Below are 70,069 nucleotides of genomic sequence, written 5' to 3' on the forward strand. Positions count from 1 at the left end.
TAAAAAATACACTTTACAATAGTTGTTATTGTAATATTATTCAGTGAAAACAATTTTTTTTTAAACAGTAGAGTGTTTTGAGTATTGGTATTAAGGTATGCAGCATCATATTATAATCCAGAAAATAGATAAAAAATAATTGAAGGCATTAAATTGTACACTCATGTTGCTAATGCAATGTGCACAAGTACATGATCTGCATCAAGAAGTTAATTTAAGGGGGTAATTGTTTTGAAACTATGTATGAAGCACACATCTGTGTTTGGTTTCGTGGTTTTTGTAGAGTATCGCTCTACAACTACCGACAAGTCCAACACAACAGAATGCACTAAAGCCATAGAACGGTAGCACTGGTTTAACATAATCTAATGCCATTAGTTTTAGAATGATCACCTTATATGAGGGTACATTAAATGTATTGCACAAGGAACTCAATGTTGTTAGTTTATTGATGACTTCGAAGGAGAGGTAATACTGTCAGAGGAGCTTCCAGTAGTTGAATTGCTCATTAAGAATGGCATCTGATGGGTTCATGACTTCGGATCTTCGTGTTATGAAGGTGTGTGTGTGAATAGTCGAAGTCTCTCATGTGTTGCTCAATCCTAGCAAGCAGGCGGTTACATGAGTGTGGTGTAGATGATACGAAGCTCGTGTTCGAGAATTGAAGAGATGGAAGCCCAAGTACCTTCTTCTGTAGTAATGACTTGGAAACATGCACTGCACCACTCAGTGTCTTTTGGTGAGTGCCGGCGGCATCTGTACCCGAGGAGCCATTGCGAGATCCACGCAATATCCTGGCATTTGTTGCATTTTCAGTCAGACGCTACAGAACTACACATCACATTCTTCAATAGTACATACAGATTGTGTGAGCAGTTAGTCGTGTCACATACTAGGGAAAGAGATTGTCCCGCAATGGCCGTTACGAAACAGACGTTAAACACACAGTGATGTTTCTCTCGCATATAAACTTTTTGAGTTCACACAGATGAGGGTGTTGGATGTCAGGTTGGGCTGCAGCGGGACCATGCAAGTAACTCGAACACGTGTTTCCTCCCTGGTAGATTGTTCAATCCCACACAATCGATCAACAGGTTATCAGTCCACAGAGTTGCCATTACTCTTGACTTAGATCAAACTGTGGAGTCAGATAATCTCGTGTGTTTGTGGACCAGCTTCGACCCACAAGCAGCTACTGTTGAGTAAACGCTGCCCCAGATTCCATGGACTTGAAGCAGCATTACGTATCTAGTTGTAAAGTCTTTGACTCTGACGGTAACTTCTCTTCTTCAGAGATTCAGGAAGCGTCAACAATGGCACATTGTGATGGCTCATCAAAAAGTTCGGTGCTTCGAAAGTGAGGAAACAATCGCCCCAGCACATCGTGCTTTTGGAATACTCGCAAGGAAGTGAGTGTCGACTTCGATATCTTACTCGGAAAATTCGAGATGAGTGATTGGCTATGCTTGCTCCAACTTGAACCCAATAGCAGTTCGACACAAAATCTCAGCTGTGCTTACCTGCAGACACCAAATTTCATGACAACATGCAGGCACTCGTCGTCTTACCAATTCTCAAGCATATTCACGATGCACACGATGTAGTATTCTCCGTAAGGTGGACTTCTCTTGCTTCGAAACCAGCACCTGCTACAGTATTTCAACATGGTCTGGAGCAATGCAGCTGATGACTTATGAAATACAGCTGAGAAAGAGAAGTAGATTCTACATGTGGCCGACTGAAGGTAACTTCCAGGATAAGAATAAGAAGCGGTGCACAACAACTTCCTTTGTTCGTTGCTAGTTGACGATCCTTGTAGTTGCAACACCTGTTTCACTTGAGCCATTGTGGCTTCAAAGATTTTTTTTTTTTTTTTTTTTTTTTTTCTGACAAGGTTTTGCTCAGTCGTAATGCGACATGCCAAATACACTCAGCTAAAGTTTCTAGTCCCCAACATTGAACTCAATTAACGTCATGAACAAAAATATCAGGAATCAGCACAAAAAACATCTAGAATCTTTCTCTGTTCAATCAAGAATACCTCAGGACAAGTGAATGGACAGTAATCGAAACTGGGGTGCTAGGGGGAGTCGTAGTCCTGGTATTGTATGACAAGAGAAGGCATTGAAAGCTGGAAAACTGACACATGAGCTCTGAAGTACAAGTCAGAAGTGTGGATTTTGTTTACTTCGGCGATGCCAACTGGTCCACAGCACAACATCTCCGGGTCTGATCGATCTCAGAGCTGCACCTTCGAGACCACCAACAGTCCCGGAACCCCGTCTGAACCCACCCAGTGTCGGTAGGTCATCGTTCCCGGCGCAAGCAACAGTCGGTACCGACACAAATCCATGCAGCGGTGCTGGAATTCGGCCCTTCGCTCTATTTTTTATGTGTATAACTCAGATTTTTTTGCTTCCCAGTTTTTAGAGCTGCAGCTGTAGAATGAATCCGAAGGCATGTAGAAAAGGGATACAAACATGAACGAGTGTTAAATATATGTGTGCAGACATATATATATATATATATATATATAATTTGTGTGAATGACTTTTTGGTTATCAAATTGAATACATCTTTCATTTAGTTGCCAAAATGTAAAGCTGTTATTTCGAACGTACTATTTTTGTTTATGTGTTTACTTTTTGAAAAATGTATGACAGAAATATTTTTCTGTTTTCGATATCATACATTTTTTTGTACACAGGTATGTAGGTATGAAGAAGATTTCAGGTTTACCCTTTTTCTATTGGGTCAATTGTGCTTGTGCATGTTTCTTAAGGTTAAAATAAATTACAATTTTCAACGGACTTTTTTATTTTTTCAAATTAAAATATACACAGTTGCATTATTGTCAATATATATATATATATATATATATATACATATACACACACACACATAAGCATACACATGAAAAATAAAAGATAAACTTTTCCCTGGATTTGTTAATACAGTTTTGTACCTGAGTCAACACCCAAATTATTCAGAATTTTCAATTATGCAAACACAAGTTTCTTTGTTTATTCTTAAAAAATAAATAAATAAATAAATAAAATTGCCATCATTTTATGAGTATCCCATTGTGTACAAAGTCTGTAAAAAACATTCAAAAGAAATTAATCAACATCCATTCATTGAAAATGATAAACCACTGTAGCCAAAAATGGGAGATTCCATTGGAATGCACCACTATCTCTTGCAATTTTATTTATTTATTTAGTTGTTTATTTATTCTTTCCTTATTTCCATGACACCAATATACTCATTTCATTGTCCAAAATGAGTGTTCCTCAATTCAGCAATTTGAGCTACTTGACAACCAACTCTCTGCACAAAACAAAATATTTTGATAATGGAACAAACAATAATCAGATAAATCATAATGAATGTATGAATTTAAATACAATCACAAGGTCTCAAATAATGTGACATTGAGTCAGCAGCTTTGCAAACTTCAAAAATGTCCCAAATAACAAACAAAACTCTGCACAAAAATAAACTGGATGATCCAAAAAGTAAAAGTAAAAGAAAAAACATTAAAAAAATGAAAAAATAAATAAAAATCAATCCTCAAAAGTTTCCACCATAAAAAAAGGAAAAAGAAGAAGGAGCATCCGATCAAAAACAATCAAAAACATTCCGTATGGTGGTTTGGATTGTAGCTCAATAGTACGTCACCACATGAAACAAACAATGGTAACACACTCACCCATCCATCCATTCATTCATTCATTCATGCATTCCTTCATTCCTTTTATTTCCACACACACATTTATTTTTATTTATTTTTTGCCAATCAAACATTTCTTATATTGAATTCCATGGATTCTACTCAAATGCCATGTTCAAAGAAACAATTCACTTGGAAAATTGTCATTTCACTCCTACAAGCATTAACTCTCTCTCTCTCTCTCTCTCTCTCTCTACACACATATATATATATATATATATATATGTGTGTGTGTGTGTGTGTATGTATATATAGATTGGAGTGGGTTTCCATGGCGTAGTGAGTGGGGAGGGGGTCTTAGTGGGGGTGACTTCCCATGTATATATGATCACCAGTTATGCAGGCTGACATTGTTGTCCTGGCACACTCACTCACTGGGTTGTGTCACATCCATCCATTTCCATTTCCATGCAAACCCAACTTCATCTGCGTGGGAGTCGCATCATTATAGCTGCGCAGGCAGGCAGGCACCCACAAGGATCTGTCATTGAACCCCCCCTCTCCCAGTGGGGAGGAGGACAGTTCCACAGTGGAATTTGTCACCTGGCTGGGTTGGAAGGGGTGAGGGAGTGTAGTAGGTACCATGGGATCGATCCCCCTCCACCTCTTGGCCCCTTTGGTAAGCCCCCTTCCCCTTCTCCTTCTATTCTATTCTATTCTGTTCTCCTTCTCTTTCTAGTTCTCTTCTTCCCTTGAAGTTGTAGTACAGGAGGACATGGGCCATGCCAATTATCCCCCAGTTGACTTCTGCTTTCACTGGCAAACCCCATCAAGAAGGCATTAATATAGTGACTCTCTTGCACATTTCTATAATAAAAATCACTCCTTTGGTTCTTTCTATGTATCAATCTTGATTACAACTTGGGTCCGGATGTCATCTATCTTCACTTGTTTTCTATGAAAAAATATACATTATCCCTGTATGCATATGAAATTTTGTTATGTTTTGAAATGTTTTCATGAGGAATTACTTCAATATGACATATTGAGTTATTTTTTTAAAATGATACAATGTAATATTTGTTTCTTAAAGTTCTCTTGAATGATACCTAAGCATCTAAAAAATAGCCATTATTACTAAGAATTATAAATATGTTTGTAAATATATAATCTAATTTTAGTAGAATTTTTATATTATTTTCTACATGTAGATCAATGTTTTGTCAATTTAAGCTTATAGTTTTACATTTCATAAGAATTTTAACAAATAAACAAATAAATAATTCCTAAAGCGTTTTAAAAATTGGCTGTAGTTACAAAAGGAAAGAATATTATTTTCTGAAATCAAACGCCTTTCAATAATAGATTCAAAGAGCATTAATTATATCTATGTTTTTAAAATTCACATTATTAGAAATAACACTTGCCAAGTTACGATTTTATACTTCAATCTATCATAAGACAAAAATAACATGTAAAAAATAATATTTTATTTGAAACTTATTGATTGAGTTTCTCTCATCTTCTCTTATTTACTTTTATGAAGCATTAATTTATGTGATTTGATTACATGAGCTTAAGTTTATTAATAATTTTATATATATATATATATATATATATAGATACATATTAAAGGGTAAATTTTACCTAAGAATCTAATAGTTAATTAAAACTTTAATTATATTTCAATAAGGATGTAAAGTACATGATTTTCATGGGATTTTAAATTGGAATAAAGTAATACCAACATAATTTTGAATATCAATAAATTGATTTACGACATATATATATATATATATATATGTATATAATTTGATACTTTTATTAATCACTTACATTTGAATTTGTTGTTACTGATTGTCAACAAAATTGGAAATTAAATTAATTTATCTATTTATAAAAGTAAAAATAAAATATTATTATACTAAAATACTTGTAAGTATGATGTTAAAGAAACAAGAGCCTGTCTCTTTTACTGTCCTGAAATAAGAATTTATTTAGATAAAGACACTCTTTGACTATCATAATTTGAACCTTCAGTTGAGTTATAAAAAATATATATATCACCATGTTTGGATAAATCTCTTGTATAAATGAATACTTTTTTGGAATATTGTTGAATTTTATGTATTGTTGTCATTGTTAAATTGCACATACATGATCCACTTGCAAAAACCCATGTGCCCCTTAGTATAAAAAAATGACAAAGTAGTTCCAAAGTCTTCCAAAGTGGAGAATACTTTTACAAAAGTTATGATAAGTGTATGATTCTTTGTGCACTTTGTGGCAATGACTGCAAATACCATGGAATTATTGCTTATGCAACACCACTCACATGACAAAATATTAAACTAAAAACTTGACAACAAGTGCTGGCTAATGGAGGATGATGTGTTTGTGGCTTTGGCTTGCAAGCAAGAGAGCCTTTTGTGGTACTTTGAGTCTTGGAGTGTGGCACCTCTAATAATTGGCCATGGTGGAGTACATGATTTACAGCATAGTCCTTTTCCCATGAATATATGTACTTTGCCTCCATTAATGAAATGCTTTTTTTTTTTCCATTTATATATATACATATTTCCTTTTTACCCAATGTTATGTTGTCTCTACCACTGTAGAGAGCACTGAACCCCATTCTTAAAAAATAAAAAATAAAAAATGATAGACCATTTATTTGGTTTAAATCAAATTTACACATCCATTTGTTTTCCACAAGTGCAACATAGAAAGACAGAAGAGAAGCAGAGATAGGGGAAAAAAATATGACAAAATGACATTGAATCCAAGTTAGAATACAAGAGCTCCATAACCCAAGAAATTGAGAAACGCTGAAATTGACTCTATTCAGAATTTCATGCTTAGTCACGAAACTGCTCAAATCATATGCTTAGACCACTGAAATTGACCTATTTGAATCCAAAATAGCAGTACACTAGTAATAAAAAACAGTATTCAGCTCGTGGAGCAACAAGACGAGGATAAATGCACCACTCAAACTCTGCTCAGTGAAAATGGAATTCCAACTAAAGATGTGAGTTAGTAAGTGAGTGAGTGAGTAGGGGGATTGAGAAGAGATATGTCACCGCCAGTATAAGAACATCATGCTGGAAGCGCGGGACCATAACCCACACTGGGGAAGACCCGGTTAACCCACGGGGGGCGATGGGGAGGGGAGCGATGGAGGGCGTGGGCAGTTCTAGTTCACCGAAACCCGGCCTGGAACAGAAGAAGAAGCCAGGGAGGAGACTGACTAGCAAATAGTAGGGCGGGGGGGGGGGGGGGGGGGTAAGTGCCGAGACGACGACGAGGCCCCTTTCTCCGTCGCTGGGGCTAACAAAGGAAAGGGAGGGGAGCTGCTCACGAGGGGCGGGGGGTCCGCAGGAACAGGCCAGCGCACAACACATGAGTCCCCCGTCGCCCCCGCCACGTGCGCCGCATTCCCCGTACCCCAGGCCAGGTCCTCCTCTCCCCCCCCCCCCGACCCGTCCCGTTCCCTCCCTTCTCTCTTCCCTTTCCCTTTCTCCTCCCCCCCCCCTTCTCCCTTTCCTGCTCTCTGCCTGTTGCTGCTGCTGTGTCTGCCTGGATCTTGGCCATCTTCTGTGCTGGTTTCGTCTTCCTTCGACTCGGATTCTTTCCTGCTGTTCTTTCTTTCGATCCCTTCCTTTCCGTGTCTTCGGGGTCTGATTCTGAATGACAAGGCCGCAAAGGAGGCGTTAGAGCTTCAGAGTGGAGGGGCAGTCAATTCTGCGTGGGGAGACACTAGGTGCCTGCGAGCGCCATGGGCCGCGCTCCGTGCTGCGAGAAAGACAGCGTTAAGCGGGGGCCCTGGACGCCGGAGGAGGATGCCAAGCTACTGGCCTGCATTGCTCAGCATGGAACTGGAAGCTGGCGCACGCTGCCGAAGAAAGCTGGTACCGGATGCTAGCTCATTCAACGTCGTGAATTCATTCTGTGCTCGCGTCCATGAACATGCAGTGTTCGGACTCATGATCGCTGCCTTGTTATATATAACGAATGAGTCTGTGTTTTTGAGCGAAGTTCAACCGGAAAGTGACCTCGTGATGATCTGAGGATACTCTTGAGGAAAATGGCTTTGAACAGTGGAGATTAGAACCTCCGTTGCGAGTAATCGGTTGTTCAGTTCGGGTGCATGCATCGCTTACATCTCCTTATGTTTCAATTGGTTTACATCCTTCCCGATTTCAATTGGTGTTCATGATAAGACTACATATCTATACTCCCCGGTTCATAATATTCCATGATTAATTTTACTCGACCTGACTGTCTAAATGACATTCAACATTTACATGTCTTAGCTTGAAGTACACGTGGTATTCCTTGTAGTGGTTGATTTACCTGTGCTAGGCCTTGCATGTTCCTTCAGTTCCTATCAATGACCTTGCCCGATCTTTAAATTATTGCAACTTCTGCATTAATTAAGAGCAATACTACAGATCATCTTGGTCTTGCCAACACCACAACTGCAGTTGTGAGTCGTTCGTTTGCTTCAACTGCTCTCTTACAAAGTTGAGCTGTAAGAATTCTGATACATCATCGTGTACGATTTGTGTGCACAACGAGCAGTCGACATGAAGAGTCATGGTGTTGAGCTAGAGATAACAATTGTTTTATAGTTTGCTCGGGCCGAGACTGGAATTCACATTATAAATGACTTTACAGAACGGAACACATGAATTCAATTGTGTAAGGGAACTTGACAGGTTTGCAGCGGTGCGGGAAAAGCTGTAGACTGCGCTGGACGAACTATTTGCGACCAGATCTCAAGCACGGGCGATTTACCGATCATGAAGAACAGCTCATCGTCAACCTTCATGCAGCCCTGGGAAGCCGGTACCTAATTGTTTACCTTTTCTTTGCTTGTTCTAGTTAGAAGAGTTGCTGGAATTTCATGAGGTTCTGATATTGATTCCGATTAGTGCACCAACTTTGTCGTTACCGTCATGTAATTGCCACTTTTCGTGGCCTATTCTACAGAATGAAGAGATCTGTTCAGCTCTATGCCTCAATTCCGTCACTTGTGGCGCAGCACGATGGTCACACTTGAGGAACAGAAACTTATCCGCTCCATGCATTTACCGTGAAGGATGACCGGTTATGGGTTAATGAGGATTAACAACAATGCATTTGCTACGCATCACGTCAGAAACATGTGATAGGAACTGCTACGGTATCCAGGTCCATTGGCACTTCGCTCTTTATTAACGTCCTTAAAAATCGGAAAGTAAATTTTCAATAGATAACGGTTGTACTTGTAACGCTCATATTCAATTGCAGACGTACCCTCAGCGCTTAATATAGTTTTTGAAGTGAACTCTCTTTAATTCTAGAACTACTACGCTTCTAGCATTCTGATTCTCGAATTGCATACTAAAAAGGTAGATTTTTTTTTTTTTTTTTTTTTTTTTTTCCCGTAGGTTGACGGATTTCGTGCAGAGGTGCGCAAGTGGTCTACACTTAGTACGTCTCTCAAGGATATATTTTGGAAGGGACTTGCTTATCCAACTAATTTAGCGAACCAGATTTGAGCGCTTCATTTTGTAACCAATTTACTACATTTAATCGTTTCTCTGCTACAGCATGCGATGGGGAGGATCGTGTTTAAGGTTGAAGTGTAGGCAAAGAATAGTATTGGAAGCCGATTTTGACAACCTTCACTACTACACATAGCGTAGTTAACGAAGAACAAACCAAGGTCCATATGGCTTATCGTATGGTGTTGTTTGGGTCATGATTATGGCCATGACTCTAGGTAGACTTCTCTAAATACAGACTAAACATTGATTTAGTGCAAGGAGATCTTGACCTCTCACTTGACTACACTGTACTGAATGCACACCTTTCGCATACAGCGATTTGAGACACAAGTAGGAAAGACATGTCGTGCTAATGCTTCAATTCACCTCATGTGCAGAAGCTCATCAATTTTTTGGCTTTTGTAGGTGGTCTCTCATTGCTGCACAACTTCCAGGACGAACTGATAATGACGTGAAAAACTATTGGAATACGCGTCTCAAGAAAAAATTATGTGAAATGGGCATTGATCCCATCACACATAAACCTATTTCTCAGCTTTTAGCTGATCTAGCCGGCAGTATGGCACTTCCCAAAGGAGGTGACATTGCTGAGGCGACGCTTGGTTGTTTTAAGGACGACATGCTAAATGTCTTGATGAGAAAACGACCCGACTGGCAATCCGATGGCTCTAACGTTACCTTGCCGAATATTCCTCATGGATTTTCGGTTGGGCGACAATCATGGGACATAGTTGCTGGTCCACAGTCTTGTGCCTCACAACCAAGGTCGGTCATTGCAAATGCATATGACACATCTGTCAACGATCAGTATAACTCAAGGCTAACAAATCAAAACCTTCAAGTTGATGCTGTCGTGCAAAAATTTAAGTACAGCCTCTCAAGAGCTGGACAAACAAATGAGGTAATCAGGTCAACGAAACATTAACAGGTTCAGTGACCATTTCATGATTCAGAGACGTTTTCTGCATTCTGACCCAGTCATCTTATTCCTACCCTCCTCTTTGGTGTTGATGTAGTATGGCTTGATCCTAAATGTACTTGAAACAAATGAAATCTAAAACATGTATGTAGTATTACAAGTCTATTAGATACGCAAGGAGTTAACCGGAAGCTTCGAACCACGCAACTAAAGCTTTCGTGGTGTTACAAGACATCACAATGGTACATACAAATTAGTTACCAGATCATGTTTTGACCCTTGCAGATGCAACGCGTTGGAGATGTTTTAAAGCCAAGAGAAGACAGTATGTCCAGAAATACGGCTCTGGTGAGCGGACGGTTTTACCGAGGAGAGTGTGGGAGCCCAGGTAACCTTCTAAAACCTACAAGCATAAGTACCCGAGTTGAACTTTACACGGAAAAATTCACTTAAAACCATTTTGAGAAGGGGAAAGACTTACAAATTGCAGCTAATTAATAAGAGCAGTTGTGTTTTTTTCTAACAATTTCAGTCTAAAACATTCGTACTCACATGAAAAGTTATGAATCTGCAGGTACAGCAACAGGAGGTGCAAATTCCAGCATTCCGAATTTGCAGTACCCATGTATGGCTGACGCACCACACATGTTAACAGCTCTCTTGTGTAATCAAAAAGGAACAAGTTCGAGAAGCCACTGTCAGGAAACCCCCAGTACGAACACCAATGTTCCCACAAGCTGCGAAATAGAACCATGGAGCCCAAGCCCAAGTGGTAGCAGCTGCAGCAACACAAGTCTTGTCAATGGCGATGTTGCTGGACTTGAAAAGGTTCTTAATTCTGATGTCTTTTTATGGGACTTTTCTGAGTTAGGCTCCATAATGAGCTAAAATTATGTGAAGAAGATTCATCCACCATTAACAATAGGAGTCTAGAGTAGGACACTCGCAGTTCTTTGGCTGATCATATACCATTTCCACCCTCACATAGGTTTCTTACAAAGAAGCTACCAGATAATACTTGCTCCGACACGCATTATTTCAAGTAGGCATCCAAATTTTGAAGAACCTAAGCTATTCATCATCCTTCACTTTACAATCTCAACGTCCTTGAAAATAATTAGTATTTACGTCCTCAACTGTAAAAATACAATAGATTTTTGAAACTGAATAAGAGTCAACTGCAAAGAACAGCTTGGGCTCAACGATTCAATAAAGATCGACAACTCTAAGGTTAAATCGGTCTCTATGTTCACTGGCTATGGAGTACCACGGTTCACTCCAAAAAGGAGAATTCTAATTGATCGATATGGACTTCAACATGCTGATTTGAGGAATATCGCAAAACATTTCGGGTAGAATAATACAGATTTGGTGACGAACTGCTCAGAGTTTAACTTGAAAGAAACATGACAAGTGATTCTTTGCCTTGCCACTGTCAAGCGATAATCGTTTCGCACAGACAAAGAACGTAAAATGCACATAGATAAACTGACAAAGAACTTCAAATTTACCATAATTTTCCTATAATTGTAGGTCGCAATTTTCTATTTTTGTTTGTAACCAAAAATCTTTTCTCAGTTGGTTTTATGTTCAAGAAAATCAATCAAAAAGCTGTGAGAGGAATAGATCAGATCGTACTTTTTCTTGTTTAGCATGAACACTGTTGTCTCTTGAAGTTTGTGCTTAGTCTCTCTTAAAAGGTGGTTTTTTCAAAAACTTAAGAAACTTTCTAAAAAAATTAAGTGTCAAAAACAATTAACAATCATAATTGTGATATTCAAGATTTGTGCTATCATATTTAAAATCACTTTGAAAAAATGGTTTGCCACATGTGATGGCCTCTTCTCACTCGATATTATCTACAAAAACCAAAGCATCACAAACAAACAAAAAATAATAATAAAATAAACTTCTCCATAAAATAACATTTACAGAACTTTTAAACCATACCCTCTCAAAGTACTGGTAGGTCTAAAGACCTCTTCACAAACAATGGCCAGATACAACATACCCAAAACCAAAAGTTTCAGTACCAAAGGCATGTCAATGAGGCAATAAAAGAAATGACCCATTTTAGCAGCTGTCAAGTGCACAAAAACAAAGATTTACTGCATTGCTGTCAGGGACCACCTCAACGAATTGACGTCAAATGTGGTAGACAAAAAAGACAAAATCAGTGGTTGCCAATGACGTGAGCTACAGCCACAGTTCCATTCCATTGAGCCAGCTACGTCAGTTGAACTTTCCTATCTTCCCATATTGTATCAGAGTCCGAATGTCCGAAAGTAGGCAGTAATGCAAAAAAAAAAAAAAAAAAAAAAAAAAAACATTGCTGATGCCAGTGCTCGTTCCTGCTCATCAAAAGACTGGTTCTTTCAGCCTAAGAGTGGTGGTGTGCTGGAGACTGTTCCGCAGCACACCAGACTGTTCACTACAATCCCATGATAATCAGGCATGGTTCACTGCCGTGGGTTCAATCAAAACTTTGTGATCAATGGTCAAAACAAAGGTGGCTACACCAGGAGATATAAAACTCTGGAGGTGATATTGTGTCACTACCCAATGGTCCCATGTATGGTGACACCATGAAGCGGATGACTATCCTGTGATGTGCAGATGGCACACCCTTTCTGGAGCCAATCTGCAGCAATCACAGGTTTGGGTAAAATATCAACAACCCCCACAAATCTACTCCACGTGAACAATGTTGCTTTCATAGCGTTCAGCTATGTTGAGGAGTTCAAACACTGCTAACTTGGTGAACTTCCTAGCAAACAGGAAACATTGCCTGGGCCTGCCGCCAGCACTGCACCACTCCGTGCGGTACTCGGAATCGTAGCGTACATTGATGTAGCCCTACAATAAAATAAAATAAAATAAAATTAGTTCCGAGGCATAGGTACGTTTGCCGTGCTCCATGACTGACCAGTGAGAAAAATTATGATCTGTCTTTTTCGGAAGGGGACCTGGATTTCTTTGATGAAGTCAAGAGCTATATCAGGAGCGTCGAATGCAGCAGGGTGCCAACCCCTACTGCCTTTGCTGTCGGAGCTCTCCCAGCGACTATATGTCAAAGTTCGACGTTCAAGTTCACCTTCCATATCCTTCATCTGCATTCACACCTCATCCAGTTCAAACTGATGTACTGCCGTTGTTAACTAAATATCATAATAAGCCTAGCTCGTTCAACTGCAAAGTCTACAAAATAGGAGCGTGGGCAGGGTAGTACAAGGAAACGAAGAAAGAATGATGTAGGAAGACGTGGCGCTTACCGCTAAAAGTGTCTGAATATAATGTTCGTCTGGTATACAATTGTGAGTACTATCGGTGTCATTACTCTGTAATCAAAGCACCTCACCAGTCAAGAATGTATAGTCTTGTTGTCGCCACTTCATGGAAGGAAACATCCCTGACTAAACCATCCAACATAATCGCATTTTCTACTTTATCGAGAACAATGTACATAGCGTGCGGGTGTTGTCAAAACAACAATTACAGGAAACAATGAGGAACATAGCCATACCACATAGTCATCCTTTCGACTAACAGATGGGACCGCCTTCTGCAACAAGCCAGTCAACCATCCACTCCATGTCCCGTAATCGTGGACCTTGCAAAAGAAACACTAATGCACTAACAAAGAACAATGAGCTCCAGCGCTAAATTACTGAAAATTAGCGAGGTTTCACTATTTGAAAACATCAAGATAAGCCTATTTTGGCTCCCCACAAAAGTTTCAAGAAGAGGTGATCGTAAGAATAACATAAAACTTACCATGTTACAGAAAAATGCGTAATTGTATATCTTAAGAGATAAAACGTTACACTCTAGAAAAGTAGATCCTAATAATGTTTGCTACATCCGTATCGGGGGTTCACTTCAACTAACATTCATGTCAGTACAAAAAGCCAGGAGGAAAGCAGAGGACACCTTGCAATGATCAACAAAAGTTGAAAACACTTTTGAATCCTCGGCAACCATCTCTGCATGCTTCCTTGTGAGTGTAAACCACTGCCAACAGCAAAACGTCCAAATTTCGATTATCATATTGTTAGATAGAGAACTCAGTTGCAACCGTGTATTAATATAATAATGGGCCAAATTCCAGAAATCAATCTCATTGATTTGAAAAAGAGAGCTTTCCATTAAACTTGGTTCTAAAAACACATTTGCGTCTCAGAATTTAAGAATACCTGCGATCCTTTGCGCCACTTGTCTTCTGTAACAATGGGATCCATAAGGACATTGTATTGATAGTCTTTGTAGTCATAAAAACTGTTTCCCATTAAGGCATTAGAATTTTGAACACATTTACATAATGTCATGATTGTGACCCAATGACTAAATTTAACAACAAACTGAAATCTGAAATTGAACAGATCGTCTGCACAGGTGACAATCTGATGACCTAGCAAAAGAGCACATGGCATGTTCAGGTCTTGGGCAATAAGGAATTTAGCGTGAAAATTTCAATTAACTCGGTACAAGGTAGCATGCAAGTTTCAGATTAGTGATGTTACCTGTCCACGAAGCTTTTATTAGAGGACATAACATAATCGTAGATGTAATTAAAATTGAAAAGAGGAATGCAGCTGCAAGAGAGGCAAACCCAAAAAATTTCACAAGAATGTCAGATTGGCGACCAGTAACAACATAACACGTTGCAGAGTCAAGCATAGACATTCAGATCAACTACCACTGCTAACTAAAATATTCATTTAATGACACAAAACCTTTAATGCGCAGATTAACTAAAGGCCTACTATCTCTAAAGAAAACAAGCCAGCTGATATGATCATCGTTCTTCGACCAACAAAAATATAAACATAGTGAAGGGTACTGCTAAACTACCTATCCGAGAGAAGAAGAAATCTCTCATTCAAGGGATCTTGGAGAGCCTCAGCTAATAAAAGTCGTTCTGCTTGAATCATGGATGGCTTTCCCCACTCTACCTGCAGATTCCAAAGCGAATGGAAAAGTGTGTTTATCTGACTATAAAATTTGGCTCAGAGCAGTTATTCATTTGAAAACAGAATTCCAAACAGCCCTTTCCAGATAAAACAACGTCGACCAGAGCTTGCATCCCTATATTTTCATTTCAAGTCTTCATATGGCTTACCTGTACAGAGGCTTGCAGCTGACGATTAACAAACGCACGGCAGGCTGTGTTATGTTTGGTAAAAGAAAAACCAGGTCTCGTGTGAATGTAAACGCTGTATTCATTTGAATCAGCTCCCTGCACTTCACGAGTTAATATTCTATTATACGAATACTCTGCCGACACGAGGCACAATACAAAGAGCAGTTATAGAAATTTACGACTCATCACAATCAACAATCATTCCCCCACATAAAGGACATGAAAGTGCCGCCATTAATGACAAAAGGCTAAACACGAAAGAAGTGGTCCTAGTGCAAACCTCAAAGAAATGCTCCCACAAGACGTCCAGAGGCAAGTGCTGACGAGCAAGGAACAGAAACGCCAGCTTCGGTTGCGTCGTATTGCTAAATCGTCGAATTTCAAAACTAGATTCAGGAAGCTCGGCCAAATCAGGGGGATCACGAACGATCAATGTTTGCAGCTTCACCAAGAAAAAAAAAACAATAGCTGCCCCCACCAAGAGGTATCCACCCAGCCTCCACCTCCACCGGGGATGCGCGTGCGTCTTCCTCTTCATGGCTGGTTCTAGAATGCTGCTCTACATGTCCTTCTGCAAAACCCCAAATCTTATCACACATTGGGCGCGACACACGTTGCACTACCAAGTAGCTATCCTGAAAGCCAGGGGAACATTGAGAGCACAAGCACTGCGTCTGAAGACCAGAATACGCCCTCATGCACAGCCAAGTGTGGTAAGCAACCACCGTCCCACCATTCCTTCAAATACTGTCAGAAGAGTCGCCACAACTTCGAGCAGAGATCATTGTCCACTAAACTGTTCTATTCATGACAACTTCAAGGAATAGACCCAGTAAATGATCCCTTGAATCTCATTTCCACATAAAAGTTTTATTTTCATCACAAGTTCAGCACAACTTGAGTGTGATACTGTGTTGGAGTTCAGCTGAATGTAAACCTCAACACATCACCGCAACTGCAAGCTCTGCAAAATTATGCCTTTCCCAACACGTACCCACACGTGCGAACTCGCAGTGTAAAAAAATAACCACAATCACCAGTTCAAAACTGTACACCAAGGTACGAACTATTCCAATGCCCACGAAACGCCCCTGCTCTTGAAGAAAAGATGTTTGAACAAAACGAAAATCACCAAAATTTGAAATTATGATTATTATTATTATTATTATTATTATATTATTATACTCCACATCAGACGTCAAATTCCTTCGATATCAAGGTCTCCCAATTCCACAGGCAATAACTACTCCGAAATGGCATCGAGGTGGACGCACCCACCTTAAAAGAAACGCCTGCACGTCCTCGTCCTTCCAAAATACCAGTGAATCACCGCGCAGCTATCATACTTGCCACAAGAGAAAAAAACTCATCCGAAACATCCCACTCGTCTTTTCAACCCATCTCGCTGTCACGTCACTGTCAGACTCGAAATCCCCATTAACACCTGGACTCCATGTCTACAGAAGGAAAAGAAAGAAGAACAAAACACAAACAAAGCCTCGCAGCACAATATCGCTCAACAAACTGCCTCAACCTTCGGCCAAAACCCCATAACACAGCAAAATGTTTGCCCCAATCACAACCACGTCATGCACATGCGAGGAATCGAAGCATGCGCCTTCTTCCTCATTGGACAGTCGTCACACAGCAACAACTCAGTCCAACTTGAAAACTCCCAAGCACAACTCGTTTCCATGGCGCCAGATTCCCGTGTCCCCTTTAGCTTCAGGGGTTTAGAGCCCTGCGAGAGAGGAAGGACGGAAGGAAGGAAAGGGAAGAAAGAAAAGTGTAGCGGAAAAACAAAAAACAACAAAAAAGAAAAAAAGCATCTAACCCAAGCATAGACTTCTTCTCTGTCACAGATTCATTCCTTTCCAGTGACAACTTCCAAAGGCTTCGGGGCATGCGCCCACAGCGCGAAACCGGGAGAATTCAGCTCCAACCAAAAGCTCTTAGTCCCTCACCACAACAACCCATTCCACCCAATCTCCGCATTTAACGACACTAATCACTACTCCAATGCAAGGCTAAGTTGCTTTTGGGAACAAAAAATTGCGAGAAACTGGCAGCTCCGTCTTTGGTTGTTTCACCCTTCCCCCGAATGCGGCGGAGCCAGATCAGATCTACTGCGTGTTGGGTACACACACACAACAACTCAGCAGTTATGAGAAGTTCACCCCCCCCCCCCCCCCCCAAATAAAACAACTCTTTCAAAATTAGAAGCAAACCAACAAACCACATGGCCCCACAAATGGACTACACTCGTGCATGGGTGGCCTCAACCCCCGGTGCAGTGGAAAAAGAGACGGGGAGCCCCACCCGAGGCACAGCGGGAGGAGAGGTTTCTTTGATCCTTCGTGAGGGGGAAAATTTGAATGGCTGCCCGCTGGAGGGGGTGGCGACGACGTCGACAAGAAATGTCGGGACGGGCTGCAAGTGGGGGGCGCCGTCCGGGGGACGCCGTCGATTGGAGGTTCGCGGCACCTACCTGGCCACACGGGTTTCGCTCCTCCACCCCCCGAAACCCGTGTAGTCCTATCTCCGCCCTCCCCGATTAGTGGCCATAAATTTTTCCATAATACTGTTCGTTCATTGGCTGGGGGGGGAGGGGGAGAGGGGGGGATCTTTTCTCCTTCCTGCACATTCTAGAAGACAGCCTTGAAAACGTAAAATATATAAGAATAATAATAAAAGTAGGAGAAGACTAAACGTTTACAGGAGTCAGAAGGGTCAAAGTCACACTTTTTAATTGTGGGTTAACGTTAATTGGAATCAACAACTTAACGTAGTTAAATTATACTGCAAAGTGATGTGTTTATTGGATGGGATGTGAAGTTTCTTGTGTTGTCAATTTCTAAGAACGTTTCTTTAAATTTGTGAGCCTTTGTTTTCTTGCAAAGAAGTTGCAGACAAAATTACATGTGCATGAGCTAATTTGGAGGATTTAGAATTAGGTTTCATTGAAATGTTGCAACATTGAATATGAACACATTCCTAATTCTTGTTTGTGGATTTTTATTTATTTGTTTATTTATTTATTTGACCACAAAGATGGGTTTTTTTGGATCGGATTTGTATGTTGGAATAACTGAACTTTGAAGGTGATTGAAGTTTATCATTAAATTAATCTTTAGGTCAATTGTGTCGCTTTTTATCCATGTACATTTAAAATAAAAAAATAAAAAATTGAATGTTTATTATAATTATTTTTTATTAAAAATCATAATATTTTTTTAATGAATATATCAAAATAAATAAAATGAAATTGATGGAAAGTAAATATAATTATGTTTGTAATATGATATTATATAAGATCTTTATGTACATTGTATATAAATTAATATTTAAACATTGTGAAAATATTATTAAATACAAACAATAGCTTTATCATATTTAAAAATATTAAATTAGTACCAAATTTATAATTTATATATATATTTTAAATTAATAGATTGATTACTATTTTTATTGATATAATTTTTATTTTTTTAGTATTTTATTGTTGTGAAGGACATGAATTTAGGCATTTAAAAAAAGTTATACTTTTTAAAGACTGAGAATGAAAAAAATAATTAATTAATTAAATTAAAACATAATAATGAGATAGAAAAGAATTAGAATGGATACTGCCTAATACAAAGAACTAAAGAGACTTAAATCAAGATTGGGATGCTAGAAAGGCATTGATAAGATACAAGATTGGCCAACATACAAGGTCTAAGATGCTACAATAGTGACTTCTTTAAAATAAAAAACTTTTTAGAGAAGTACCATAGCCCATGTGCCATGTCTAGATAAATCTATAGGTATAATCTATGTCTAAAAAGATTCCTTGATATTTTATAAGAGAAATATTAACTACCTAACATAATTCACTTATTTCCATATACTTAAATAATATAGATATTTATTGTTAATATATCCAATATTAAATTCTAATCAATAATTCTATGCTTTAAAATTTTTGATTTAAAGATTTTCATTAGAAATTATAAAAATATTAATAAAATGTAGATAAAAAACTACTATCATAAATTAACAAATTAATTCTGATAATTTTTTTTTCTTTTCCAAAATATATAAAAATTAAAGAAGTACATAATTATACCAAGTTGTAGATATAAAATTGCCTCTATTTGTCATTATTATTTATCCTTCAACTTAATAAGCTATCACAACTATTTTTTTTTAAGTGCAATTAGGCCAAACATATATATCACAGAGAACTTGGTGGACCCTACTTAGTACAATAGGCCTCCTCATGTCATGTAGACTATGGTGCAACTATTTTCGGGGATTGAATTAGCTCAGCAGAACATAATTTAATAAACTAGGTATATGAGACTTGACCCCTGCTTTCCACACGTTGTTGTGGTAGAGAGAGTTTGCCTCAAGAAAATGTTGGACCTCTGAGTGCCAGTAATTGCTTAAAAAAAAAATATATTTATAGCTTGTCTTTAAGAAGACAACTACATTAAATACACAAGTCTAGGATGCACAAAAGTATCCAAGATGTGATTAGATATCCTAAAATCACTTCTACTTCTGTGGAGATTCCTTCCATATATGTATCACTCAATAACTTTTAATCTAATCATCCAATTGGATTTAAAATTCTCCATAAGTTAATTTATATCTTTCACTACCTCTATACAAAAGAATCAACCATAAATTCATTATAGATCTTTGGATATTGCCTAATTGTTAGTAGGTACTAAACATATCAATTTCTAGGCACTCATGTACTAATTCTATCATATCTCAAAAATCCAAAGCTCAAATACTGTGAATTTTTTATATACAACTTTTCAACATAGTCACCTACACATATGAAAATTTTGAGCCAAAAATTCGTCTAAAAACTCAAGATATTACCCAAATCAAAATCTCTACTAAAAACAAATCACTTACAAATCTTAGTTTTGAATACTAACTTCCAATAGCTCTTTCTCTTTTGTTTAAGATTGGAATATATTAATTTCTTTGCATAAAGATTCTTTTACCTTTATGCTCTGAAAATCCAATAATATTCTTAAAGAAGGGAGACAAGATACATGATACTTTAAATCTTGGTGAACAATCCTTGGTGACGATGGGAGGCTCCAAAGTGAAGCTACTAATCTACCAATCTAGCCTAGTTGTGAGCATGTTTTGAAATTGTAAAATGTAAAATTGTAAAATGTAAAATCAGTTTTAATTTTGAAATCAGTTTTAATTTTTTAAAAATAAAATAGAAATACCATTGCAGATTTTAATACAAATGCTTTTAGAAATATTGTTGATTGGATTGCTTATGGATTTAACAAAAATATAAAAATATAAATATGTTGACATACATCTTACATTTTATAAAAATTCTAAATTGTTTAATACAAGATTTGAGCCTTCATGCAAGAAATTCTTTAAAAAATCATTGATAGAGATTGCAAAGTATCAAATCCTATCTGTTAGTAAATTTTATATTACTATGTACATTTTGCAATGTACAATCTTTCATGACTTGGTGGCACGCACTGTTTACTACTAGAACATTTGTTGTTTGTCTTACGTTAGAAAAAATTATGCTAATGCTGAGTTATTTGTACTTGATTTGTTGTAAATCATCAAAGTGTTTGTTTTAAAGACGATAATGCCAAACTTCTAATCACCTTAAATGAATATTGATCAAATGCCACTACTTCTAGCACAGAAGGGCTCGGTAATAAACTAAGGGACAATGAATGCCTAAAAAGTAAATATTCATCTTCATCTTGCTAGGCAAAGACCAGTGCTGCCCTTGATTACTCTTTCAAAAGGTTATAATACAGACGCTGAAGGTGACAGAAGGTGGAACAGCCACCGACCTCAACCATGTTTCCTAGCAACCTGCGGACAACAACTTCGCCTCTTTCGTGGGAGCAACAACCGATGTCACATCATCTGACGAAGGTAACTCACTTGTCCGAAGTGGTCCCATAAGTGGAGGGCTTGGACTCCATTGATCAGGTACCATGACGAAGTAAGTTGACATTGCCTTGCGAAACCTCTTTTTGTACTGTTTTGGCGAGATCACCGTTGGTGCTGCGTTTTTCGGTCCACCAAGTATACCAGATGCTTTCACCCAGGTCTCTAGATGTTTGTCCCATGTATATTGACGTATAAAATCAATTATACCTAGCACTAACTCTTGTCGCTCGTCGTCCACACCGACAAGCAAAGAATAATCCATTACGTGTACTCCCTGTCATACAATCCAGAAAAAATACGATGTCAGATAACAGCCTCGCTGATAATGCAGCCAAAAAGCCTTTTGATGTTTTCAAAAAAGACCAACCCACTTTACATCAAAGGTGTGCTCAAAAGATATCGAGTTAAGCATCTTTGGTCCATTCGTTCGAATGATGAAAAATAAAATAAAATAATAATAAAAAAAAAGTCCACATTGAAAGTAAAATACACCGTACAGAAATTATTGCATGAGTCGGAACTCCAAAATATAGAACCTACAATGATAATAACAAATCTTTGTGCTTAGGTGCATCTTTTGCCAGAAGTAAAGCACGCTACATATTTCATAAGGATTAAGCCATTCACGAAGTATGTAATCATGCAATACACAAAACAAAGAGTGACGGTGGTGTTTACTAACCGCAAGAAAGGCTGTATCATTCCAAACAGCCCTTTCAAGTAAACGCTTGGCTTTGTTACTGACAAAAATAGGAGAAGTTGGCATCATCTCCAACAGATTTTCATCAAGTAGCACCTTGTTGTTTCCTGTGAGATCGGAATTATACCTCGACCGTACAGATCCCTTGAGATCATAGAGGCGACTGACATTGCGTGCATAGAGAAGATTCTCCATAACAAGTAAGTCAAGTTCTTTGTTTCCTTTAGCCTGCCTTACCGAGACCTGCCAACAAAGTGTCCACATGGTGAGAACTAGCACAGCTATTCAAAAAATATTTAAAAAGCTCAAAATACTCTCAAGCAATCAACATTATTAATTTTGAAGCAATTAATGAAACATTACACACCCTGTATAGTCCAACAATCTTTGCAAGACACGTAGGACTCCCAGAATTAATAGATTCAGTGAGGTAGTTGAAGTATCGTGGAGCAAAGTCCAGGAATGATATTTTCTCAGTGCTCGTCACTTGTTTGACCACAAATCGATCATCCATAGTCTTGGCAAAAAACACATTGCTTTTCCCTCCATGAGCTCCCCATTTCTTGCATCTGCTCATTGAGCGAATATAATCCATATCTCCTCCACAGCACTTTTTCCGAAGTGCGTCAAATTGCTTGGCATAATAGCAAGTGACCCGGAACTCTACTTTCCCGCTTAGAACTGAAACTCCACTTTCCTGCTCTGTAAATGCCACCTTCACATCTCTCTTCTCTCTTGGTGTCAGTACTTCCGTTGAAGCAGTTCTCAATAGCTTCTCTTTGAGAATTAAATCATTTTCTACGTCGATGCAGGCGGTCGGCTCCTCCATTTGATGAATAGAATCCATCATGTTTGAGAAGTCTCCAACCTCATTCTCTTCACTCTCTCGTAACTTTTCCTTAGGTTTATCCTTGTCATTCTCTACAACTGCTTCCCGAAGTTCTGCCTGCAATCGGAAAATGTAATTGCAGTTGAATCAAAGTAGAAAATTTGAAAGAACAGTTGTAAAACTAAATACTCTATCTTGAATCAAATAATGTGGCTGTAATTGTACACAATGTGGTATAACAAGCACTACAATGATCAGCAGATACAACAGCATGATGGCGGGTGCACTGTAACCGCTTGCCTGATATTTTGGAGTTAGAAGAGCATATGCAATTATACTTGTAAGTTCATCGTCGTAGACATTGATTACAGTATCATGGATGCAGGGTGGAAGAGAGAGACGTGCTGCACCAGGTGCAGAGAGATGACCAGTAAGGGAAACGATCATAGGTGTTGATGGGTTTGCCCTTGGTGGAGATCCAGCAATACTACTCTGAGTAGATCCTGGAAGACTATACACGTTTTTATGAGGCAGATTAGACAATGTCCCTGCAGGGACCCCAAGTGAATCCTCGGATGATTCTTTGTCCTTGCCTACAGATCTTAATGGAGACGCTGGGCCATTTGATTGCAAGGTTGCATCACTTTTCTCGACCACTTCCCTGTCTTGCAAAGGTAGATCTCCACCGTGCACCAAAGACATCTCCTGAGAAGATTCGATGCCAATGTTAACCATCCCTCCGGGAGAAGAGATCACTTTGTGAACACCTAAACCTTCATGCACGTTAGAGACGTCCATGCTGCTGATACTTCCGAGCCAGACCCCTTCCAGATTTTCGGAGTCTGTAGGGATAGGGCTAAGGCCCTCAGGTAAAGGAGTAATTAAACTTGCCTCTCCTTCATTTGGACAATTGAGGCTTGCCAAAACTGCAAAAAGGATGTTTTTGAAAACTTAAGTCCCCCGAACTGCTATGCTTTGCCAATCATTTATAAACTCAAAAAAAATGTGAATTTTACTAGCATCAAACCAACAGAAAAAATATATACAAACAACCCAGATAAAACAAAAAAGAAAATCAGGTTCAAAAATATGCTTAACACAAGAATAATGGATATAGATTGTATGCATGAGAAATAAGTCAGGTTACATTGCCAAAATACCTTTGTTGCCTATCCTAAAACCTTCTTGGAGTGAATCCATATTTTCTGCACTTGCCAAATCTTCAAGGGCACCAGCAATAGGCAAAGGACTTGATAATTGTTTTGAGAGTCCAATGGAGCTGTTGAAATGTGTTCTTGAACTTTCCTCAATCTCATCAAGTAACAACGGGTGAACACCAGACACAGAAATCGTTGTCACATTCTTCGGCGAATTCGAAGCTACTGGAGAAGCAAGAAGCCGTAAAGCTCCTTCACTACCAGAATCACCACTAATATCCAAAATAGCTTGCGTATTCTGCTGCTTGGGAGCTGTCTGTTCGATAATTTCTCCGATACAATCATCCGCAAGTTCCTGCTCTTTTCGATTTCCCATATCTGGATTCGAAATGGTCATTCGTTCTTCCTTTCCTATGGAATTACCCTCTAAGTTCCTGGATCTTCCGAATGAAGAATTGCCAATTTTAGAGAGCAACAACGTTGAATCAAGAAATCCTGGATCAGAGGTCCTCATCGGATGTCGCACTTTGAGAGAGCCAGAAAGCTTACAGAGACATTCTTCCCAGGCAGCAGAAGTATCTGATAGGTGTTGTCTTATCTTATTCAGAGCTAGTATATCAGCCACCAATGGACCAGATAACGGTGCAGCCTTGTGTAATTGCGCCTGCAAGGCAGCATTCTAGCGATTATGTAACAGCAAACGGCTGAATAGCATGGCAAGCATACAACACAACCCTCGATTCCTATACATGATAAAAACTGGAATGATCTCATAAAACCTCAGGAAGTACTCTCTCCAAGATGTATTGCATGTATTATACGTTGAGTGACCTACCTCAACCTCGGCTTTCTCCCTCTGCAACAAGCTTTCTAACTCCACAATCTGCCGCCTGGCTTCAGAGAGCTTGGCACTGGAGTACACAAACTTTGAGCTTGAAATCTTTTCCCCAAGCACACCTATTGCATTAAAGATCTCTGCAAATACTAAATCGGATTTGTTTGCGACCTGTCTCATATTCCCCAAATACAGAGTAAAAAACTGTTCCTCCCATCATTAACACCAGGCAAAGCTTCACTTACAAATGCCAGGGTGCACCCTCACCCTCCAAACGACAACATTGTGCGAACTTCGAGGTAATGCTTGAAGCTGAACAATTTTTGGCATTGAGTATCAATTAGCATACAGCAGTCAAATGTACCAGAAGAACAAATTTTTAACTTCGTCAAATTCGAATACCTCATTCGCTTCATTCAGTAGCCAACCCTGCTGCTTAGGGTTGTGGAATTCCAGTTGCGGAGGAGGTACAGCAACCGAGTGGAGGTTGATAGTCGCATATTTAAAGCAAGCCACGAAGCTGCCACACCTGAACCCAACAACAAAAGTATATGGATGCCATAATCATGTAACTGCTCAATACGCGCAGCTCCAAAACATTGTTCTTGTTCTTAGTAAACAAATATGAACTTGCATCACGTTCACGTGCTTAGCAAACGAATAGTGCTAAAGCTAGAGCTTTCGGGCATTGCACTGCTACGTTGTATCTTCACTTATAAGATCCACAATCGGAAAAAATTAAGGTTTGAGCACATACAAGACACAGAACAACCAAGACGGCACCTACAATCACGCAAAACGTCCGAAGAGTACTCAGAAAAGATGCCAGAGAGCTATACCCATAAAATCTTAGACAGTCTCTATGCAAAGAGTGACCACAAGCAGCAGCACGACTGGCTGCAGCATGGTTTGAGAAACTCAGCTCCAAGAACTTGCCAAACGAAAGGCCCCAAGCAGCATCAGACATCACAAGTCTTCTTGTTGCTGGAGGAACACCATCTGTCCGTGGACAACGAAGACATCGATGCCACATCCATATCCTTCCATCTTTCTCTCCTGGAAGCTCAAAATCTCTCAGTCGTTGAACTGAAATAGTCAAACTCCCTTGGCGATGTGTATAACAATGAACATGCGAATCAAGCGGCTCCTCACAAGAACCACAGCTGCTAGTCTGTTGAGACTCAAACGATACATGTATGTATTAGCCTTACTGAACATGTACTATCTCGTACGTTTTTGCAATAAAACTATCGTATTACTTTTAGATAAATAACAAAAGTCCTTGAAACACTTGGAACCAGCTCCATAAAATAGAAGCATTCCGGAACTGGAAAGTACAGATAAAGTAAAAGTTAGCAAACGCACCACATTGAAAAGAGAGTCCTTCAAAAACTTCCCAAGAGGCTTATCAGAGCTTCCATAGTACTTAATACGCTTGAGGTGAGGACGCTCACAAACGCTTCCTTTGCGTAAGCATCGACTTGATAGGGAAACCAAGATACTTTGATGATCTGATAATGGTGAGGCAAAATCATCCTTCATCACAGTCCCCTGAGCAGTAGAGCCTTCATTGAAGTCCATATTCTCCTGCTTAGACAGTTGCTCTAGTTGGTGCAAATCCCCAACAGAAGAAAGCTGCATGCTTGATCCTTCTTTCTGTCCATACCAACAACGAAAGTGTATTACTCATTCAGTTACGCAGCTATAGATAGAAACAAAAGACATTGTTAAAAATAAAATAAAATAAACAAGACGCCTAAAAAGGAATGATGTTTGGTTGTACAGCACGAAGCTGTACACAAAGACAACTGGTGAAACAAATTAAAATACATGAAACAAGAGGACCTACCCAGGATAAGCGAGAGCTGTTGTGCTTCACATTCTTAGTTCCTTGAGGAGGATCTAGATTAGCACCAACTGCTAAGCTAGCACCTGAACCGGCCCCAGGGACAGAAACAATATCCATTTTAGATTTATCCTCCAAACCACGCATATCATAATTGGAGAAGGCAGCCGGAACAGCTCCTCTTGAAGCTTTTATCGGCAGTGATGATTGGGACTTATTACCTTGATGCTCGAATTGAGAGTTAAGTACCTAGCAAACACACAGGCAAGAAAAGACGACAAATTAGAATATCCTCCATCATGAGTGCCTAATCAAAGCAGTGAAGAGTCTGAAGATGAAATATCAATCCTCGAGGCAATTACACAATTTAAAGCAAGCCATAAAAATTGTTAACAATGTTGTATGAAAAGAGCAACATCAAACGATAAAAACTCTCGGTCACCCAGTTATCCACCGTTAGCAACAAGGAGTTGCAACCTTCATTAAAGCAAAATTACAAATTTCATCTAAAATGTACAATGCTTCATATTTAAGCCTGCTTTGCAGAGGTCGAGCAAGGTTCCTAATACCAGAAACAGTGACCGGTTAAATACTATAGTAGAAAACAAGCAGTCTAGAGAGTGAAACGATCACGTTCACCCAAGGAATAATGCTTACATGCGAATGTCCAGATGATGAGTGGTTTGTGAAGCCCGAAGTTGTGGAAACCGGCTTATCTGATGACCGTGCAGTGCCTTGCGCAGTGGACCCTGGAGATAAAAGTGAAAGTTCAGGTAGTGTAGCACCTTCGTCAGCCAAGAAAGAGGTCTCCAAAGCTAGATGGTAAGCAGCAAATACTGCGAACTGTACCACCTTCTTCACACTCTTCAATTCTTCTGTAGTTGCACCTCGGAGCAGGACGGTGCAACCCAAAGGTCTTGGGCAGCCTTCAAAAAATATCAGATACTTCGGACCTGGTCTACCCCCATGGTCCTTGTAATCATGCTCTTCCACAAACTTTTCAATGTGAAAGAATTCACATTGACCAAGAGTAGGAGCCATAAGGTATTCTGGAGAAGCAACTATCTGCCAGATTCAAATAACCAGTACACACCTCAGAGACATTTTCCATATAACAATTGAATGTAATCAGATGCAGCCAACGCATCCTAAAAGATTAGTATCAGGGATTAAAAGTTGACTGGAGATAAGATGCAGTTTCAAGGCTGACCTGGGCACCAGTACATCGAGCAATGCGTTCCAGAAGTGGCCGTTTGACATTCAAAACAACTGAAATGTCTTTCTCCAGCAACTTGTCCTGTGCGTATCTTGACACCGTTTTCTCCACCAAAAGAACATTAGGGTGGTAGGCTTCAATACGAGCAACTGTCATGCTGAGATGATCTCTTTCCTACAACCATTTATTGTCAGAGCCAGTTGAAAGGTTATGCTTATAGCCTTATCTAAACACAATCTTCTTTGGATCTCACAGACATGAACTGAACATTAGATTTTACAAATGCCTCAACCCCTTTGAAGCTCTCATGTCAGCACATCAAAATTTCGTAGTGGAGTTCACTTGGGAGTAATATCCCAGGTAGCTATATACACTTTCGTAAAAACATGTTCCGGACTATATTGTACTGGAGTGAATACCTTGCGCTCGGAATTAAATTCTTGTCAAATGCAGAACCCCACAATAACAATGCGCCTTAGGTCTAGGCAATTACCCCAACATAATTTCTTACTATACGACTTCGAATGAAACCACATAATTATGTCGCAATATGAAGAAAGCAGTGTTAGACACAGCTGGCTGCTGTAAAGGAACTATAATTCCAACAAATTTCACAAGAACATTTCTTCAGACATACAAACCTGTTGCAACAAAGTGTCGAGGGATGAAAGCTGATTGGAAACGCGGTGATACTCCAGTGCGCCACCCAATAAAAGTACACGTGGACTCTTGAAACGAGATGCCATGCGCCGATTTTGTACATTCTTATGACATACAATGCCCTTAACAACCATGCTGCTCAACACCATACAATGAAGGAAACATCAGTATGACCTACACCTATTCTGGACAAGTACCTAATCACGTACTTTGGTGAAACTCTGAATAATTCATCTCTTCGAGTACAGCAATTTTCAGTTTGGTAATCGAAGGACCAGAAAAATTACTTGATAATTGAAACAAATTTATTATTAACAATATCAAGTGATCACGTGCTTATCTCAAATCAGGATTATTCATAATTACACATGAAAATTTTGCTCAAGCACAGTACCATTACCTATCTTCGCGCCGTCCAGAAGCTATACACTTAACTTTCACATAGCCACCTGGATCCATACCACCTCCTTTACTTGTATCCGGTTTAACTAGATTGGCAGCTTGCAATGACAACGTACTCACAATTTCCAGCCAGCTGCTTGGGCCTCCATCTCTTAACTGTTACATACATAAACTCTAGCATTTGAAGCTTCAACAACAACGTTGGGCAAATCATAAGGAATTTATGCTACTTCCTCTAGAATAAGGTGTACATCAAAAGCACGTTTATCAATATCCAGTTATTAATAAAAATAAATAAACCCCTAAGTTGTCCCTAAAGAGTTCTTGCGTTAGTATCCCGCTAAATAGCATAAACCAAGCAGCCAGAAAGATGAAAAAGAGCTTCACTTCTAATACATACCCGCACATCTTCTGCAATAAGAAGCTGGGCAACAAGAGCTCTAAAATGACCATCAACTATGGCACGCATTGCTGCCTTGCTTCTGTTCTCACTGCTGCTGACACTCCCTGGCATTCGCGGCACCCACTCAACATCCTCGTCGTCCTCATCGACCTGTACTTGCCGACATAGGAGAAAATTTCAGTGCAAAAATTGTCTAGGCAAATAAATTATGAAGGAAAATTATACATCAATCGTGCGTATGATCAAGTGTCGATTATACATACGTTCGCTTCAGGCAAAAGCAAAAGAAAAACAATGTGGAGGAAGTCGGCAGCAAAAAATAGAATGAGATTAACTAGCTTATCAAACAAAACCGACCTTTATTGTAGCTGAAAGACTTTGCAACGATTCGAAACTAGCTGGACTAAGACTCATTTCTGAGAAATTGAAGTTACAACACATGAAAAAATGAAAAAGACATTAACATCCTCATTCATTAAAAAAAGTACGAGTGCGTCATTAAGTAAGGGAAGTTTAGCAACAAAGAAGAACCGCTTAAAGAAGCTGTACAAAGCAACAGAACTATGATATGACTACTAAGTATGCACTTTGAGGAAAGTAACATAAATTTCCCGCTTCTCTCAACGCTAATCATCAGTGAACTTCGTGTCACAAGGAATTATACATGTAAACGCAGGAATGTCTGAACTCGGTATTTACATACATGACACCTCACATCCGTTTCTAACAATCAACACACAATTCTTTGAACAGTTTACCAAGCTCATTTCAGCATCATCCTCATCCTCATCCTCGGGAGGCGGTGGAACCCAGATGACTCCATTACTCTCGTAGTCAACATTGGGATGGTCAATTTCATTTGTAACAGGTGGCACAAGAGTCTCTTCCTCGTACATCGGGGGTTCGTTGAGAATTCCATCAAGACTCTCAATGTCATCACATGATTGAGTAGTTCTCCACATTGCGGAAGACTCCCCATCGGCAATCCTGTTAATGGTACTTAGTAAGGTCGATTCATTTTGATAAGGCAATCAACAAAATTGAAATAAAAGTGTTACCTACACAACGTGGGCACCTCAACCACGTGATCAGCAATAAGTACTTAATACAAGTTCGATTTTGACGTACTTGAACTGTAATTTTGTCATAGCTCAACCTGCTGTAATAACGAAGATCGATGAAATGATGTTGTAAAGAAACAATACTACGTGAAAAATAGCACACAGCAAGCCGATAGAAATGTTAACATTTCAATCCAAGCCTCCCAAAGAAACACTATACCTAGAGTCTGGCATTTAAATATCTGCTAACCGGCTTTACTCTCTAAAAAGACTCATAAATGATGGTTGTACCAAATTAAATTTCACACCTGCTGTCGCTGGCTTTATCAACCAACACGGGAACTCTTTCCGCATGGTGAGAATCCTCTTTTGGAATATGTACATTTCCACGACTACCATCTCCATAGTCCAGGTCTAGGACGCTATCATCCTCATCATAAAGATCTCTTTCAGTCTTCTGACCTAGATCTTCCTCGTCATCGCTTCTGCACAAACTCAGATCCATTACCGACGGCATGGAGTCAAAAGGCGGCATATTCCACTTGCAACCAAAACCTCAAATGTAAGATCTAAAAGACGATTGTTCTCACTCATTAGAGGCCACCATCTCTTAGAGCTTGCGGAACATTCAAATCACTATCAGCAATGCAATTTTCAAAAGAAAAGTCAGCTGACCTGCAAAACTCATAGAAGCTTGAGGACTGGTCCCTCGATTGCATGTGCAGGCACGCAGTACTGTCGGGTTGAGTGCCCATGGATGATGGGCAGACAGGTTTCCCATCAACAGAGGCCTCCAAATCCACAACAGTGCCGTCAGATGCAGGGGTAGGTGTTGGAGAGTAGGATGGGTCGTAATTTCTGGAAAGGGTTTTGGTAGTTGAGCCTGATGCCATGTTGAAGTCGTACCCTGGCTCAGATGGACTCACAATCTGACTGGAAGGAGAGTCCACAGAAAGAATTACCCGATCGGTATATTCCTGCTCCCTGCGAAGTTTGAAACAGAAATTGCACACACGGACTCGTTCATTCTCGTCGTGGCCAGTGCGAGAGCAGAATGAGGCAGGAATGGTGTTAAGAGTGCATTTTCCACAAAAAACACGGCCGCAAATCCGACAGTGATGTCGCCTATTGAAGATCGTGAACTGAGAATCGCATTCGTAGCACATGCGACAGCTCCGATCGGGCATCCAAAAATCTCGAGACATGATTGTGGCATCATCCTCCCTGCTGCCAAGGCGAGGGATCCAAGAGCTCACCCGTTCTACAATATCTGCTAATGCATTAGCCGCTTCTTCCATCAGCCATGCCAGAAGGCCCGCATTCTTTGATAACGCGTGTTCATAGGCACAATCCACATGCCCAGAAAGCTTGATAGATAGAAGCCAGTGAGGACTTCCCTACGATTCTTTACGATGATTCAATACTCAGATAAGTAAACTCTTGTGTGCCTGTAATTGCTCCTTCAATAACATACAAATAAGCTAAATCCCTTTCATTTAAATGTAGCGCCCATGAAAGCAGCAACAACACTTCAGGACTCGGCCCACATCTGTCGTGCAGATCTGGACCTTGAGAACCAAAACCAATCCAATGAATCTGGAGTTATAATGCTTGGAGCAACACTCCGTTTTCCATTTCTTCCCTGCTTGGCTACGCCACCTGAAGTCCCCGCATAAGAATCAACCCTAATTGCAAACCACTTTTCAACGTTAAAATACTTCCACCGTGAAATTCTACACTTCAAACACATTCCTCGGCTTGTGATGACGCAAATCCTCAGTATTTGGAAAGTCTTCGTTTGAACACAAGACGGGGAAATTTCTGGCAATTACGCAGCAAACAAGCTCAATCAAGCAAGGACAGGGAAATCCTCATTGGGACATCCCCGCTCGCAAACTCCTGGTAAGTCCGATTTCCTCTATCATGAGTTGTCAGAAAGCGACTTGAACTAGAAGATGCCGCTGAAACTAAAGACCTAGAAAAATCTACCTTAGACAGTGGCTGACTATGTGGAAAGCATCACTCCAAAATTCAAAAACCACTTCACTAACTCCAAGCTCAAATTTGTAAAACCCCTCACAATACAACGAATGGCCTCCCACGCAGTACAGCCACTTTAAAAATCCACCAGCGAGAAAAGGACTGTAAGATCACAACTCACGAGACATGTCCAAAGCCAGAATCGCCTACTTCACTGCAGCCTCACACCTCCTAGTCGCATTACAAACCAGCCACGACAAAAGTATTACTCCACGTTTCATTTACCTTCAAACTACCGAAGTACGAGCGCTCTGCCAAGGCCTCCACGAAACCTCAGCTTCGAGATCGGATCATCGATCAATCTCAATGCCCGTAAATTATCCCTCCTTGTCGAAATCCTCCGACAACAAACCGAATCGGACGCCAAATTCGCAACCAAAATGAGATCAAAACGACGACGACGACGCGTAGTATGAACCCTGGATGCATGTATACTAGATGCATAATCAAGCAACGATGGTGCAATTATCGAATCAAACGCACACACACAACACGAACGCGGGCACTGAAACCCGAGCGAGGTGATCCAAGAAGAAGGCGATGCAGTGAAGAGTACCGGGCCCGGTAGAGAGTGGGCTTCTGGACCTCCATATGGGAACACGCTGTTCCTCTCCAGTGCCCTATATTCTCGGATATTCCCTTTGGCATTCCTCCGTCCTGTGCTCGTTCGTTGCTCTCCTGAACGATTCTAGTCAGTTCTCGTCGGTTCTCGTCCGTGGCTATGTTCCCTTTCCTAGGCCAAATTTTCCGTGTTTTTGAAAAAACACTTTTCCAATTAGGGTTTGTGAAGGAGAAACTTGGAGTGACATGCACACCTGACAATAAATGAATAAATAAATTTGAGAGAACAATCATAAGTCTGTACCATTTTTCTCTAGTGGTATGAAAGTTCCTTAATGGTAAGACAAATGTCAAAAAAAAGAAGAGATGGAAAAGAAATAGTTGGCAAACAATAGTCCCATGTAGGCCCCTAATTATACATGCAATGGATAGGGATTAGTTGAAGTATATATATATATATATATATATATATATAGGTGTACAAAACTTACTAATTAGGTATTCTTATGTCTGCCCATTAGCACGAGCATCAGAGCATACGATGGGATATTAACTATGGCTACTTAACCCAATGCAGCAAGTCAATTCAGGACTTGTCAAACAATATAAAAAAATAATAGAAATGTAGTACTTGATGTATAATCATGTAGATATATGTAACTAAAGAAAAAATATATATATATATATATTAAACTTGTTTCCAATTATGTGAGTTGTACAAATTTGTATTTATATAATATAAAAATAAAAAAATAAAAAAACACTTTACATAAGTTTTATTTTGTTGATTTAGATAGATAAAGAAAAAGTGCTTTATTTCTGAATTTTTCGTTTGTTCATAAGAAGAACAGCACCTAATTTTTTCCAGTTAGTATGAATAATCTTAATTTTCTTTAAAATATATCAAAATTGTAGGCATGTAAATTTTGGCACATACTAAATGTTAAAGATTAGGATATTAATTGAGTTTCCAAATAATAATGATTAATTATTCAAAAATCACAATTAAACTAGTAGATTTAGATCGTATTCCAGTAGAAAGACACAAATAACTATAACTATTTTGTCTCACAAATAGGAATTTTTAAATATGTCAAGATATTAGATTGGTTGTGAAGGTGGCAAAGTATTCCAACAACTAAAATTATTTTAAAAAAATAACATTTAATATTTCTATCATATGTTCATACTATTTTTATAAATGTAAATATAAATGAATGACAAAGTTGCATATTATTTTGAGAACTCTTGTGCACCAAGATATGTGTCTTAAGAGCGTATTGAAGTGTTTCTTTGTATGTCATAAAACTATTAGGTTATGGTCCTGAACAAGTTTGCATAATTATGTACAAGAGATTAACACAGAATAAATGAATGTTGTTTAATTACAATAATCAATTGATTCTTTTAAAATTGTATGTACCCATTTGACTAGGCATTTCTACTACACAACAAAAATTATGTTACATCAATGTGAAAATTCAATACACATGTCATTTCAGCAACTCAGAATCAACTCTTGATTGTTCTAAGCATTGTTCACTTAAATTTTTTGTTAGCTTGTTCAAGAGTAGTGATGGCTTTCACACTTCTCAGTGAAACTTCCTTACTACGTAGTGGTTATCTTAAAAAATCCCTACATCAGCCTCAACAAGGTAGTACTGTTGATTTTTTATATGGTCCCACTTGTGCACGTTTTTATATAGTTCTTATAATAATTGACTCATGTGATATAGTAAAAGTGTTTTGTGAAGTACCCTCAAAACAACCCCACAACATCCAAAAGGTTTGTCATAAATATCCCAAATTACCAACAAAATATGCCATGAATTTGACATTGTAATTACAAACGAGTTACAACAGATTCTTAATTTGTAAAACTTCACTTATTTTTTGTAAAACGCATGCTCTTCAAAGCACTTATTTCAAAGTTTAGTTAAAAACATGAAGAATAGAAATACATTGTTGTTGGATAGATTTTCTTTGGGAAAACTTAGAATGTGAAACCAAAGTATGATTGTGGAAGGCTAAAATAACCATTTATTTATTTGTTGATAAGTCTTCTGATGAATTTTGCACAAAGAACTCATACAAAGAAGATTTTCTCCTCTCAGTTTTTCCTTGTCTTATCATGATCCACCAGAATATAATCTACGTTAAAAAAAATCTTATTTGAAACTTTTAATTACCTTGAATTTTCTCCGGTTGAGTCAGAATTAACTATGTACTTAATTCTCTGAAGTTTTATTTTTTCTATATATATATATATAAATGAAAACCAAGTATATGTAGTTTTTTAGCGAATTTAATCACTTTTATCAATATTATTAATTGTATTTCAACGTGCTATGTGTAAGTATGAACAAGCTTTACTTCGTATTAGAACCAATACACTGCATTTATGGCAGCCTGAGGTTATGATATAGTAAAGAGAGTACCACAGGTGTCAATCTACTGTTGCTGTTTCAAAGTCTCAAATAGCTGGCACCCACAAGGAGTTACACATTTTAATATGGGATTGTTCCAGTTCATACCCACATAGAACATCCGATTGCCATTGCAACTGCTTTCCCAATCTCTCAATATTAGTATAAATCTTCTTGTCAAGTTTTTCACAAAATCGTGAGGTAATCCACGAGACGAAAGCCAGACACTGAATTTTACTCTACAAACCTGTAGCCACGTCTGTAAGAATTCTCCATGCCTCGGCAATAGCTTCTAATGTTCGCCCACACACTGAACATTACAGGCATCTCCTTCCAGTAACGGATAGAAAATGTGCTAATTCTACGTTTCTGTTTTGTAGCTGAACCTCAATAGTCATAGAATAACACCCCTGCACAGTATGTTCGTATGTTCATCTAATCAGATGAAGGCTGCTGCTATACAGACTCTTCCAAGTGCTCCTCCTCATCGTAGGCGGTAGCAGCCTCAATTGCATCTTGATGCAAAAGCTGTATACAGTGCTTAACTAACATGTTACAATTCATGGACATTTCTGCTCAATAAGAAAAGTGACGAAAAATCAATGTTAACTTTAGAATCGGTTCAAGTCACAAAAAAATAAGTAGATCCTTTATCAACCCATTCATTGACGAGTCTTCCCCCTGATCTGAACACAGGCCGTCACCCCCATCTTCATTGCTTTCCTCACCATTCAACCTGCATCTATTTATAAAGGAAAGAAAATCCATAGTATCTGCAGGTCACATTCACGGCAAAGACATACTAAGCATCAAAAATAATTCCAGCGCAATCCAAAATAAAACCAGGTCGAGGGAATATTCTATTTATCATGCTGAAGAATGCACCCGCTTGGAACAATTATGTCACGCGGACTTGCAGATATATACCACTGAGAAATACCGGCAGTTTGAATTCCGTCAAAGAAAGTATGCTTCAAGTTAAGCTCAATAATCAACTACCTGTACTTAAACAAAATTGAGCTCGTTCAGTGCTGTGAAAAAGAGAGGCCTAACCTTAATCGGATTCAGAAGATGACGGTAAAGAACGGCCTTTCCGCTTTCGACCCTTTATAACGAGCTTTGCAATCTCAAGTTGATTATTTAACACCATTTGAGTTCGCTTCAGATCAGCTTCCGTACGTTGACGCTCTAAATCCTTGTGCATCTCCATTTTTGCTTGCTCAATCCGAGCTATGACCTCAGCAAATGCTGTAATACTGTTGGCCTACAGGGGAGATTCAATGTGAGACGATGATTATATGCCCTCCTACACTCCTGGTTCGCAAAATCAGTGAAAAGGGCAGTTGCACAAAATTTGAAAGAATCAAACAACAATGGGCCATGTGCCAACATTGGCAACTCAAAGTGCAACCCCGGCATGAGAGTACTCACTAACAGTACGCCTGGGTTAGGAAGAGAACCCCGCACAGGAAGCTTGCTCCGAGTCTTAGCACCCGATGTACCTGGCATATTCAACATGGTATTAACTTCACTAGCATCTGTTTTGCTGTCTTTCCTGTTTCCAGCGGCGGCATGAGGAACTCCTTGCTCTTGATCACCCTCCCCGACGTCTGGTGAAACGTCTCTATCCTCAGTTAGAGGTACTGCAGCTGGCATTTCACTTTCCCCTTCGCACTCCATAACCGGTTCTGTAAATGTTTCCTTTGATTTCGGATTTCCTTCTTGCGAGGACATGGGTTCTGAACCGGAAAGCGTGGTGTCTGCGCAATCTCTTTGATCTAGGGCAAGAGTTTTAGGAGTAAAACCAAGCATATTGTCCAATCTATCGTAGTAAGGCCACCGGTTGGTCCCTGCCAACGCAGGATTGCTCATCCTGTGTGTCTTCTCCATCTACAGCAACGACATGCAATCGCCCAGGTTCATAAAATTCCACAAAATTGGTTCCCGATTCTATTAAGATCGAAATACCTCTAAGAAAACCAAGTCCCTATGAGAAATGTGAAGTTCCCAGACAAGAGAGAATTCATGATTTTCAGAACCGCAAACCCTGCAAGTCAAGATTGGCTTCAACATTCCAAGCCTTGTTTATCAGCTAAGTAATCAAGTCCCTCCCCAAAAACAAATATAGTGAAGAAGAGCTCAAAGAATCTTTGAACTTAAACCAGGTTATTCTTTAATCTATTTAAAGCCATCCAACAGTCAAGTCAAAAGATCCTATTCCGCTGAACAAATTTGGCCAAAGGCACTACCTTGTAACGTCGCTTCAGATTTTCAATCTTCATTTTACACTGTTTGCTGGTCTTGGCAGATTTGGTGCCATCTTCACGCGAACTAACGTGATTAGCAACCTCGTGCCAATGCCGCCCTCGCAAATTTCCCCTTTGCAGAGAAGAATATTTTTCTTCGTAAATATCTAACAAGGAATCCACAGCGCCGTGACTCCATTCGTAATATTCTCGCCTGTTTGCATCGTTCCCAGAAGATGGCCCATTCCTAGACCTCTTGCAGATTTTCTTCGTAGCAGGAGGAGTTGCTTGCAACTCAGGATAATGATCTGAAGGGAAGGGTACAGGATCAACGGTTCCGATTCTAACAAGTGCGCCGTCCATGATAAGAATATGCAATCACTAAGCCCTTTGCAGCTCCCCTCTTTGCTAGACACCCACCCGAATCAATGTCTTCCCTGCATCGATCAAAGCGCACTGCGCATCCAATTCCCAACTTAACCTTGAGGCAACACTGAATTTTCCGTGCTCTACCCGATTGTCCACGGCATCACTACACCTTAACTCAACCTCAACCCTAATTACAAACGACTTTCCCAGAGATGTACAATTTTTCATAAACACCGCACTTGGGGGTGGCTTTCGTCGCGGCTTCTAAGAGCTGCCACGGATGGAAGGATGCTTAGACCAGACAAGCGTAACGCACGAAAGAAAATTCACGACTCCACGGGTTGATAGAGGAACTCTTAAAAGCCCATCACAAGCTACGCCAAAATCCTTAATCAATGGGAATAAACAAATAACGGAACTAAGTGAGGAAAAAGGTAAATCATGGCTCCAGAACCCAATGCACGATCGAACTATACATTTGCAGCCCTTAATCGTCCGAAACCTCGAGACCAAATCACGCGCAACGTCCACAAGTGCCGAATTAGAATACCGCGAATCACACTGTACAACGCTATCGGGCAACGGAACCAAGCGAGAGAGCAAGGCCAATATCACTAGGCACAGAATCAAGAGATGATGGGAGAGGACAGGAAATACGCAGGGACAAACAGCGAGTAAGCTCCGGCACAGAAACCCGAGCAGAGGAGAAAAGGCGATGTAAAAACACGCACACACACAAACACACAAACACTCACTCACACAAGGAATCATCCCCCCCTGGAGGAGACGATGTTCCCCTGCGTTCCTTAGACGGTCCCGACGCTCGGCTATAGGGAACTACATTCGGATGAACGTTGCGCTGTCGATGGCCTCGTCGTCGTCCAGCTCACCTTGCCTACGTGGCATAATTGCTAAGTTGTTCATTTGGAATGGTTTCAGATGAGTCTGAGGAGTGAGTGTCCTGCATTTAACAATAGAAGATGGATGGATGATACAAACGCATCTGGATTTTTCTTTACATTCATCCATGCATGCATCCATTATTAGATGGTGAGACATTTCTGCCACTGAAAATGGGTTTTGGCTTTTGAAATATTTGTTGTAAAGATTTTGGATGTGGTGACGTGGATTTTCAAGCTAATCTAATCAGCAAGCTCTGATTGGCGTGTATTTTTTGTTTGGTATTTTTATTCAAGTTGCACACCAACTGGAGTAGACAATGTTGTCAAATACACTAGCTTCACTAGATAGCAAAAAGAGATGTATGGGGGATTGTTAAATTGACTCAAGCATTTATTAAATTGACCCACCCATCCTAACCATCATTAAAAAATTCTCCACTGCCCGATCTGCATTGGTTTAAAACCAATAAAAAAAAATGGTTGGATCCACAACCAATGATGATGGGTTGGTTGATTTAGTAGATGTGTGGATCATTTTAGCAGTGCCCTACATATAAATATATGGAAAAAATGCAATTCTTCATGAGTTTGAAGCTTGAAAAATATTATCAAGGTCATTGTTTGTACTATTTTAACTATATTTATTAAGTTGCATTGTATGTTTCAATTGAATACCCTTGATTTGTTTCACGTGTCACAAATAGCATAAATAAGTAAAATCAAAATAGATTAATGTACACTGTGAGCAGTAATAAAGTAATACTATTTTTTATTGATCATTTTAATAATATTATTAATTTACTATGTTCATAATTATATATTTATAGAGTAATTTTTATTAAAATATATTAATAATTTTTTAATAATTTAAAAACATAATGATCAGAATCTTTATATAAATTATTAAAAATGATACAACATAAATTATATTACCAAACTCTTTATTTTTTATATACAGCTCTAAAATGTGAATAATACTCTTACAAAAATGATTAAATTATTGTTTTAAAATTATTAAAGATTAGAATACTAATATACAAAAATTTCATGAATTTAATTCAAAATTTAACAAAATATTTTACCATTAGAATTATCTCCATTTAAATTAGAGGACCAATAAATATATAAAAGAACCAAGAATAACCGTTATTTAATATTTATTCCTGTTAAAAAAGATTAAAATTACTTGATACTAAAATTTGTGGTTCTGGTTCTAGATGCTCAATATACATATGTCAAGATTTAAGTGAATAAAGTATTAAAAAAAAATTTAATTTAATTACTTTAATAATCAGATAAGATTTTATTTATTGAAATGTAGTTGAAATCGTCACAGTCATATTTAATGAAAAACGACATATTAATATAATACATATGTTTTTAATGGCATAGAAAGTTGAAATATAATTGCTGCCAACAACCATGTAAAATGACAGCTTTCATATACAACTAGATTGTTGAATGTGATTCCACAAATTCTGAATACTTTAACATAAAAAGATATATTATATTTTTTCTGGAAAAAAGATCAAAAGAAAATTAATTTTCATATATATATATATATATATATACAGATCTATAAAATAAACTCACATTGAAATTTGAGATCTTCATGACGAAATGCAAAAATCTGGATGATATTAATGAGTTGCAAAAATCATAAATTTATCCTTTTACATTGTCGATGTCATGTTGTAGAAAATGGTACAAACTTAGTGAATGTATAACAGGACATTATATGATTCCATTTTAAGTTTTAAATTTATCTGCAAGCAGCAACACAGTAGCCCAGCCTTTGTCTTTTCAAGCTCTTGGTCCTGACTTAAGCAGTTGAAAGACAAAAAACAAAGGACATAAATTAATTTTTGCATAGGTCAAAATTTTACTTTAACTTCATAAGTACAGGATTCACAAGAATTCAGAGGATGTTTTAATAACACTCGAATGTTAACCACATTTCACAAAAAAGAATGTCCCCCAAATTGGAGATTAACTGGAATTGATAGGAACTATTTCAATGTTCAACTGCACACAAGTTTAGCAAAAAGAATGATAACTCTTTGTCTTGGGATTTCATTGCAGATGGCGTGAAGTGTAAATCATTACCTATAACCAACAGCAAGCATTTAGTTCCTGAACAAATTGTATGACTCTAAAGCACACCGAAAGCATGAGTAAAGTAGTAATATGTACCTTCACTGAAGTGGGTGGCAAACCAGATAGATCTATCAATCCCTTGTCAGCCAGACTACAGAGAGTCTTTTGCAGCTTGTTTGACTGCCTCTGCTGCTGCTGCTCCACCTCACGTTGCAGCTACTGCTCAAGCTTCAGCTTCCCACGTTCCCTGTGATTTACAGACATCACTAACTCTCTCTGCAGGAATCGCACAACTTCAATGGTCCTGCCAAAGACTACGTGCAAGCTACTTGAATTGTGGGTTAAGTCGATAATCTACAATATTTACCTCAAGTAGAGCAAGAGCAACATCAGGCTCTGCAATCTTGAAGACAAGATGGTCAAGCAGAGCCGTCGGTCACCTTCGTACCGCTGGGATCGACCAGACGTTCAGTAAAGGGTTAATGCCCCTTAAACTGCAACTACCCTCCGAATTGAGACCACATTCGATTAAAGTAGCTCTGCCATAACGTAAACTTGGGCATTATCTCAGAGTCAGTAGGAGATTCGTTACCATCGCACCAACTAAACCCTGGTCAGCTCCTTGAGATCCTTTCACTCTTGAACCTTTCTGATTAACGACAGTAGCGAAGCATGGAGGGAATAGCATGGAGGGAATAGATCGACTTCCATTCACAGGACGTCTCTCGTAATTTAGCAAAACAAGCCTTGTACCAGATGATGAAAGTAACTAGGATATAACCACTAGCGTAAGTACGGCGCAGCCCCTCATTTACCGAGCAGCGTCGTTGTAGGGCAAATGCCAACATTCCTTGCAGAAAGCTCAGAGCAATTTTCATCACCTAAGCCCCGGATTTTGTTTTTCATAATGTTCCTCGCTTGAGAGCACAGGCACTCTTCCCAATCCACACTAATGCAGCATACTAAGTTGCTTAGAGTGAAGAAAAGAAAAGAAATGTCACCCATGGGTAAGATAATAACATCAAAGTCCTAATAAAGTGTTAGATTCACGTCCAAAACAAAAATTTCAAACATTTCAAAAAAAATCGATAAATCGCTCTTTCAGCTTAAAATTCACTATAAAAAGTACTTGACTGTCAAACATTAGATCAACGACATTCTTCAGATATGCTCACCAATGTTGAGGACAGCTTTACCGCATGAAGATTTCCTCAACCCATTTTATTAGGACTAATTATTCTTTAGACTTGATGTCTACAGAAATAGAATTTTTTGTGGCTGAAAATGCATGAACAATTATCAACGTTTTGTATCATCTATCAGTAATGTTAGTGTGACGAAATATGCTGAATGTCAGCAGATAATATCACCAGAAAAACCCACTTCACTCCATGCAAATGAATCAAAGACGCTGCCTTGGTGTATTGTCAGCTTAGAATCAGTATTATCCTTCGCCTAGTGGATTTCACATCCACATAATTTGAGGTCACAATGGATAACAGAAACTAAAATGACTGTTAATTTTCATGGTAAACTCCGACTTATCACAACATTACAAGATGAGAAAATAACAAACCTGGACTTGCCAATGAACGAGCTGAGAGGAGGTTTCATCTCTGTCCCAAGAATAGCCACACACCTCAAGTGCTGTTCGCGAAAGTCCAAACTACGCCCAGCGTAGTATTTTCAGAGTTGCTTTTCGGTCAACTACACCACCATCTGTGAGACTTTATCTAATTTAATTGAGCACGAGTTGGACTCATGTCCTAAGCACTTCCCTGTGCCATACATCGCAGGAATTCATGTGGTTGACTGAGAGGAGCAACTGCCAGATGAGTGTTTTAACAGTATCTGCCACCAAAGGGTCTCCTTGATAGTACATACTCCCATTAAATAATTCACAGCCCACGCGTCTGTATCTATTCAGTTCGTGAGGAGGTGTCTGTAAGGTCACCCCACTTCCACAAGATAATTTAAGTCAGCATAATCGTACAATTCTGATCTGCACTCTGTACCTTAAGGAATTTCTGCATCTACGGTGGAGAAGATATGTGGATACCGTACCGCATCATTCGGCAAATTCAGTGACAGTGTTAAATTCCGAGGAATCGCCGAATCCGCACATGCTGAGGAAATAGCGAATTACTCAAACTTTACAATCTCCTAGAAAGATAGTATGCTCATTACAGTAACCGACATCCACTGCTCCCCAGAATACAATGTGAAAATTTTATACACGTAAGCCTAATTCTATGGCACAAGTCGCCATAGGGTTAGGTTGTAATCACGAACCGAAACAACATGAATTTGAGAGCACGTGGTTCCAGAGACATAGTGTGAGCTAAAATAATCCTCCACTAGTTGGAAGTTTATTATAGTTCACAACAAGCCATTTTATTACAGAAAATCTTAGAAATTTTAGTGCTTATTTAAACTTTAAACAATTCACACTTAAAACTCCTTAATTCATCCACAAAGTCAAGCAAAATCTCTAGTACCAAATCACACTTCTAATAATTAGTCACTTGACAATTTTCATGCAATTAAAAAACTCAATAATAAGATATTTATTATTATTATTATTATTATTGTAATTCAGTCTTTATTTAATTAAAATTCATCCATTGAAAAATTTCATCCTTGATTTCATCCTTGAATAACAATTCATCTACATACTTTATTCATATTTAAAATTTTATCTTTGAATTAAGTTTCATCAAACATCCACTCATCCAAGCTCTAAATTATTTTAACCCTACTTTGTTCAATCCTAATCTAACTTCATTTGAAGCTAATCTATGATTGTTTAATTTCAACCTCATCTACTATAATTCATTCTACCTTAGATTTCAATCTATATCTACTTCTCACTCTATAGGATATTTGGTAAAGAGTAGGTGCCAAATTGCACAAAAGTGACACTAGAGTAACAACAATTGTTGCAACTTCTCATTTGAACAGACCACAACTACTAACAAAGGAATTGAAGAAGTGTGAAGCAACTCAAAATAATTGCCATCTATCCCTTGCAGCACTTCAAGTTGCTTTTGACCTTTATAAATTGTACCCAAGGATAGAACAAAAAATCCTTTGCTCCTAAATTACAAGAAGGTAAGACTAATCAAGTTCACGACACTGCAGTCTCTTTGCAATTCAACAAGTTCAATAAGGAAAGGACCTTAACACACATGCAGCCAATATAATTTGACCACCGCATGTACCAAAATGGAGTAGAACCTACAAATAACCAAATCATTGCACTATACTTTTTTGAATTTCAAACTAGAAGAGAACACAAAAGAAAAAGAAAAAAAAGAAAAAAACCATAGCTGAAGCTTCATCGCCACTTCAATTGCAACTTTTCAACCTCCAATATTTCCATATTCAATTGCCAACATACAAACTAAAGCATGCAATTAGACTTGATGTGATTCTACTTGCAATCAATGCCAAATGCAAACATACAGCCACCACAACAATCAAAAGAAAAACCAACTCTTGTTGTATTTCAAAAGAAAAGAAAAGAAACAAAAAACAAAAAACAAAATACAAATCCAATTGTAACACAAAAAATAAAAATAAGACATAGCAGAACATAGAAGTAAAAGCCACCACAATGTTGCCACTCTAGAATTCATGAGGCCTCATATGCCCAATAGATGCTCTATATAATAAGCTTAGGGAAGTTTAGGATTTGGCCTCGCAATGTGCAGATCAAACAAATCTACTGCCACCGCTGATGCTCTTTTAGATTCGAAGCTCTACACATATCCACCTCCATATGACTCTAGTCCTTGATACAACACAACTACTTTGAACCAGCAACCAATCTTAGAAAATAGAATAATTAAAAAAACAAGAAGAACCAAAATGGCTTTTCAAACATAATTGCAGACCTAGAATCAATGATGACATTTAACCAAATCGCTACATTGACAATGCCACTTGATCCACAACTCTCTTCTCTGCATTGCAAGAGAAGAAAAAAATACAATAACCTTGAATTCTACAAAACATTGCCACTTGAATTTAGAGCTCAGAAGCCAACTGCACTACTTTGAACTTCTGCCATACACCGACCACTTATTGAACAAGGAAAAAAAACTAATTGGATTATCATCATGAATATCTAATAACAAATACACTTCCATTGGAAACCACTCAATAGAACAAAAGAAATATTGTAACTACATACTCATGTATACAACACAACTAAGAAAACGTAGAGATGGAATCTAGGGCATTCATCAAATTCAAATTCAAATTCAAAAAAACCAATTAAAACAAGAGAGGCAAGGATCTAGGCGACTAGATTCCTATCAACAAAGAGGCTGCCACTAATCTTGGGCAACCTCTTGCACTTTTCATTACATTTTTTTTTTCTCTCTCTCTTCTCCTTTTCTTTCTTCTCTTCTTTCTCTTCTTCTCCTTCTTTTGATTTCATTTTCCTCCACTATTCTTTATTGCTTTTCGTTTCTCTCCCTATTCTTAATCTTTTTCTCTTCTATTATTTCCATTCCATTTTATTTATCTATAGCTATCAATGTGTTTTTCTTTTTGTTTAGTTTTGGATCAAGAATTCTACTTAAATTATAGACCAATTAAATATTTAATAGAGATAAGACTACTACTAAAAAATCATAAATTTCTATTGGCTAATCTAAAAAAAGATATGTAATTTAAAATCCCTTCTCAAGGACAACTCTACAAGATATCCATTCTTGCAACTAACATTCTGTTATATTTATTTATTTATTTATTTTTCTATCAAAACTCCTACACTAACTCACTAAACTAGTGACTCTAAGCCATAAGTGCATTTTTTATAATAAAACACACCAATGAGTCAAGTCCGTGGCTCATATACATAGATTGTTGAGTACAGAGTTCAAATCTCACCAACAAAGAAGCAATTTGACCAAAATCTAGAACTTCACCATATGATACTGAGCCAACATGGCTTGCATTCCAACTTTGTGTCTGGAACCTATTGTATACGTACAGTCAAAGAAATGGGATAAACGTTCTTCACAATGCTAGCAACAAACGGCCTCTTGAAACACTGCCAACCCTTGATAAATTCATCCAGGCACCGACTTGCAAGCTGGGGATATAAATCTCAATGCACTGCATGCAATAACAAAAGTCGATCGAAAAACTGTTCTTCCCAATTTGAAGCAAAAAACAAGAAGACCAAAGTACCAGAAAACCAATGAGCGGTGTTTATTTTTCGGAATCTGATGGAACAAAGACAAACGAAGGTTTACCAGGACCAAAGTTGTCCGCGCTCGCAGCACTCCAACCCATTTTGGTTCGAAGATTCAGCACAAGGAGTAAACATCCAGGGCTCTTGCTCATCTTCCCCTCCTCGGTAGTTGCACGTCGGCTGAATAGCATCATGAGAAGAACAATGCCAAGGGTGCATGAGAGCGATGCCCACCCACTCATGCATAAGACTGGAACTGGTGGAGATTCCTCGTTGATCAATAATCTCCCGTGTCTCTCACGTTGGTGAGGATTGCCGGGAATCGGTGTGCGCACAGGGTTTGCAGCGGAGTAAATAATAGATTTGCTAGCTCCACGCAGAGCTACTGTAAGTTGACGATCACGTCATCGACTGGTCTTGTTCATCGTGGGGACTTTTTCGTCTCCACCAACAGGTCCTTGCCACACGGGGAAGGCTTCCAGCTGTACCCCCCAACGAGGTGAAAGAATCATGTGGTGATAGTTTGTTCACAACGCTCGTGGCATGAATAAACTATATGGGGGTCAGATCTGTGTTGTGAATGAACGGATCTGACCCGTTCAAACCTTTCATAGCAGCGAGTGTTTCAATTCGTGTTATTGAGACTGCATCGAAGTCCGTTGGTGTGATTGCATCCGGTTGCAAGCTCGAAAAACTCTGAATCCCGGGCTTCTGGCTTGCGCCAGTGATTTTGTAGGGCGTGATGGCTGGGCGTTGCTGCTGAAAGCCTCAGAGGTAGGTTGGTGGGGTTGTAGGTATACAGTCTATTGCAGCGATTTTCGAATGTGTTGGGATCTGGTGGGATCGTAATCGTGATATCGTATTTTTTGGATCGGTGGGCTTAGGGATTAGGAATGTGGATTTCCATGATTTCGGAGTAAGGCTATGATGATGTTTCTCGAGGCGAACTGGGATTTTTGTGGGGGATTGACGTAATGCTTGTCGACTAAATCCGCTGATGACAGGTCTATATTGTACTCTCGGGAAGAGGACGAAGATTGAAGCGAAGATCTGATGATGGACAGATAAGTGGAAGGGACGATCACAGCTTTGATTGACTATCCTGCGCGATGGAGCGAGAGCGTTCAAATTGGCAGAGTTACCGGGTTGTGCGATGGGCCAGAACAAAGGTTTACAAGCCAGTCATGGTGATTCTGCGAAGGTATTGCCCCCCTGTTTCTGAACTCAAATCATGAAAGATCTTCTTCACAGTTTTCCATCCCCATTTGATTGATCCATGCTATGCTTGTGCCACTCACAAGGGAGATCGCTGTGTTGAATTGGCAGAGGAGTGGAACCAAAGCAGCTGGCCCTCTCGGCGGCTCTGGGCATGACTCTTGGTGTATTTCCAATCTGCGGCGTCACAGTCATCTTCTGCGGCATAGCAGTGGCGTTGCTGGCCAAGAGGTGCAATGGCCCAACGATGATGCTGGCGAATTTTCTAGCCACCCCCTTGCAGATGAGCTTAATGGTACCCTTTCTCCGGGTGGGTGAAAGAATGGTGGGTGCCAGTCCATTCGCGTTGTCGAAGAATGCGCTCTGGCAAGCTCTCACAGGGAAAGCGTCAGGCGAGTTGGTCACCGCCATAGGTCATGCATTACTAGGGTGGCTGGTTTCCAGCCCTTTCCTTTTCGTGGTGTTGTATGCTTGGCTCCTGCCATTCACTCGGTGGGCGCAGAAGCGGCTTGGAAACCGAGATCAGCTGCCTAACAGAGCTCATGTCGCAATCGATTGACTCCTTTTCATTGTCAAGAAACAAAATTCTGGGGATTTTAAGCAATTTTTTAATTCTTCACCGTCAGCTTGGATGTTTTGGTTCTCTGCTGGCAGCAACAGCCCTAATCTTATCCCGCTGAGAGGTGACATCGGCGGCAGTTTTCTTCACTTCATAAGCTCCATTGGCTTGCATTTCTTCTACTGCCTGACAGACAAGCTCGGCAATCAGGTGCACCCAAACTTAATTGCAAGCTTTACTTAGGCCTTCCAATCTGCTGCCCCTTCTCATATCAATTACATTACTCTTTCAGTGAGTACCATGCCGGTGACTGTAACATTTCCTCATCGGTGAGCCTGATGATAAGATGCTTTGAGCGATGCGCCAATTTATTAGTGAAGAACTTCACCTTTCAATCCCCCCCCACCCCATTTAGTGATCAACTCATGTCTCCTTCTGGATATGCGCTCTATCATTATATTTGTTCTTTGTGAACATCTCTTCTATTTGTCCAGTTTCTTTTAGCAATTTCCTCTCTCTCTCTCTCTCTCTCTCCAGCATGACAGAATTGATCAGTTGTGATGGCCCTCTAGTTCTGGCAGAACAAGCACTGCAAGTACGTTGTGCTTGGTGCTTGCGGAGATTTAGATTGTATTGTTTTATTCATTATTGCTTTGGAACTTCCGAGAGTTAAATAGCTGTTAATTCAAGAAATCTAGTGCCAAATGCAATGATGGAACACCTAAAAACATATAATTTCAAGACTAAAATTATATATTTACACAAAAAAAATGTGTAGTTGTGCTTGTGCATATATGTTTATATATACAGAGAGAGAGACACATACACATATATTGGTTGAAATTTGTGTTAAGTGAACCAAAAATATTAGTAAATATTAGTAAATATTTATTTTGCTTTATTTTTGCTTTTGTGTGTGTGTATATATATATATATATATATATATACAATTGATGGCCTATATTTGCATAAAGGAGAAGATTTTGTGTCTATTTCCACAATAGAGGCATGATTGACAATGTAAACATTTCCAAGTAAATTCTTATTTACTTTATCAAAATCTTCATTCAAATTTTCTTCTTTATATACAAGATTTTAAATTCAATTCCATGAATATTTCAGATAAGGTGCATGTGGCTCCTTGGTCAATAATGAGGCTAGTTATCTCTCTAGTTGATTTAAAGTTTAATTTTATTTTTTAACTTTAAAAAATAATATATTGAAACGATTGTGAATAAGTTTCAGATACAATAAATATGCAAAGTCATTTTTTAATCTCTCAAATATAATTTATTATATTTTAAAATGCTATTGTGCATATTTTTAATATCCATGTGTTTTAAAACAAACGTAGATTAATGTACAACATAAATTGTTGTATAAAAAGATTATAAAGATTAAATCCAATGATGATATTTTATTTGATATTTTATTGATAACTTATACATTTTTTTTGTGTTCGTTATTTTAATTACAAGTCATAAATAAATAATAAATATAAAAAATAATTTTTAAAAGATAAATTAATATACAAATAATATCTTAATAAATTTATTTATTATATTTATCACATGTTTTATTTATTTTTATATTGCAATGATATATATATATATATATATATATATACCTACATACATATTAAAATTGATTCAAATAATATTTTATTTATAAATATAAAAATTTTAAATTTAAAAATATCTAATTAAAAAATATTTATAATTGAAACAAGATTTTCAAAAGATACTTGATTTATATAGAATTATTTTTTATCTATATAAAAAAAGGTCTATAATAGAATAAATCATTAAAATTAAAATCTTAATATGAAACAAGATTAACATAATTTTAAAAATAAGAATAAGATATTATTACCTTAAATATGGTTAAAAGATGGTAAAAGAATGAAAATAAGTTACTATTATGACAACTAGGGTTTTAAGTGGCGGCTATATTAAGAAGAATCTAGGATTTAGTTAGATGAAGCAAAGTTGGATGAAGTTGATTATAGATGAAGTTCAACTACAATAAATATAAATTACTCTTATAAATAAAGGATATTGGAAGTGAGAGATATTTCATTCCACATCTCTCTTGTGTACAATATTTCTAATTTCTACTTACTTGTGCCTTGCTTGTTGTATTTCTTCAATAGGTTATGAGTCCACACATACTTTGTAGTGCCATTCAAGTAAGTTGATATCATTCTCTAGTGGTTGTACTTGTGTAGAATAGATCTTATGGTGTTTATTGATGTTAGGATTTGTACAATCTAAATTTAAGCTTTGGCATGAAGAGGTGCTGATTTTGAATTTATAGATTTTTAATATTGCTTTGTGGATTCCTAATTCGTAGAATTGTGAGTTTAAGATCTTATAGAAAGACTTTGATATTGTTTTTTTTTTTTTTTGTATTATTGAAGTTGTTTCACTTACCTTGTGTATATTGTGAAATATTTGGTTTAAAAGAATAAAAGATCTTGATATTAAGATTCATTGGAGTGAACATACTTGTCAAAAGCTTCAAAACTTGAATTAAGAGTGTTTTGAAGCTTCTAACAAGTTGAATTAAGAGTGTTTAGAAGCTTCTAATGGTAATTTGCAAGAAGGTATTCTAAGATTCTACTAGTATGAAATTGTTTTGGTGATTTTGAGCACATAGAGACTTCTTTTTTTGATATCTTTTAATAGAACTCTTTTTAGATATAGCTTCTAATGAGGGTGAAGGTTTGAGAGTAATTGAAAAGTTTAGAGGGAAAAATTTTTACCATTAGAAGGTCAAAATGGAAATTTTGTTGACATCTTTGGACCTTTGGAATATTGTAGATGAAAGTGAAGAACCTCCAAATATACCTGCAGATACTAAAGAGTGGAAGGACTTCAAAAGATGTGAAAAGAAGGCTTATGGTATAATTGCCACCAATTTGAATGAAGCTAATTTATCTCACATTATCTTTTACAAAGGACCAAGAGAAGTATAGAAGACTCTTTACAATATGTATGAGAGCAAGAACTTGTCCAACATCATCTTCACAAGGAAGAAATTCTTCAATTGCAAAATGGAAGATGGTGATGACTTCATAGCTCATGTCAATAAGATAAGGTCTCTTGCAAACCAACTAGCAATTGTTGACGAGCCTTTACACAAAAGTGATATTGTCATGATCTTTCTTATAAGCCTTCCCCAGTCCTACAGCTATTTCATTGTGGTATTTGAGTCCATCAAATTAAAGGAACTTACAATGAACTATGTAATAGCAAGACTTGTCTATGAAGTGACTAAGAAGAAAGAAAAAGAGCCTCAAAGTGAAGATTTGGCCCTTCTTTCAAAACAAGGCAAATAGAGCTATTCAAGTCTAAGTGTCAAGGACAAGAACTCGATAAAAAAAATAATTCAAATAAGTGAGCATTCACTCAAAGAGAGATAACAAAATATATATAAACAGGTATATATATTGAAAGAGAAACTGGAATGGCTATTACCAAAAGACAAGAAAACTAGAGACCCTTGAAATAGACTAGAAGCAAGAAAGGAGTTGACAAGAGTGAAGAAGCCTTCACTCTTGTCTCTATATATACTATCTAACTAGGGGCTACGTGGCGACGTTCTATAGGACCTCCAATATGTGTTGACTTTGTAGGACACATGCCTTGACTTACAAGACAAGTTTTTCTACGTGTGGGCCACATAGTTAGCTTGATCTTCAAGCTAACAACATGTGTGGCACATGGCCAACTTGTTGACCACGTTTCTAATCCAAAAAGTCAATTAAAGACACCTATGAAGTCAAAGCAGCGTCTAGGAAATTTCTAGGAAGCTTCTATATTAAATATTATAGAATTAACTTATTTTTACCTACTTTTACTTACTTCTACCTATTTCTATATGTAATTATTAGCTTACATGATTATGGCCGTGACACTAAGTGGAAATATAAGAACTTACTTCATTTATAAAAAATCAAGTCATTTTGCATGAAATTCCTACAAGACAAAAAAGAAAAGATAGAAAAAATACCAACAATGTACATGAGCAATTTGTAGGAGATGATTTTGTATTTATAGCAAGTAAAGGCACTTCTATGGCTACCATATCTAAGTGGATTGATAATTCAAGTTCTATCAAGTATATAACTTTATATAAGTATTCATTTGATACTTATAAAGAAATTTTGGCAACAAATATTTTTATAAGAGACAATAGCATGGTAGAAGCGAATGGAATGAATTCCATTATATTGAAGATTGTTGTAGGAGAACAAGTCAAGAAGATCAGATTGATGGATGGCTTGCATGTATCCAAGATCAGGAAAAACCTTTTTTTTGTGAGTAAACTAGTTTTACATGGTTGTAAGATGCAATTTCATAAAAATGGATACATTGTAAAGACATTGAATGGAGATGATATTGTTAAGGACTTTAGAGATGACAATCTCTACTTCATGAAGTATAAGAAGGTGACTCGAATTGAAGTAGCTGTATTTTCTAAGTTTTCACACAATCAATATAAATTTGGCATTTGACATCAATGCCTTGGTCATTTAAATGCTAAGAATATGAAAAAACTCCAATCCATAATAAGTGACTTGGATCTTAGACAATCATGCAAGAATGCCATGATTCTTACTTGTAAAGGTTGTATCCAAGGTAAATAACAAAGGCTCCATTTTAAAGTGGAATTGCAATATGTGTAAGTAAGTTGTTGGAGATTGTGCATTTAGATTTTTATAGACCAATAAGAATGCTATCAATTGGAAGAGCAAGGTACTTTGTCACATTTATTGATGATTTTTCAAAGAAGATATGGATTTTCATCTTCAAATCCAAGAGTGAGTGCTTTTCAAGATTTAAGGAGTTTAAGGTACTTGTCAAAAAACAATGTGATTGCAAGATCAAGGTGTTGCTCAAAGACAATGGAAGTGAATATTTATCAAAGTACTTTGATGATTTCTTGAAGATTCAAGGTATTATAAGACAAATATCCTCTCCTTATATTCTACAACAAAATTGAATTGTTAAAAGAACAAATCAAATCATTATGGAGATGGCAAGGAATATGATATATGCTTAATATCTTAGGCATGAGTTTTGGATAGAAGTCATGGTTAATACAATGTATACAAAGAATAAGTATTGTACAAGTGAATTCACATCAATGGCTCTAGAAAAAACATGGAGTAAGAAGAAACTTTGAGTTTCATATATAAAGACTTTTAGATGTATTGCTTATACAAAGATACCAAATTGTATGAGGTCCAAATTTAATGCAAAAGATAAAAATGTATGTCTTTTGGATATTATAAAGGTACTAATATATACAAGATAATGTGTTTGGATACCAAGAAGATTATCAAAGATTATGATGTTGAATTTTTAAAACATAAGAGTACTTGTGAGCACTTGGAAATGTGTCTAAGTAGGAGCAATGGTATATTTGTGGACACATTTTTAAATTCAATAAAGAAAGAAGAACATAAAGATAATGAAGATAGTAGAGGTGTGAATGAAGGTGAAGAGACAAAGAAGTTAAAGAAGAAGGCCTCTACAATTCTTAAGACCAATAATCAAGATGTTGAAGATGATGACGATGATGATGATGAGTACTAACCTTTGAGTGAGAAAAGACAAGCTTTAAGGAAAAAGAAGCTTGCAAGATAGCATAGAGTGCAATAAGATGAATCTTTTTCAAATAAAAAGAAATACTTTTGAAGAGAAAAAAGACCACGTAGTGAATAGTGGAAGAATCACATCTTTTCTCAAGTAAGTGAAGTATATGCCAATGTTGCACTTTATCATGGATATAATCATGTAAGCTAGTAATTATATATACAAATAGGTAGAAGTAAGTAAAAGTAGGTAAAAATAAGTTAATTCTATAATATTTAATATAGAAGCTTCCTAGAAATTTCTTAGACGCTGCTTTGACTTCATAGGTGTCTTTAATTGACTTTTTGGATTAGAAACGTGGTCAACAAGTTGGCCATGTGCCACACATGTTGTTAGCTTGAAGATCAAGCTAATTATGTGGCCCACACATAGAAAAACTTGTCTTGTAAGTCAAGGCATGTGTCCTACAAAGTCAACACATATTGGAGGTCCTATAGAACGTCGCCACGTAGCCCCTAGTTAGATAGTATATATAGAGACAAGAACGAAGGCTTCTTCACTCTTGTCAACTCCTTTCTTGCTTCTAGTCTAGTTTCAAGGGTCTCTAGTTTTCTTATCTTTTGGCAATAGCCATTCTAGTTTTTCTTTCAATATACATACTTGTTTATTTATATTTTGTTACCTTTCTTTGAGTGAAGGCTCATTTGTTTGAATTGTTTTTTCATCGAGTTCTTGTCATTGACAGATTGACAAGAGTACACTTACAATATCAGAGCTTTGTCTAATCTTGATTAAGAGTGGATTACCCCTTTTTCTTCATAAGATATAAGCATATTAAAAGTTGCGGATTACCCTCTTCTAAACTGATATTGTCCTTAGTATTTTCTTTGTTCTCAAGTCCTCTCTTCTATTTGTCTTGAGCGATATTAGACATCTTCTTTCTTCTAAGTGTTATCATGGCAGAACTTGTTGAAATGAAGAGTGCAATGGCACAAATGCAAGAGCAATTGAGGGAGTTAATGCTTGCGATGCATCAACTTAACTTACCAGCACAAGGAGCAACAAGATTGGTAGGAAGTGAAGATATAGAAATGGTTGGAGCTGCTTCAACATCTGCACCAAACCATGTCCTTTCTCCTATGGTGGAACACCCTTCAAATGTTAGAGAACCAAGAATTGCCCTACTCGAGAAGTTTGATGGCACCAGATCTAAGTTTCAAGGATTTATCAATCAAGTGCAAGTTGTGATTGAACTTCAACCCCAAAGCTATCCAACTCGAGGATCGCAAGTTAGATTCATTGGTACAATTCTTTCAGGTTCAGCACTATCGTGGTTTTCATCTTTTTTTGAATGACGAGATCCAATATTTGATAATCTAGAGGCTTTTTTGATGGAGTTTCAATCCATGTATGGAGAACATGATGCAATTCGTGTTGCAACCAATAAGATCCATATTTTACGAAAAGACAATCAATCACTAACATTATACGCTTCACAATTTCGACAACTTACAATTGATATCAAGTGGGATGATGCTGCACTTATTACTCAATTTCTCTACAGATTACAATATGAGGTAAAAAAATTAATACTCAACTTACCTGATCCTCAAATATTGAGTCAAGCAATTGACTTTGTTGTGAAGTGTGACAATCACCTTTTTGAATTTCGATCTGACAACCGTACAAGTGGACCTCAACGTTACTATAATTCAATGGCAACACCAACACCTCTTCAACACATACATTCGGAAGTAGAGGATATGCAAACTGATGCAGTACATTTCAAACCTCTTACTGAGCAAGAAAAGACTCATCGTCATCAAGAAAGATTATGTTTATATTGTGGAGAACCAAAGCACACTGCTCAACATTATCCAAAGAAACGACCCAATCATAAAATGAGGAGTATGGCTATAAAAGAAGACAATATGTTGGAAAACGAGTTTGTCGAGCTACAATAGGGACTGTGCAGCTGGAACCTTGCACAACATCTAATAAAGGTCCTATTCTCTCCTTAGAGCCCTCTCCTTGTTTTACATTAAATGTTATTTTAGGATCTAAACATTACAAAGTCTCTGCCTTGTTAGATTCAGGAGCCTCAGCATATTTTTTAGATGAAGAATTTACTGAAAGACATAGGATATCTTTAGTAAAGAAAACTAAACCTGTTCATGTAGAAGTCATAGATGGTCGTCCATTGTCTTCTGGAGATATTACTCACGAAACCCTTCCTATAGAAGTAATAATCAATGGTCATAATAGTTTTGTAGTATTTAATATCATTAGATCTCCTTCTAATCCAGTCATTTTAGGTTTATCGTGGTTAGAAAAATACAACCCTCAAATAGATTGGATTTTTGGAACTCTTACTTTCTCTAAAAGTATAATTAACAGTGTAGTTAATCAAGTAGAGAGTCATAAGTCCAATTCAATTAAACCCGTATTTATAGGTGTAAAAGCTTTCTTGCATGCTGTTATGAAAGAATCACCATATATTATTTATGCGACACCCGTTTCTACTAGTAAAAAGACTTCAAGTGGCATTCCAAGCCAATATCAAGAATTTCAAGATGTATTTGAAAAAAAGAATGCGGATACACTCCCGGAATATCGTCCCTATGATTGCTCAATTGACCTTCAAGAAGGAGCACAACCTCCATTCGGACCAATCTACAGTTTATCACAAAATGAGTTGGCTGAACTCAAGGAGTATATTGAAGAAAATCTAGTCAAGAATTTCATACGCCATTCTAAATCTCCGACAGGAGCTCCAATTCTATTTGTGAAGAAAAAAGATGGATCATTGCGGATGTGTGTTGATTATCGAGGATTCAATAAGATTACCATCAAGAACAGGTATCCACTACCTTTAATATCTGGACTTCTTGATGAGCTGAATCAAGCTAAGATCTATACAAAAATAGATCTTCGAGGAGCATACAATCTAGTACGCATTAAAGAAGGAGATGAATGGAAGACTGCATTTCGAACTAGGTATGGACATTTTGAATACAACGTCATGCCTTTTGGACTTACAAATGCACCAGCAGCTTTTCAACATCTAATGAATGATGTTTTTCGAGAGTTTTTGGACGATTTTGTAGTCTGTTATCTAGACGACATCTTGATCTATTCTAAGAATCTAGAAGAACATGAACTTCATGTTCGTCGTGTGTTACAAAAATTAAGAGATGCAAGACTCTATGCCAAGATAGAAAAGTGTGTATTCCACACTACTCAAGTCGATTTCTTAGGTTACATCATTTCAAATGATGGACTTATGATGGATCCTAAGAAAGTTCAAACTATTATAGACTGGAAGATCCCGAAAACGGTAAGAGATGTCCAATGTTTTTTGAGATTTGCCAACTAATATTGGATCTTCATTAAAGACTTCTCTCGAGTTGCAGCTCCACTTACACATTTGACTTGTAAAGACAAACTCCAATGGAATGAAGAAGCGAAAGTTGCTTTTGAATCTTTGAAGACAGCATTTTTTTCTGCACCAATCTTGTATCGTGTTGATTTTTCCAAAGCATTCTTTATGGAAACAGATGCATCGGACTTTGCTCTGGGTGCGGTTTTATCATAAATGGGAATAGATGAAAAACTTCATCCAGTAGCCTTTCATTCAAGAAAATTCTCAGCAGCAGAAATCAATTATGAGATCTACGACAAAGAACTTCTTGTAATTGTGGATTCTTTTCAAGAATGGCATCATTATCTAGAAGGCGCTTCCAGTCCAGTCACCGTATATACGGATCACAAGAACCTCAAATATTTTATGTCAGCACGCGTAATAAATCGTCGCCAAGCTCGTTGGAGCATGTCTTTATCAAGATTCGAGTTCATCATCACTTATCGGCTAGGAAAACAACAAGGTTTGTCCGATGCCTTGTCTAGACGTTCTTATCTTGTACCAAAAGAAGGAGATGCAGCTTTTGAGCAATAAAGAACGGTTCTCTTGAAGTTACAGCAATTTCATCTTCGAGCAATAAAATCAACATTGACTGTTGATTTAACTTTCCTTAAGCAAGTCCAGTTAAGTATGTCTTTAGACCCTCTTGTTCATGATATCAAGAATAATTCTTCTAAATCTCATGATTCCTCTAAATTTGAATTCAAGAATAACCTACTCTATTTCGAAGGATGCCTATATGTTCCAGAAGGAGAAGCACGTTTATGTGTTCTTCAAGCTCATCATGACTTACCAGTAGCATGACATTTTGGATATAATAAGACTTTGAAGTTGATATCTAGGGATTTTTGGTGGCCTCAAATGTGGAAGGCAGTTAAAGATTTTGTACAATCATGTGATGTTTGCTCAAGATCAAAAACTCCTCGTCATCGACCTTTTGGACTTCTTCAGCCATTACCCATTCCAGAACAACCATGGTCTTCTGTTTCTATGGACTTCATCACGGATCTTCCAATCTCAGGTTCTTATGACTCTATATTTGTGATAGTAGATCGTTTTACCAAGATGGCTCATTTTGTACCATGTACAAAATCTATCACATGTGAAGAAACAACTAAACTCTTTTTTGACAATATTTATCGCTATCATGGATTATTCAAGGATATTATATCAGATAGGGGAACTCAATTTGTATCAAGGTTTTGGCGGACTCTTTTCAAGATTCTTAAAGTGGATATAAAACTATCTTCGACATTCCATCCTCAAACTGATAGACAAACAGAGCGTGTTAATCAAGTTTTGGAGCAATATTTAAGATGTACCATTAATTACCAACAAGATGATTGGACAACTCTTTTGCCATTGGTAGAGTTTGCTTACAATAACACGGTACACTCTTCTACAAAACAAACACCTTTCTTTGCTAATTATGGTTATCATCCACGACTTGATACTTTTGACTTTTCAAAAGTTGATAATCCTGCTGCAAAAGATTTAGCAATTCATTTATCAGAGCTACATGCAACGATAAAGGCGCAGTTAAAAGAGGCTCAAGAACAACAAAAGGTCAATGCGGATGTCTATCGAAAGGAACAACCATCATTCATCTTGGGTGATAAGGTATGGCTACTTCATCGCAATATGAAGACCGCTCGTCCTTGTGACAAGTTGGACTATCGAAGGCTAGGATCATTTTCTATTTCTGTACAAATCAATCCACTTGCATATCGTTTACATCTACCAGAGTCAATGAAAATCCATCCAATATTCCACGTGTCTCTTCTTGAACCATACAAGACAGTGGACATACCAAGAAGACGACAAGCTCCACCTCCTCCTATAGAAGTGGACAATAATGAAGAGTTTGAAGTAGAAGAAGTCTTAGATTCAAGGCGACGCCAAAATAAATTAGAATATCTTGTCCATTGGCACGGATATGGTATTAGTGAACGCACATGGGAGCCAATAAAGAATCTTGCAAATGCAACAAAGGCGGTGGAAGCTTTTCATGGATGACATCCATCAAAATCAAGATGAAAACCTTCTTTATAAAAGAAACAACATCTACGCAAGATAACATTCTACTTTCAATTCTTGTTTGTAGCTTCTTTGTAGTTGTGACGCTCAGGAGGTGGAGAACCAACAACCAGTGGATTCGACTCAAGAGCCTTCATTTGTTGACCTACCGGATGAGACATTACGATTGTCACAACCTTCAAGACGACGCAATCGAGATGAAGATCTTCAAAAACGATATATTCTTCCTCGAATAGATGGCGAGATACAACGCGTTTGGTATCACGATTTGGGAAGGGACTCCCGATGTTTGGTGATTGTGCTAGAGGTAGGAACAACTCCTGACAGTGTTCCAAATATTTTATTCGAAGGAAGTTACGAAGGCCTCAACAATGATCAAATAACTGGGTGGTCTTCCCGCCTTAGTATGGGACACTATCGATGGTTGAGAGGCCCTATCAATCATCTTCAAAGAGAACAAAGATCAGAATATGTGGTGAATACGATTCGTCGCATCATAGATTTCCTCAACATATGATGACCGCTCCTCGTGGAACTCGTCTTTAGAAGGGAGGGTAATGTCACGGACATAACCATGTAAACTAGTAACTACATATACAAATAGGTAGAAGTAAGTAAAAATAGGTAAAAGTAAGTTAATTCTATAGTATTTAATATGAATGCTTCCTAAAAGCTTCATAGATGCTGCTTTGACTTCATAGGTGTCTTTAATTGACTTTTTGGATTAGAAACGTGGTCAACAAGTTGGCCATGTGCCACACATGTTGTTAGCTTGAAGATCAAGCTAACTATGTGGCCCACACATAGAAAAACTTGCCTTGTAAGTCAACACATATTGGAGGTCCTGTAGAACGTCGCCACATAGCCCCTAGTTAGATAGTATATATAGAGACAAGAGTGAAGGCTTCTTCACTCTTTTCAACTCCTTTCTTGCTTCTAGTCTAGTTTCAAGGGTCTCTAGTTTTCTTGTCTTTTGGCAATAGCCATTCTAGTTTCTCTTTCAATATACATACTTGTTTATTTATATTTTGTTACCTTTCTTTGAGTGAAGGCTCATTTGTTTGAATTGTTTTTTCATCGAGTTCTTGTCCTTGACACACTTCTAATTAATTTATTAAATTTGTTTAATGCAATGAAGAGCATTAATGCTATAAAGTGAGAGAAGGCGATAGAAAAAAAGTACAAATCACTCATGGACAATGAATCATAAGAATTGATTCAACTTCTACGAAATTAATCTTCAATTGGTTGTAAATAGGTCTTTAAAATCAAAAAAGATGCAATGAATAAAGTTATGAGATATAACGCAAGATTAGTTGCCAAAGGCTATTCACAAATTACAAGTGTTGATTTCAATGAGACATTTGCTCTTGTGATCAAATTTACTATCATTAGAACCATTATAGCAATTAAGGCAGCAATAGACTTTGAGATGCATCAAATGGGTGTAAAGTTAGCTTTCTTAAAAAAAAAGTTAAAAGAAGACATGTATATGAATCAATCTCAAGGATTTGTTGAAGAAGAAAAACAACACCTTATTTGTAAGTTAAAGAAATTTTTATATGGACTAAAACAATTATCAAGGACATGGTACCAATGTATTAATATATTCTTTGTGAATGAGGGATTTGTAACAAGTGAGGTTGATTATTCTTTATATGTGATACAATCAAATGAATTCATATTGATTGTCATCCTTTATATTAATGATTTAATTATATTGAGTAATACCATGAAGAAGATAGATTGGTTCAAAGCAAAGTTAGAAAAATAGTATGAGATGAGTGACTTAAGAGAGCTTTATTATTATTTAGAAGTGGGATTTATAAGAGGTTGTAGTAAGTAGACCATTACAATGAATCAAAGTAAGTACATTGAAAAGGCATTGAAACAATTCAATATAAAAGAGTACAAGCCCATTGAAATATCTTTGGAGGTCAATTTGAAGTTGATGAAGCTTATGGATGAGGAGTATGTTCAAATTGAAGAAGAAATGAAAGATGTTCCATATAAAGCAACAATAGGCTCATTTATATATACAATAATTGGTACAAGATGGATCTTACATATGCGGTGAGTGTTGTGAGTCAACACACATCAAAGATTGGATTAATCTATTCAACAACCATCAAAAAAATTATGAAGTACTTATAAGGCAATTTGAACTTCAAATTATGTCTTTGAGGAGATAATATTGTATTAAATGATTATTGTGATGCGGATTGGATTGAAAATGCAAATGATAGAAGGTCAACAAGAAGATATGTATTTTTTCTTGAAGTAGGAGCAATCTCATGGAATTGTAAGAAATAATCAACAACTACAAAGTCAACAATGGAGGTTGAATACATGGCAACAAGTCATGGTACAATAGAGGTAATTTGGCTAAGACAAGTTTTAAAAAACATTGAACTTGTGCAATCGGAAGCAATTCCAATGAAGTATAATAACCGAGGTTGTCTTGCTTTTGTAAAGAATCCAAAACATCAGTTAAGAACCAAACACATTGTCATTTAACCTCACTACATAAGAGAGAAAATTAAAATGAGAGTGATTGATATAAAGTATTGTACAATGGAAGATATAACTATTGATTTGCTAAAAAAGAGCACTAATAAAGAATAGACATCAAAAATTAACCAAAGTATTAAGTTTAAAAGCCTTTGATCAATAATAAAGTAAGAATGTTAAAATAAAAATAAGATACTATTATCTTAGATAAGTTATTAAAGGTCAAAGAATAATAAAAGAGTGAAGGTAAGTTATTAATATGGTCGCTAGGTTTTTAAGTGGTGGCTATGTTAAGAAGAATTTAGGATTTATTTGGATGAAGCAAAGATGGATGAAGATGATCATAAATGAAGTTTAACTATAATAGATGTAAATTCCTTCTATAAGTAAAAGATATTGGAAGTGAAAGGTATCTTATTCCACACATCTTTTATGTATAACATTTTTTATTTCTACTTACTTGTATCTTGCTTGTTGTATTTTTTCAATAATACTTGAATCAATTTGGCATTTATTAATACTTATTGCTAGGTAGAAAAATATAGTTTTTGAAGAAAATAAAAAATAATTATTAAAAATATCAATTTATATTACAATATATTTTCAGATTGATTTAATATGATAAATCAAAATTGATATTTTTATAATAAAATATTCTTTATTTTTTTAAAATACATATAAAAAATAATAAATTTGATTATTCAATTTAGATATGCCATGGCTTATTTAAAACTTCCATTATTTTCTAAAGAATGTCTAAGCTTATTTTTAAGATAAGAAGTTTTTGCAATTTTTTATGTTTAAAACCAAAAACCTATAAGATGATTTTTTTTTCACTCTAATAATTAATTGTTATAATTTTAATCAATTATTATCTTTGATAATTCTATGTAGCATCAAATATGATAAACTACAAAATTTTCTTATTCCATTCAATCTTGAACATATCATTCATTGACTATTTGAGATACTTCCAAAAGCACCATATAATATTATACAAAATGGTTAAAACTTCCTTATATTTTTTTTCTAATTAAGTACAATAAATTAACTAACATAATTACATTACCATTGATTTTAGTATTGTAGTGTATATATATTTCTATCATGTTTTGTAATTTTTTCATTTTTTAGAACCATTCTAAACTAAGATTACTAGAATCAATTAATGTCTTCTAACATTTTAATCATAGGTTTAGAAGTGTTTAAATGTATAATGCAAAAGAGACTCCACACTCTTCCATTCATCATTTAATGCTTACAAATCTTGATCTAGTATTACAAACTTAATCCTCATGTCTTCTAACTATTTAGATATCTAGTTAAATTTGTATTCTTGTTGTTGAACAAACTAGTTCAAATACATACAATCCTATTGCTATATCAATTGGGCTTTAGATCAATTTTTTTAGAATCTACAATTACCCACAAAAGTGTGAAGAAAACTGCCACAAAGGCATCGTTAAATGCACAAAACAATACCTCTTTCGAATTGTTTGATTTTGGGTGTGGTGGAGAGATTTGGGTGAAGCCTCCAAAAACTTCCACTTTGCAATCACAGCCACATCAGAATATTAGGGTTTAGGGTTTAAGGCGCCAGGAAGCGTTGTACACACACGAATTAGGTTCGGGTTCGAAGGTTTCGGCGATGCTCGCAATTTCGTAGCGTTGTTGGTTCGATTGACAGACACGAATGGCCCGTTTGTAGTTGTGGGTGATCGTCGATTTTGCTCTTTGGTCGAAGAGTGTGGGGAGGATTGGAGGGTGTTGTTGCTGCTACCAAGTGTTGGGTATGGTGGGGAGATTGACAAGAAAACAAGGGACGAGGGGAGGTTGGTGAAGAGTTGGGAGATGGAAGCGGGGGAAGCTCGAGAGCTGTGGAAAGCCGCAGCGGAGGGGAATGTAGAGCGCGTGCAGAGCTTGTTGGAATCGGGCGCTGATATTTGCGAAGGGAATGACGAAGGCTTGACACCATTGATGATGGCTGCGCAGAATGGCCACGCCGAGGTTGTGCGTGCGCTCCTTCGAGCCGGAGCTCCTTGGAATGCGTTGAATCCCGCGGGCAAGTGCGCCGGTGACTTCGCCATGGAAGCCGGCCACCAGGAGGCATTCGATGTGCTCCTCGATGCCGGTAAGTTGAATTCTACTGGTAACCGGATTCGGTTGCAGACGTGGGGTGATTTTGGTAGCAGCACGAGGGATTGTTGGAATGGCACTCGGAAATGGGTACTGCGCATCTGAATTAGTTCTTGCAAGCTCAATAACCGATTCGGTTGGCGTGAAAAAAATTTGTGTTGAAGTGTAATCATCCTTTGAGGGGTGTGGTCTCAGGTATGCAGGCCGAGCTCATACTTGGCATTGTAGCGCGACAAACCAAAAGAGCGGAGGACGGGGAGAAGCCTTACTTGCAGCAGCGGGTGGAATACAGTGAAGGTAAGTTGACTGATGAGGAGAATAAGGGTGTGATGATGGCGTGGGAGAATCCCCTCATGGCAGCGCACGCAAAAGCCATCTGCGCTAACGGAGGACATGTTTTGAATGTGGGGTTCGGGATGGGCTTGGTGGACACGTCCATTCAGAGCCATAACCCAGCTTCACATACCATAATCGAGGCACACCCCGAGGTTTACAAGCGCATGTTGGAGACAGGGTGGGGTGAAAAACGAAATGTGCGAATATTATTTGGGCGTTGGCAAGACGTGCTTCCACAATTGGATTCTTATGATGGTGAGCCTTTTATTTATTATTTATGTGTATAGTTTGGTGAACTTTCCCGATTTCAGCGCAGGTGTAAAATGACGCTGGAGTAGTTGCTGAGTAGCTCTCCGTAGTAATTGTACGGTGAAGTTGATTTAGATGATTGATCAACTGTTGATCGCTGTCCCTACACTTGGCATGTGCATTTTTCTATTCTCTAGTTTCTTGCATGAATCCCGTCTCACCGTGCCAATGAAATGCAACGATGCAGGCATCTTTTTCGATACGTATGGGGAGTTTTATGACGACTTGAAGGAGTTTCATGAGCACTTGCCGAAGATCCTGAAGAAAGGTGGTATTTATTCGTATTTCAATGGATTGTGTGCGACAAATGCTTTTTTTCACGTGGTATATTGTCAGCTTGTAGCTTTGGAACTTGCACGGCTGGGTCTGACCACCCAGTTTATTCCATTGCCTGTGAAGGATTGCTTAGACGAAGAGACCTGGCTTGGTGTTTATCATAAGTACTGGCAGCTAGATACTTATTTCCTTCCTGTATGTCAAGCTGAGGAAGATGAAAACGAAGAGGATACAGTAAACGCATCTTGATGTAATCAGACTGGAGTCTTGATTGACTGATTCTCGTCTTGTGATTGATTACTCTTCCTCCTTATGCATACGCATTTATCCAGTTGCACAGCTCTTCAGGGTGCAATGCTGAGCGGATTGAGCAATTTGTCCCCCCGCTCCCCGACTGCGGTCTCTGCTGGTATATGTTTGAATTGAACGATTTGGACTATGGTTTCGCAATTGAGTTATTGATTCCAATCATTTCGCTTTTTATCAATGTGCCCATTCACTGTATCAATTGCCCAATAGGATTTCAATTGTAGAGGAACTTGACGAGGAACTTAATGTCCTCACCGAAGAAATCTGTAAATTTCGCTGCAACTACCAAGGTGTATGTCATGACGTCGTGAGCTGCCAGAAATACTGGGAGTAATGTACAACATGTTCAGATGAAAATCAGAGCTTACTTAGACACAGCATAAATGGGCAGCAGCATTATTGGAGCTGAAATGCAGTGATGTTGCAGATTTTTGGCCATGTGTTCTCCATGTCTCCTGAACCCGTCAGAGTGGTCTGGCCTCGGTTCTGCAATGCGGGACGAACGATCTCTTTGAGTTGGGCAGGTATGGTCTACCCTATACTGTACCACTGTTGTTGCAAGCATTCACGGCACTGATGATACTTTTGGGGTTCCTTTTTTGGTTGCGGCCAAGGTGATATACATCTTTTGCTAATTTCTCACTACCTGTTTTGAGAATTGTGTTTCTCTCTTGCATTTTGCGTAGAGACATTCCTTTAGTACGTAAGGTGGGTGCCTTATTCCACCCGCCCTCTGCTCACAATGAGTTGAATGGGACGCTCTTTGTACTAGTGCTAGAAAAGCTAAAAATTTGTGCGGGTTTTGGATGTCTCAAGTGTGTGGGTAATGGCATTTTATTTTACTAATTCTATTGCACGCATGGTGACTGTTATGGAACTGTTGCAACTATTATGGATTCAACAATGAAGCAAGTTTTTATCCTTACAACCAAAGACAGTTGACTTAGAAGAGAGGTTATATCACTACTCTAAGTTATGTTGTTATCTCATGTTTTGGAACTTTTTGATGCATCTAAGGGATGATTATTTATTCAAATCTACAATTACTAATATCAATAAATTATTGTACATTTATTTATTTTAAACGATAATTTTTATTTAGTTTTATTTAAGTTCTTCACTCATTTCTTAACCACCGTCGAATTTGTCACATATGCAATTCGGTCCGCAATGATCCTAAACTAGAGGATGAGGGCAAGTTGAACAGCGAGCTCAACCATAGCTCTGAACAGGTTGGCGGTTTGAACTCCATCTGGAAAATCTCAATCTTGATTGGCACAAATTTGCCCAGGATTAACCATTGCTGTTTAGAAAAATAAAATAAAAATAAAAATAAAACTATGGAATTGCTTGAAGTTCTATGCTGATGGAATCATTCAAATAACTCATAAGTTGATAATGTTGAACTAATTATATCAATTTAGGAAATATGGTCCTGATAGAGCACTTAGTAAACTTGTACCATGTATATTGTAAAACAAGTGTGACCTTGTGTAAATTATCCACAAGGAACACATGAATAATAAAAATGATTCTTGTATATCTTCTCTGAAATACGAGCCACCAGTAGTTGTAAAATCCTAATTTGTTTAATATTAAATATCTACAAGAAATTGTATAGGTTGTGATACAAGTGTTGGGTGAATGTGATGCAATGCCTGGGTCCTAAGTTCAATTTCTAACACAAAATAAGTGATTGTGATGCTTATACTATGCACCGTATGTGTGTATAGTTTTCTTTTCTTTTCCTTTTGAAATAAACTAACTCCACCCCAATTCATTATTTGTGGGCTATCCAAGTAGGTGGACAAACCAAATGATTTTGGATGTGCGTATACCAGTGAATGAAACAAGAATTGGTCCACAAATCATTAATCTCTGCTAATAACTCACTGGGTTTCATGTCTAACCCTAAAAAATCTGTGAAGGAATATCAAACAACGAAGAGTGGCTTAGGAGATGGGTTTATGTGAATTATTGAACAGGCCCAAAAACTTCTGTACCCAGTTGCTAAGCTGTAGGCTCCCTAACGATTTAGGTCTCCTACTGCTCAGTCAAGTACTATATTTTGCAAGATAAGGCTTCCTCCACAGAGTGATAAACAACATCTCATTTTTCCTGAAAAAAGAGGCTAAAATTGATGTGATGGACAAGGGTTCCCAAGTTCACAGCACATTATTCATGACCCATCTAAAATCAAGTATGTTCTGTCCCCATTCATATCACACAATACGCCTGACTCACGACTCAGTTTCAGTCGTCCTTCACAAAACACCCTCCTCTTATAAACTTTAATTGAAATGTCTAAAAAACCTAGAGGAAATCAGGTTCATTAATCCTCACGTTTACAACATATTAAAGGAAAATCAAACCATAAAGCTCAGGGTAAGTTGGAGACGTGACTAGCATTGTGAGCTCAACCTAGAAATCAACATCTATGCACAGAATAGGCAATGAATCAAGTTGTGTGTTATACATATATTCTCTGTGGAATCTATCAGAAGGGATTAGTCGCAATCTCTGTCCACTGTAGTAAACTGGCGTTGCCGACGCTTTTCTGACGGGTTTTTAGGGCGACTGAGCACCACTGTGATGTCAAGGTGGGGTCAGGATGCCTGGCAAACGCTAGGGATTGAGATTGCGAGCGGGCCCTATCATCCTCTGCAAACCTCGCCACACACTACTCCTCTGGTGTGGAGAGCCTCTCTTCTGTTAGATTGTCACCCACCTACTTGTGTCTTTCAATCTCAGAGCGACTAGTGTACAATCAAGTGCTGGCGAGAGTGGTGTGTCTTCCTCAGCATTCCTGCTTCTGTTGAAGCTTTTTGTTTCCATGGATGTTGCAGGATCTCGTCGTGTTCCATTTCATGTTTCTTGTGTATATGTTAAGAGAGTGGTTCTGTTGTTTGGTATTTGATCTTGGGAAGTATTTGTTATTAAATGCTCTGGCGAGTAAGGTAGCGCATGATATCTGTGGTTCTTCTCGTTCGCATCGTTTTGATATGTTTCATTGCGCCATCAATCGTTAGAATGTGAGTTCGTAGTTTCGATTGTTTTAGAGGGTTCTTTTCTTTCATAATTTTTTTTCTGTTACCTTACAGAGGTAGAGTAAGGTGAGTTTTAGCAGGCGCTTTCTACTTGGTTGAAGTGTTTGCGATTGGCATTCTTGTTTCTTTTAGTGTATGGAAATTGATGTGGGTGTAGATTTGAGGACTGGTTCTTCTGCGGAGCGTTTAAAGTAATTAATGCTCTGCGTATATGTTTCGTAGTTTGGGTATATATGGCTGTATAGTTGGTGGCTCTGATCTCGTGATTATCTTTGAATTTGGGGTGCGTAGGTTTGTTGTCGATCGCAATGTCTACCGAGGGGCAAGTTATCACATGCAAAGGTATGACTCGAACTCCTCATCTTGTTTCTGGTAACTTACGCTCATAGAGTTGCATGCTGCAATGCTTAGGCTCTGTATGGCGATTTCAAGCTTTGATACGTGTTTTCTTATTGCAAGCAAACTAGATAGATTGATGGATTATTAGCTCTTAAAATTGTTTGTGTTAGAGACATATCAGAGCTTCTTCGCTATTTAAAAAAATTCATGCATGCCGTTCATGTGGACGTTTTTTCCAATTTTTAGGCTTTCCTGTGAGAGCCCTGCATTATTCAGTTGGCAGCTTAATGACAATGATGACACGTTCCCGTTGCTTCTGTTAAATATAGCTGCTATTGCATGGGAGGCCAAGAAGCCTCTTTCGATTGAGGATGTTCAAGTGGCTCCCCCCCAAGCTGGAGAAGTGCGGATTAAGATAACGCACACTGCGCTCTGCCACACAGACGCATATACGCTGGATGGTCATGTGAGTTTTCTTAACCTTCTCCTTGCCCTGTGTGCACGCTCGTGGATATGCATAGGGTAGGTTAGGATCGGGCATTTGTCAACGATTTCAAAGGACATGGCAGACAGACAGGCTGAGAAGTTTTATTCTGAAAGGGTTTAACTATACTGGGAAGAGGAAAGTAAATAGTATGACAAAATACTCAGACTTAGCGATTGGAATTGAATAGTATAGGGTAGAAATTTTACATGGACACATCTTCTTTCAGATTCTATTCACTTAGACCCCCATGAACTTACTTGTGTTTCTCGGATAACAGGACCCAGAGGGTTTGTTTCCCTGCATCTTGGGGCACGAAGCAGCTGGGTAAGTTCTCTCCGTCTGAATTCCTCGGTAAATTAGTGAACATACTGCAGAGCTGATGGGTTTGTGTTGATAACACGAAGCACTTGTATACGAAGAAGCTGAAACTTTGGTGAAATTCTTATATCTCCTTCGAGAATTGTAACGCTAGTCATACGAGGGGTGTGTACTTAGAACCTAGTGATCGTTTGGACGATGGTTACAAATGTCTTTTTGTGGCAAGTAAATTTATGAACTTGGTTTCTGTAATTCAGAATTGTCGAGAGTGTTGGAGAGGGAGTAACTGAGGTCAAAGCTGGAGACCACGTGATTCCATGCTACCAGGCTGAATGTAAAGAGTGCAAGTTCTGCTTGTCTGGAAAGACGAACTTGTGTGGGAAAGTCAGGTCAGCAACCGGTGTGGGGCTCATGCTCAGTGACCGCAAGTCACGATTCTCCAAGGACGGAAAAGTGATTTATCATTTTATGGGAACGTCCACTTTCAGTGAGTATACAGTAGTACACGCCGTTTCAGTGGCAAAAGTCAACCCTGCAGCTCCTCTCGACAAAATCTGCCTGTTAGGATGCGGAATTCCCACAGGTACAGATTCTTTCGGGAAATGCTTGCAGAAGGAATTTAATGTACGCAAACACGATCTTTTGAGTCTCGCGTGCCCTTTCAAAAAGTAGTTTCTAAATCTCAAGTTTCTGCTGACAGGTTTGGGTGCTGTATGGAACACTGCCAAGGTGGAGAAAGGAGCTAATGTTGCTATTTTTGGTCTGGGGACTGTAGGCCTAGCTGTATGTGTTTATAACTCTCATTCTATTTTTAGCTTAAAATACTCACTCCGAAGTAACTTTCAATTAGCAGCGAAGTCTTAAATGTAGTGAATTTCATTGAACCTGAACTTATCTTTGAGCTTTGTCATTAGTTTGTTATGATGAGCTTTTTTTCCGCTCATGCCATTACGTGGTGGCTCACGCAATATTCTATT

At 37.9% G+C, this 70,069-nt stretch overlaps 7 protein-coding genes and 1 long non-coding RNA gene across 17 annotated transcripts in view; 4 read left to right on the forward strand and 4 right to left on the reverse strand.

Annotated features, from left to right (window-relative positions):
* Positions 1 to 7,300: 7,300 nt before the first annotated feature.
* On the forward strand, positions 7,301 to 11,383 carry LOC112294713 (transcription factor MYB41). The gene is made up of 5 exons (XM_024545471.3): positions 7,301 to 7,584; positions 8,395 to 8,524; positions 9,634 to 10,129; positions 10,433 to 10,535; positions 10,722 to 11,383. The coding sequence occupies exons 1-5, from the start codon at positions 7,452 to 7,454 to the stop codon at positions 11,033 to 11,035; spliced, it is 1,176 nt and encodes a 391-aa protein (XP_024401239.1). The 5' UTR covers positions 7,301 to 7,451; the 3' UTR covers positions 11,036 to 11,383.
* An 852-nt stretch (positions 11,384 to 12,235) lies between these two features.
* Positions 12,236 to 17,447, reverse strand: LOC112294712 (glycosyltransferase BC10). The gene is made up of 11 exons (XM_024545470.3): positions 16,566 to 17,447; positions 15,568 to 15,858; positions 15,267 to 15,383; positions 14,999 to 15,099; positions 14,668 to 14,739; positions 14,341 to 14,422; positions 14,078 to 14,158; positions 13,671 to 13,772; positions 13,420 to 13,485; positions 13,114 to 13,257; positions 12,236 to 13,003 (listed from the first exon to the last, which is right to left on the reverse strand). Exons 2-11 carry the CDS (start codon positions 15,823 to 15,825, stop codon positions 12,836 to 12,838), a joined length of 1,191 nt encoding a protein of 396 aa, XP_024401238.1. The 5' UTR covers positions 15,826 to 15,858; positions 16,566 to 17,447; the 3' UTR covers positions 12,236 to 12,835.
* Positions 17,448 to 21,025: 3,578 nt separating this feature from the next.
* Positions 21,026 to 32,910, reverse strand: LOC112294710 (1-phosphatidylinositol-3-phosphate 5-kinase FAB1A). 2 transcript variants are annotated; one of them, XM_024545469.3, is made up of 20 exons: positions 32,608 to 32,910; positions 31,018 to 32,027; positions 30,651 to 30,827; positions 30,040 to 30,268; positions 29,279 to 29,431; positions 28,877 to 29,034; positions 28,458 to 28,611; positions 27,811 to 27,990; positions 27,258 to 27,665; positions 26,822 to 26,849; positions 26,604 to 26,686; positions 26,120 to 26,410; positions 25,594 to 25,925; positions 25,157 to 25,283; positions 24,755 to 24,925; positions 23,923 to 24,583; positions 23,063 to 23,688; positions 22,301 to 22,879; positions 21,916 to 22,176; positions 21,026 to 21,507 (listed from the first exon to the last, which is right to left on the reverse strand). In XM_024545469.3, exons 2-20 carry the CDS (start codon positions 31,638 to 31,640, stop codon positions 21,145 to 21,147), a joined length of 5,604 nt encoding a protein of 1,867 aa, XP_024401237.1. In that variant the 5' UTR covers positions 31,641 to 32,027; positions 32,608 to 32,910; the 3' UTR covers positions 21,026 to 21,144. The 2 variants fall into 2 exon arrangements, with proteins under 2 accessions (XP_024401237.1, XP_024401236.1); XM_024545468.3 differs by having other exon boundaries at positions 26,604 to 26,849; positions 32,608 to 32,880.
* A 2,584-nt stretch (positions 32,911 to 35,494) lies between these two features.
* LOC112294824 (uncharacterized) lies at positions 35,495 to 38,715 on the reverse strand. 2 transcript variants are annotated; one of them, XM_024545708.3, is made up of 4 exons: positions 37,619 to 38,715; positions 36,801 to 37,259; positions 36,423 to 36,633; positions 35,495 to 36,142 (listed from the first exon to the last, which is right to left on the reverse strand). In XM_024545708.3, the coding sequence occupies exons 1-3, from the start codon at positions 37,976 to 37,978 to the stop codon at positions 36,424 to 36,426; spliced, it is 1,029 nt and encodes a 342-aa protein (XP_024401476.1). In that variant the 5' UTR covers positions 37,979 to 38,715; the 3' UTR covers positions 35,495 to 36,142; position 36,423. The 2 variants fall into 2 exon arrangements, with proteins under 2 accessions (XP_024401476.1, XP_024401477.1); XM_024545709.3 differs by having other exon boundaries at positions 35,495 to 36,633; positions 37,619 to 38,703.
* A 7,110-nt stretch (positions 38,716 to 45,825) lies between these two features.
* Positions 45,826 to 46,525, reverse strand: LOC149987565 (uncharacterized). The gene is made up of 2 exons (XR_016497999.1): positions 46,251 to 46,525; positions 45,826 to 46,110 (listed from the first exon to the last, which is right to left on the reverse strand). It is a non-coding gene; the product is annotated as an uncharacterized LOC149987565 (long non-coding RNA).
* Positions 46,526 to 46,711: 186 nt separating this feature from the next.
* Positions 46,712 to 48,656, forward strand: LOC112294144 (uncharacterized). Its single transcript, XM_024544345.3, has 3 exons — positions 46,712 to 46,963; positions 47,194 to 47,390; positions 47,516 to 48,656. Exons 2-3 carry the CDS (start codon positions 47,299 to 47,301, stop codon positions 47,961 to 47,963), a joined length of 540 nt encoding a protein of 179 aa, XP_024400113.1. The 5' UTR covers positions 46,712 to 46,963; positions 47,194 to 47,298; the 3' UTR covers positions 47,964 to 48,656.
* Positions 48,657 to 63,129: 14,473 nt separating this feature from the next.
* LOC112294549 (protein arginine N-methyltransferase 2) lies at positions 63,130 to 65,712 on the forward strand. 5 transcript variants are annotated; one of them, XM_090243836.1, is made up of 5 exons: positions 63,132 to 63,666; positions 63,867 to 64,262; positions 64,504 to 64,584; positions 64,925 to 65,001; positions 65,329 to 65,712. In XM_090243836.1, exons 1-4 carry the CDS (start codon positions 63,387 to 63,389, stop codon positions 64,951 to 64,953), a joined length of 786 nt encoding a protein of 261 aa, XP_090099962.1. In that variant the 5' UTR covers positions 63,132 to 63,386; the 3' UTR covers positions 64,954 to 65,001; positions 65,329 to 65,712. The 5 variants fall into 5 exon arrangements, with proteins under 5 accessions (XP_024400882.1, XP_090099962.1, XP_024400884.1 ...); XM_024545116.3 differs by having other exon boundaries at positions 64,941 to 65,001; positions 65,318 to 65,512; XM_024545117.2 differs by having other exon boundaries at positions 64,941 to 65,001; positions 65,329 to 65,469.
* Positions 65,713 to 67,585: 1,873 nt separating this feature from the next.
* Positions 67,586 to 70,069, forward strand: part of LOC112294548 (alcohol dehydrogenase class-3) — a 4,031-nt gene continuing 1,547 nt past the window's right edge. Inside the window, exons 1-6 of one of the 4 annotated variants that reach the window (XM_090243834.1) lie at positions 67,586 to 68,014; positions 68,240 to 68,290; positions 68,617 to 68,753; positions 69,052 to 69,098; positions 69,350 to 69,675; positions 69,793 to 69,875. In XM_090243834.1, the coding sequence (XP_090099960.1) occupies positions 68,257 to 68,290; positions 68,617 to 68,753; positions 69,052 to 69,098; positions 69,350 to 69,675; positions 69,793 to 69,875 (627 nt within the window). In that variant the 5' untranslated portion in view covers positions 67,586 to 68,014; positions 68,240 to 68,256. The remainder of the gene's footprint in view (positions 68,015 to 68,239; positions 68,291 to 68,616; positions 68,754 to 69,051; positions 69,099 to 69,349; positions 69,676 to 69,792; positions 69,876 to 70,069) is intronic. The other 3 variants (XM_090243835.1, XM_024545110.3, XM_024545112.3) reach the window with 3 other exon arrangements.

Source organism: Physcomitrium patens, chromosome 17, assembly GCF_059467195.1.
Source record: "Physcomitrium patens ecotype Gransden chromosome 17, ASM5946719v1, whole genome shotgun sequence".
NCBI classification, from domain to species: domain Eukaryota; kingdom Viridiplantae; phylum Streptophyta; class Bryopsida; order Funariales; family Funariaceae; genus Physcomitrium; species Physcomitrium patens.

Coding starts and splice junctions, on each gene's coding strand:
- LOC112294549 (XM_024545114.3), top strand. CDS start 63,387: ATGGAAGCGGGGGAAGCTCGAGAGCTGTGGAAAGCCGCAGCGGAGGGG. Junction 63,667..63,866: donor CGATGTGCTCCTCGATGCCG/GTAAGTTGAATT, acceptor GTGTGGTCTCAG/GTATGCAGGCCGAGCTCATA. Junction 64,263..64,503: donor ACAATTGGATTCTTATGATG/GTGAGCCTTTTA, acceptor GCAACGATGCAG/GCATCTTTTTCGATACGTAT.
- LOC112294713 (XM_024545471.3), top strand. CDS start 7,452: ATGGGCCGCGCTCCGTGCTGCGAGAAAGACAGCGTTAAGCGGGGGCCC. Junction 7,585..8,394: donor CACGCTGCCGAAGAAAGCTG/GTACCGGATGCT, acceptor GGAACTTGACAG/GTTTGCAGCGGTGCGGGAAA. Junction 10,130..10,432: donor GAGCTGGACAAACAAATGAG/GTAATCAGGTCA, acceptor TGACCCTTGCAG/ATGCAACGCGTTGGAGATGT.
- LOC112294710 (XM_024545468.3), bottom strand. CDS start 31,640: ATGGAAGAAGCGGCTAATGCATTAGCAGATATTGTAGAACGGGTGAGC. Junction 27,666..27,810: donor CTCGATGTACTGGTGCCCAG/GTCAGCCTTGAA, acceptor TGAATCTGGCAG/ATAGTTGCTTCTCCAGAATA. Junction 25,926..26,119: donor AGGACTCTCTTTTCAATGTG/GTGCGTTTGCTA, acceptor GAGTCTCAACAG/ACTAGCAGCTGTGGTTCTTG.
- LOC112294712 (XM_024545470.3), bottom strand. CDS start 15,825: ATGAAGAGGAAGACGCACGCGCATCCCCGGTGGAGGTGGAGGCTGGGT. Junction 14,423..14,667: donor AATAAAAGCTTCGTGGACAG/GTAACATCACTA, acceptor AATGGGAAACAG/TTTTTATGACTACAAAGACT. Junction 13,486..13,670: donor GTCGAAAGGATGACTATGTG/GTATGGCTATGT, acceptor CTTTGATTACAG/AGTAATGACACCGATAGTAC.
- LOC112294824 (XM_024545708.3), bottom strand. CDS start 37,978: ATGGACGGCGCACTTGTTAGAATCGGAACCGTTGATCCTGTACCCTTC. Junction 37,260..37,618: donor ATCTGAAGCGACGTTACAAG/GTAGTGCCTTTG, acceptor TCGTTGCTGTAG/ATGGAGAAGACACACAGGAT. Junction 36,634..36,800: donor CTAACCCAGGCGTACTGTTA/GTGAGTACTCTC, acceptor TCTCCCCTGTAG/GCCAACAGTATTACAGCATT.
- LOC112294144 (XM_024544345.3), top strand. CDS start 47,299: ATGGAGCGAGAGCGTTCAAATTGGCAGAGTTACCGGGTTGTGCGATGG. Junction 47,391..47,515: donor GTCATGGTGATTCTGCGAAG/GTATTGCCCCCC, acceptor TTGAATTGGCAG/AGGAGTGGAACCAAAGCAGC.